The sequence below is a fragment of the Dicentrarchus labrax genome, unplaced genomic scaffold (assembly GCF_905237075.1).
Source record: "Dicentrarchus labrax unplaced genomic scaffold, dlabrax2021, whole genome shotgun sequence".
Lineage (NCBI taxonomy): Eukaryota > Metazoa > Chordata > Actinopteri > Moronidae > Dicentrarchus > Dicentrarchus labrax.
In genome coordinates, this window is record NW_026136721.1 from 32,408,479 (window position 1) to 32,480,567 (window position 72,089).

A 72,089-nucleotide genomic window follows, 5' to 3' on the forward strand; every position below is an offset into this window, starting at 1 on the left:
CTCAGTCTGACAACTTTAATAACTTTTGGATGAAAAATATAATGCCATTCACTGCTGCTGCGTATTGCATGAAGACACAATGTCACTAATTACAAACTGAAAAAATAAAACAATAATTATGATTTTGATAAAATCCAAAAGTGAAAGAAACAACACCATGCCAACTTTTCAATGTCAAAGTGTGATGTATGATAACTACTGCACCACATAGATTCTTCACTACAGGTCTTGTTTTACTAAGAATAATATTGAGGAAGGAAGTGAAGTTTAGGTGTCAGAGCTGCATGCAATTCGTCTGTCAACCACCCTCACACTGACCAACAGTCCACTCTGTCTCTATAAGAAGACTGCTGTTGATTTAGACCTTTCATTTAAATAATTTATGTTTTATGAGTTTTCATTAACACAGCAGTTGTAATAAGGTCATTAAATTATAAAATCAACTTTCTGAATGGAAGCTGAAGACTACGACAGCCATGTTGTTAGCAGAAGCTGGATGTGTGTTTATGGGTTTTATCCTGTACATCTCAGGTATGAATGACTGTTTATTCTTTCTTATATAATACTTATTAATTGTGACCTGGAAAAGAAATTTAAGGTTTTTCGGGAATGTACAGTGCTGTAGGAGTTAATTTGTAGATAAATTAAAGGGAGATACATTAGATGCATTACAGCATGAGACAGTATTATCAGTTAGTGATTAGTGTAGAGAAGAATGTTATAAGAAGTATAAATCTGTCCAGATGTTTGCTAATAAAATCTTCTGTTAAAGGGGTTCAGGGACAGACAAACAGGATCTGTGCCTTAACAGGTTCATCAGTTGATCTGCCCTGCTCAGCTGAACATCCCACTTCAAGCATGAAATGGTACACTGCACACTGGAATGGATCTACACTTGTTCAGAATGAACTCTCTGTAGATGGAAACCGTGTAATGTACAAGCCTGAAGAAAATCATCCAACTCTAACAATCAATGATCTGAGAGAGAGTGATGCAAACTTTTACTGCTGCAGAGAGAATACTGACCAACCACAACCCTGCTGGTACAGTGTAATTCAGCTCAGTGTTTCAGGTAAACTGACAGTAAGTTGTCACTAATCATTACTTTAAGAATCTTAAAATATTATATATATGAAAACTCATTTCATTTTCCATTTTCTCAGACCTGCAGGTAAAGGTGATTCCTGCCACAGAGGGACAGACATTAACACTGATGTGTAGCACCAGCTGTCCTCTGACTGAAACCCCTGCAGCCTACATCTGGTACAAGAACAGAGAGTTCCTCTATCAGGACTGGTCTCCCTGGTACCAACAGCTGGTCAGCAGTGAGGAAGCAGTCAGATACTCCTGTGCTATCAAAGGCTACGAGGATCTCAGAGCCCCTGAAGTCTCAGTGGGTGAGTGACAACATTTAGCTTCTTATCATGTGACAAAACCTTTTTATACATATCTTAATATAGGAATAATGTCATTATCAGGCACTGGAAGCTTAAATTATAAAGCTCATGAAGTACTGTGACTGTGTACACCACTCTAAATAATGTATTACATTTATTTTTGTCCAGATTCTGTCACATCAACCTGCTTTACTGTGACCTACGCTAAAGGGAGAATGTGTTCTCATAAGCAGACATCAGAGGATGAACCGTGCTCCATCACATATCCCAGAGGTTAAGTTTCCACAAACAAACACACAAACACTCCTCTCACCCTCTCACCCTCACACCTTTAATGTCTTTTTCACAGAAGCAATGAGTGAGTAAATCTATCACTTATTTTAACTGTTCACACTGTCATATCTTTACTTTCTTGAAAAACAAATCTATTTTTACTTCCTCATTGACACGCAGAGTTATTTTTGTTTTTGTGCTAACCAGGGTTTCAGAGTTTCTATTCAACAATTAATGTAACTGAGTAATTAAGTCATACACTTAACAACATGTTACAATAGCTAACGCAAAGCATTTCTGATCTCTTAACAGAAGTACAAGTTCAAAAGACTCCTGAATGGACCTATGTCAAACTGACCTGTCGCACCAGCTGTCCTCTGACTGTCTCCCAAACTGCCTATAGGTGGTACAGAGATGGATACTTATACAGATACATTGAGAGTCAAAAGTTGTCAGTTTACCGTTCCTCTGCTGAAAGCTTCTCCTGTGCTGTAAAAGGCCTCGAGGATCTGCCTTCTGCTGAAGTCTGTGAGTATGAGCACATTAACGAACTATGTGGTCTGTTTTAACTTATGGGACTTTGGTGTCATGAATATGAACACATGAAAGGCAATAAGAAATATCATGATGTGACTGATGTTGCATAAAGGTTGATAAAATAACTCAAACACTGTTTAATACATTATTTGATTCAATATAGAAAACAGTAAATATTTCATAACTCTTTTTTTCTGTGTGCATCTAAAATAGAAAATGAGTGTTTCCTGTTTCTCATCAAATCATGAAGTAAACTGTGTGATGACTTGTAGCCACTAGATGTTAGTCAGAGAAAACATGATCATTGTCTTGTCAAAAAAAAACTATTCATGAAAGTATAAATTTGACAAATCGGGTTGAGTGAACAGTTCCACAACTATTGTATTATAGAGTATACAGACAATTATTTTTACAATTTTTACAAAAAAACTTTTTTTGACTCATTTTTTGTGCATTTGAGTTGATGTGAAGCGACGACCATGACTGAACATGTATGCTGAGAGTGAAAAGGTGCAGAAATCTACAAAATAAAATAAAAAAATAGACTTATTTCTTTGTCCTGGTTTTCTTGTTTGTTGACTTATCCAACTCAAGATAAAAAAACAAACAAAAAAAACAATTCTATTTCTGATAATCACAAATATCAGAAAACCTTTATTTCTTTTTTTTGTATTAATAATACTGAGACACACTTCGTAGTAGATCAATGAGTAATTATATCCAAGCCTCAACATTTATTTTAGAAAATATATTTTATCTATATTTCAGGTACCAAAGATCAGAACTGCTGGACTGTGAATTACATCAGCAGGAGAATCTGTGCTCTACAAGGCTCTTCAGTGAACATTTCAAGTGAATATTCTTATCCCTACCACCAGCTGCCACAGTCTAAATCTTGGTTTAAAATAACAAGAAGTGGGAAGGAAGAAGTTAAAGAGCTGATTGAGGCTGCAGGTCATGTGGAGTATTATGACAACATGAAGAATCACCACATCCTGAGAATCAATAACCTGAAGAAGAATGACTCAGCAGAATACACATTCAGACTCCAACGACAAAATGGAGAATGGAAACAGTCTGATTCTCCTGGAGTGACTTTGGTTGTCACAGGTAATTCTGTAGAATGAATACAATGCACATGGTACCAGTGTCATTGTAAACAATGGTTTTGTGTGTTTTTTTTTTGTTTATGTTTCATGGAGATCTTAAAACTTAGTTTTTGTAAGGGCAGTCTGAAAATGCTTCTTCCTGCAGGTTTAAAAATGAGCACAGTCAATAGTTGTTGTTTTTTTGTTCCTTTTGATAAACAAATATAATCTCACAGTAGCAAAGGTGGAACACAACTAGCGAGTTTTGTTCGATCACTTCAAAAAGTTTAGTTTTGTTTTTTGGTGCACAAAACTGTGACTTCAACAATGGATTGAATATAGAAATTGTTGTTTTTTTAGAATGAGCTGTTTCTTTGCACTGACGCCACGGGTCGCCTTCCATGGAGTCCACCATGTTGAACCACCATGTTTCTACAGTAGTCCAGAAGAGACAAACCAAACACTGGCTCTAGAAAACAGCGTTGACATTTTGTTGTTCTTTTCGCTGCCACTGTAGTTTCTTCTTTGCGTCTAGAAAGGGAGGGTGAAGTGATGGAGTGGTACACCGCTATCACACCGCTAGAGGCCTTTAAATCTTTTGTTTTTCTTCAGTTTTGAGGACTGACCAATCTAACCACCTTTCAGGTCTGGAAGTGAAGTTTACTCCTTCTGCAGTGGTGACCGAGGGTCAGAGAGTCACACTGACCTGCAGTACCAGCTGTCCTCTGACTGACAACACAAACTACATCTGGTACCTGAACAGTCAACCTCTGACCCTGCCAGAGAACCAGAACAAACACCTGGTTCTAGACCCAGTCAGCAGTCAGCATGCAAGAAACTACTCCTGTGCTGTCAAAACCCACAACAACATCAGCTCTCGTGAAAAGACTCTCACTGTCCACAGTAAAACAAGAAAATGGACACCAGCAGCAGCTGCAGGAGTCGGAGCTGTTCTCCTGGTTATAATACCTCTCGCGGTCGTCTACTGGATTAGGTGAGCAACACTATACTCTGTTTAAGATCAATGACAATAAATTAATCTGAACTTGCTTGCTCACTTAAATATTCTTTCATTTCACAAACCAGAAGAAAGAGGACTTCAGATCAATCTCCTATAACTGGAGCAACGGACAACACGGAGCAGGTAAAGATCAAACATTTCGACAATCTTCTTGCACAACATTTAATTCTTGATAAGTCCGACACTCTCCTACTCAACTTCTTTACAATTCATTCCTGTTAATACAGTGAGCACAGTGCAGTAAGTAAAAATGCTTCCTCTCAATGAACAGAAATTTAGAAATTCTGCAGCATTAGAAAACATCACTTACATCTCTCCTGCCTCTCTTCAGATGGAGTGATTCTTCTGCTGACAAAGAAGTACATTGTGTCAATAGATATAAGGTTTCACTTTGGCAATGTTGGATGTAAAATTGAACAGCTACATTAGTTACCCAATACATTAAAAGCAGAAACTACAACATTGATCAGGTGTTGTAGAGACTGACAGCGGCAGGGACGAAAGACCTTCGAAAGCTCTCCTTCTTACACACCGTGGGTGTAACAGTCTGCTGCTGAAGGTGCTACTCAGGGACCCCACAGTGTCATGTAGGGAGTGAGAGGTGTTGTCCATGATGGATGTCAGCTTCACTAACATCCTCCTTTCACCCACTTCCTCAATGGAGTCCAGGGGACAGTCCAGTACAGAGCTCGCTCTCCTGATCAGTTTATTGAGTCTCTTCCTGTCCCTGTCCGTACTGCCCCCTCTCCAGCAGACCACAGCATAGAAGATGGCTGAAGCAACCACAGAGTCATAAAAAGCCCTGCTTACTCCAAAGGACCTCAGTCTCCTCAGCAGGTGAAGGCAAATCTGGCCCTTCTTGTAGAGAGCATGGGTGTTGTCAGTCCAGTCCAGTTTATATGGTTTATACACAATTCTTTTCAGTTTTATTAATAAATACATTTAGCACAGAATCATTATTCTTTCTAAGGCTTTAAGGTATCTAATCTACTACTGCTGATGAATACTAACTGTGCAATGCTCTATTTAAACACAGCCAACCCTCCCTAAAGATTTCATCCGTCCAGTTTTCACTATTGAGTGTTTCACAATGGAAAAAAACAACTAAAAACTAAAATTTGTCTTTTCCCCTCATCAGCTAAACCCTGGTCCTTTGCATGTAAACATCTCAGCTCCACCAGCAGAGCAGGAGGAACTTCATTATATCAGCGTTCATTTCTCCAAGACCCAGACAGATCCTCTTTACTCCACCGTCCGACCACCTCAGCCCAAAGAACAGGAGGATGTTGCTTATGCTGTTGTCAGCTTTAGATCCAACAAGACAACTGATTCAGGATCTACTTAGTGGACTTACTCATCTTTAATCAGTGCCTCTACCACAGTGGATCGTTGTGGGAACATTTCTACCTGATAAGCCAGACTCTTCATATTCCAAGGCTTCTGCGCCACCATTTGACCTCCAGGAGTCCCCCAAATGTTCCTCACTGGTCCTGTCAAGGCAAAATCAAACAGTTCTTAATCCACATTAGTGGCAGGTTAAGTAGCTTGTCCTACTGTACAGATAACTTTTGTCTCAAGTAAATTGATCAATGGCTCTTCCAGACCCCAATGTAAAGCAATACATGTGGGATGGTTTTGTCAGGTGTCAGCTCATTGAATCATTTAATGCTTTATTATGGACTTATTCATGTTTTATTATGTTATTTTAGTTGTATCTGTAACTGTTAAAAAGCTTTTATAAAACTGATATTGCTCTCAACATGTTCTAACCTGCAGTGTATTCAAATATCATAGACATTATACTTAGAGTGAAGTTTCCTCCAATACAAACACCATAATGCTTCACATCTCTCTGCTCTCACTCTGCAACTTTGTGATGGGAATATAAAGCGCTGTACACTGCTACATGCTGCATGGGGATGCCTCAGTCAGCAGCATAGTACTCTAAATAAGTCTCAATGACCATCATGTGCTGTGAGGATAGCGCCCTCTGGAGGACTGACTCTCAACTGTTAAAGAACAGAATGAGGACTCAGTTGCTTTGCTTAATATTTTATATGACTTGATGTGTTCATGTTATTTTTTCTGTCTGTTGTAGTTCAGAACAGAAAAAGAACATTGTGTACTGCAGTTCCCAGAAGCATGGCAACAAACTTCAGCTCCGTAGGAAACATATTCCTACGGAACCAGAAAAGATCATTACAGCAATCAGTGAAATGTGAAAAATACATGTTGCTCTGCATGTGATGTGGTGAACTGAAAGATCATAGACATTGTATCTGTAACTTCCACTTCAATAAAGCTTTTTTGAAAGACAATGAAAAAATAACCACACTGTCAGTGATTTTTTTCCTCATTTTAGACCACAAACCAACATGTGGCTTCACATTTCTTTGCTCTCACTCTAACAGTTTTACATACGTTTTGTCAAAAATATGATGTAATTTACTGCTGCTGCATGTTGCAAGAATACGTAATGTCACTATATCAATTAACTATGGAACTATAAACTACTTCACTACAGGTCTTGTTTTACTAAAAAAATTGCTGTATTGTATTTAGAGCTGCAAGACAAGTGTAAAGCCTCTGTAGTTTCTCCTTGTTGCGACCTGCTATTACACCGCTAGATGCCACTAAGTCCTACACACTAGTCCTTTAATATGAGTTCGCTTTAGAAGACACTGACATTTTGTTGGTCAGTTATGTAACCTAATGTGACATAATATGTCTCTTCTACATTTACTGACCAATCTAACCATCTTTCAGGTCTGAAAGTAAACACCTGGACAGAAAGAGGACATCCAGCCAGCCTCCAAGAACTGAAACATCACATCATAAAAAAAAAGGTAAAAAAAAGGATTTGAACAATTCTGCTACATTAGAAAAATATAATCCTCTTCTATCCTGCTTCTTTTCAACAAGAATGATCATTTTTTTCCAGTCAGGACAGCAGCTTAAACTTATGCCTCTCATGTTCTTTTCTGTCTCACCTAAATCACAACCTTCTGATCCTGTAGCCTTCTCTTCAGTTTTGCTCATCTCCTGCACCTGGTCATGTTCCTGCTAAACCATCACTCTCAAGTGTCATTGTTAAGCCACATAAAGACATATTGTTATTATAGTGTGACACAATATGAATCTTGGAATGAACTTTTTTTACTGCAGTCCAGATTCAATAGCTTCCGTACATCAATGTCTGTACAATATATTAGGCCAATATAGGTTTTTTGTTCACCATCATGTCAAAACAATCGGAAAACCTTCAATAAAATATTTTGAATGAGCCCATAGAAAATATTACTATTAACTACCATACTACTACTCTGATAGGAGAATCAACCAAACCTTTCAATGCAATATGATGTAAAGTAATTTTATTTGTCTTGTCTCCTCAGATAAACCCTGATCTCATGTATGAAAACATCTCAGCTCAACATACAGAGCAGGATGACCATCACTACGGCAGACTTCACTTCTCTAAGGACCACACAGAGGATCTCTACCCCACCATCCAGACAGGGTCTTCTAACTGAACAAATTCATGTTTTTTTGCAAGAGGCCCTCCTGTGTTAGATTAAGTGGCTGGAATGACTTCAGTATCATAGCAGGGACAGACAAGTGTAAAGCTTAGTGTGAATATAATGCCAAGCACATAAGTTTCTGTTGAACGCAATGGGAAACTGTTCTGTCTGATAAGCAGATTTCACAGTCACACTTAAAGGCTTCTAATCTCCAGCTTTCTCTAGAGGTGTGATGCAAGTGGACAGATATGTTGAATTTCTATTTATTACTAAGACTGTGTTAGTGAAGACATATTGCATTGATCAGTCTACTAATATGTCCGTCATAACAGATCACAAGGATTGTTTTCAAAGTTAAACCGAGGTGTTGTAGCTAAATGCAAGAAAAATAAACCATGTTTGGGTTTTATCCTGTACATCTCAGATATTTGTGTTTGTGTGTGTTTAGGTGTGTGTGTGTGTGTGTGTGTGTGTGTGTGTGTGTGTGTGTGTGTGTGTGTGTGTGTGTGTGTGTGTGTGTGTGTGTGTGTGTGTGTGTGAGTGTGTGTGTGTATTTTGTGATGATGCAGCTCTAAATACAATACAGCTATTTTTGGCCTGACTGGTTGGCCACAGCTAATCTAATTATTGCCACACTCTGTGGCACATTTCTCTGCTCTCAGTCTGACAACTTTAATAACTTTTGGATGAAAAATATAATGCCATTCACTGCTGCTGCATATTGCATGAAGACACAATGTCATTAATTACAAACTGAAAAAATAAAACAATAATTATGATTTTGATAAAATCCAAAAGTGAAAGAAACAACACCATGCCAACTTTTCAATGTCAAAGTGTGACGTATGATAACTACTGCACCACATAGATTCTTCACTACAGGTCTTGTTTTACTAAGAATAATATTGAGGAAGGAAGTGAAGTTTAGGTGTCAGAGCTGCATGCAATTTGTCTGTCAACCACCCTCACACTGACCAACAGTCCACTCTGTCTCTGTAAGAAGACTGCTGTTGATTTAGACCTTTCATTTAAATAATTTATGTTTTATGAGTTTTCATTAACACAGCAGTTGTAATAAGGTCATTAAATTATAAAATCAACTTTCTGATTGGAAGCTGAAGACTACGACAGCCATGTTGTTAGCAGAAGCTGGATGTGTGTTTATGGTTTTATCCTGTACATCTCAGGTATGAATGACTGTTTATTCTTTCTTATATAATACTTATTAATTGTGACCTGGAAAAGAAATTTAAGGTTTTTCGGGAATGTACAGTGCTGTAGGAGTTAATTTGTAGATAAATTAAAGGGAGATACATTAGATGCATTACAGCATGAGACAGTATTATCAGTTAGTGATTAGTGTAGAGAAGAATGTTATAAGAAGTATAAATCTGTCCAGATGTTTGCTAATAAAATCTTCTGTTAAAGGGGTTCAGGGACAGACAAACAGGATCTGTGCCTTAACAGGTTCATCAGTTGATCTGCCCTGCTCAGCTGAACATCCCACTTCAAGCATGAAATGGTACACTGCACACTGGAATGGATCTACACTTGTTCAGAATGAACTCTCTGTAGATGGAAACCGTGTAATGTACAAGCCTGAAGAAAATCATCCAACTCTAACAATCAATGATCTGAGAGAGAGTGATGCAAACTTTTACTGCTGCAGAGAGAATACTGACCAACCACAACCCTGCTGGTACAGTGTAATTCAGCTCAGTGTTTCAGGTAAACTGACAGTAAGTTGTCACTAATCATTACTTTAAGAATCTTAAAATATTATATATATGAAAACTCATTTCATTTTCCATTTTCTCAGACCTGCAGGTAAAGGTGATTCCTGCCACAGAGGGACAGACAGTAACACTGATGTGTAGCACCAGCTGTCCTCTGACTGAAACCCCTGCAGCCTACATCTGGTACAAGAACAGAGAGTTTCTCTATCAGGACTGGTCTCCCTGGTACCAACAGCTGGTCAGCAGTGAGGAAGCATTCAGATACTCCTGTGCTATCAAAGGCTACAAGGATCTCATAGCCCCTGAAGTCTCAGTGGGTGAGTGACAACATTTAGCTTCTTATCATGTGACAAAACCTTTTTATACATATCTTAATATAGGAATAATGTCATTATCAGGCACTGGAAGCTTAAATTATAAAGCTCATGAAGTACTGTGACTGTGTACACCACTCTAAATAATGTATTACATTTATTTTTGTCCAGATTCTGTCACATCAACCTGCTTTACTGTGACCTACGCTAAAGGGAGAATGTGTTCTCATAAGCAGACATCAGAGGATGAACCCTGCTCCATCACATATCCCAGAGGTTAAGTTTCCACAAACAAACACACAAACACTCCTCTCACCCTCTTACCCTCACACCTTTAATGTCTTTTTCACAGAAGCAATGAGTGAGTTAATGTATCACTTATTTTAACTGTTCACACTGTGATATCTTTACTTTCTTGAAAAACAAATCTATTTTACTTCCTCATTGGCATGCAGAGTTATTTTTTTGTGTGCTAACCAGGGTTTCAGAGTTTCTATTCAACAATTAATGTAACTGAGTAATTAAGTCATACACTTAACAACATGTTACAATAGCTAACAAAAAGCATTTCTGATCTCCTAACAGAAGTACAAGTTCAGAAGACTCCTGAATGGACCTATGTCAAACTGACCTGTCGCACCAGCTGTCCTCTGACTGTCTCCCATACTGCCTATAGGTGGTACAGAGATGGATACTTATACAGATACATTGAGAGTCAAAAGTTGTCAGTTTCCCGTTCCTCTGCTGAAAGCTTCTCCTGTGCTGTAAAAGGCCTTGAGGATCTGCCTTCTGCTGAAGTCTGTGAGTATGAGCACATTAACGAACTGTGTGGTCTGTTTTAACTTATGGGACTTTGGTGTCATGAATATGAACACATGAAAGGCAATAAGAAATATCATGATGTGACTGATGTTGCATAAAGGTTGATAAAATAACTCAAACACTGTTTAATACATTATTTGATTCAGTATAGAAAACAGTAAATATTTCATAACTCTTTTTTTCTGTGTGCATCTAAAATAGAAAATGAGTGTTTCCTGTTTCTCATCAAATCATGAAGTAAACTGTGTGATGACTTGTAGCCACTCGATGTTAGTCAGAGAAAACATGATCATTGTCTTGTCAAAAAAAAACTATTCATGAAAGTATAAATTTGACAAATCGGGTTGAGTGAACAGTTCCACAACTATTGTATTATAGAGTATACAGACAATTATTTTTACAATTTTTACAAAAAAAACTTTTTTGACTCATTTTTTGTGCATTTGAGTTGATGTGAAGCGACGACCATGACTGAACATGTATGCTGAGAGTGAAAAGGTGCAGAAATCTACAAAATAAAATAAAAAAATAGACTTATTTCTTTGTCCTGGTTTTCTTGTTTGTTGACTTATCCAACTCAAGATAAAAAAAAACAAACAAAAAAACAATTCTATTTCTGATAATCACAAATATCAGAAAACCTTTATTTCTTTTTTTTTTTTGTATTAATAATACTGAGACACACTTCGTAGTAGATCAATGAGTAATTATATCCAAGCCTCAACATTTATTTTAGAAAATATATTTTATCTATATTTCAGGTACCAAAGATCAGAACTGCTGGACTGTGAATTACATCAGCAGGAGAATCTGTGCTCTACAAGGCTCTTCAGTGAACATTACAAGTGAATATTTTTATCCCTACCACCAGCTGCCACAGTCTAAATCTTGGTTTAAAATAACAAGAAGTGGGAAGGAAGAGGTTAAAGAGCTGATTGAGGCTGCAGGTCATGTGGAGTATTATGACAACATGAAGAACCACCACATCCTGAGAATCAATAACCTGAAGAAGAATGACTCAGCAGAATACACATTCAGACTCCAACAACAAAATGGAGGATGGAAACAGTCTCATTCTCCTGGAGTGACTTTGGTTGTCACAGGTAATTCTGTAGAATGAATACAATGCTCATGGCGACAGTGTCATTGTAAACAATGGTTTTGTGTGTTTTTTTCTTGTTGATGTTTTATGGAGATAAGTTAGTTACTTAGTTTTTCTAAGGGCAGTCTGAAAATGCTTCTTCCTACAGGTTTAAAAATGAGCACAGTCTATAGTTGTTGTTTTTTTGTTCCTTTTGATAAACAAATGTCCTCTCACAGTAGCAAAGGTGGAACACAACTAGCGGGATTTTGTTCGATCACTTCAAAAAGTTTAGTTTTTTTTGGTGCACAAAACTGTGACTTCAACAATGGACTGAATATAGAAATTGTTGTTTTTAGAATGAGCTGTTTCTTTGCACTGACGCCACGGGTTGCCTTCCATGGAGTCCACCATGTTGAACCACCATGTTTCTACAGTAGTCCAGAAGAGACAAACCAAACACTGGCTCTAGAAAGCAGTGTTCACATTTTGTCGTTTTTTTCGCTGCCACTGTAGTTTCTTCTTCGCGTCTAGAAAGGGAGGGTGAAGTGACGGAGTGGTCCTCCGCTATCACACCGCTAGAGGCCTTTAAATCTTTTTTGTTCTTCAGTTTTGAGGACTGACCAATCTAACTATCTTTCAGGTCTGGAAGTGAAGTTTACTCCTTCTGCAGTGGTGACAGAGGGTCAGAGAGTCACACTGACCTGCAGTACCAGCTGTCCTCTGACTGACAACACAAACTACATCTGGTACCTGAACAGTCGACCTCTGACCCTGCCAGAGAACCAGAACAAACACCTGGTTCTAGACCCAGTCAGCAGTCAGCATGCAGGAAACTACTCCTGTGCTGTCAAAACCCACAACAACATCAGCTCTCGTGAAAAGACTCTCACTGTCCACAGTAAAACAGGAAAATGGACACCAGCAGCAGCTGCAGGAGTCGGAGCTGTTCTCCTGGTTATAATACCTCTCACTGTCTTCTGCTGGATTAGGTGAGCAACACTGTGCTCTGTTTTAGAGCAATGGCATTCACACATTCATTGACACACTGACCTGACATCACCTATTCATTTTTATATTCACTCATTTCACAAACTAGACGAAAGAGGACATCCAGCCAGCCTCCAAGAACTGAAACATCACATCACAACCTGGAGCAGGTAAAGAAAAGAACTGGAACAATTCTTCTACATTAGAAAAATATAATCCTCTTCTCTCCTTCTTCTCTTCAACAGGAATGACCATTTACTTCCAGTCAGGATAGCAGCTTAAACTTATCCCTCTCAGCTTCTTTTCTGTCTCACTTAAATCACAACCTTCTGTTCCTGTAGCCTTCTCTTCAGTTTTTTCTCATCTCCTGCACCTGGTCATGTTCCTGCAAAACTGTTCCATACTTTCTCTCAGGTTTTTGTTTGTTAAGTATACACAATTAATTATCATAAGTATCTGTTAAGCAAAATAAAGAATTATTGTATTATACATTGACACACTAGGAATCTTGGATATTTATTCTCTTACTGCAGTCCAGATTCAATAGCTACTGTACATCAATGTCTCTACAATATATTAGGCCAATATCAGCTTTTTGTAATTCCTGGATTTGAGTCATGATGTTCACCATCATGTCAAAACAATCAGAAACCTTCAATAAAATATTTTGAATGAGCCCATTGAAAATATTACTATTAACTACTATACTACTACTCTGATTGGAAAATCGGCCAGACCTTTCAATGCAATATGATGTAAAGTAATTTTATTTGTCTTGTCTCCTCAGATAAACCCTGATCTCATGTATGAAAACATCTCAGCTCAACCAACAGAGCAGGATGACCATCACTATAGCAGACTTCACTTCTCTAAGGACCACACAGAGGATCTCTACTCCACCATCCAGACAGGGTCTTCTAACTGAACAAATTCATGTTTTTTTTGCAAGGGGCCCTCCTGTGTTAGATTTAGTGGCTGGAATGACTTCAGTATCATAGCAGGGACAGACAAGTGTAAAGCAAAGTGTGAACATAACACCATGCACATACGTTTCTGTTGAGCGCAATGGGAAACTGTTCTGCCTGATATGCAGAGTTCACAGTCACACTTAAAGGCTTCTAATCTCCAGCTATTTCTAGAGGTGTGATGCAAGTGGACAAGCTGCTGGAGAGCTAAAAGCGAGTAGAGTGCGGCGTGCAACTCTGTGTGAACACAGACAAGAATGTTTTGAGAACAGATTCCATAGTTTCAATAGCAAAAAGGTCACAAATCAGACTTTTTGATGACTTTCATTGTTGAATTAGACAGTTTGAAAGCTCCATTAGTGGCAGGTGAATCGTTGTTCCAAATAGAGATAATAAAGTATTTAAAATATGAAGCATTTAAATGTATTTACTAAGATTGTGTTAGTGAAAAGGTATTGCATTGAGCTGTCTTTACTAATCTGTCCGTCGTAACAGATCACAAGGATTTTGGGGGGTTTGATCCTGTACATCTGAGGTGTTTGTGCTTGTCTGCATGTGATGAACTAAAAGATTAAATACATTTTGTCTGCAGTTTCCTTTTCAATTAAGTTTTTTTTTTTTTCCCCACCACAAATCAACCACACACAGTTTCACATTTCTTTATTCTCAGTCTGACAACTTAAATAACTTTTGGATAAAAATATAATGAAATTCACTCCTGCTGCGTGTTGCATGGAGAGACAATGTCACTAATTACAAATTGAAAAAAAAAACAATAATAATGATTTTGATAAAATAGTCCGAAAGCGAAAGAAACAACACCATGGCGATTTTTCACTGTCAAAGTGTGACTTATAATAACTACTGCACCATATAGATTCTTCACTACAGGTCTTGTTTTACTAAGAATAATGTTGAGGAAGGAAGTGAAGTTTAGGTGTCAGAGCTGCATGCAGTTTGTCTATCAGCCACCCTCACACTGACCAATAGTCCACTCTGTCTCTGTCTCAGAAGACTGCTGTTGATTTAGACCTTTCATTTAAATTACTTATGTTTTATGAGTTTTCATAAACACAGCAGTTGTAATAAGGGCATTAAATTATAAAATCAACTTTCTGACTGGAAGCTGAAGACTACGACAGCCATGTTGTTGGCAGAAGCTGGATGTGTGTTTATGGGTTTTATCCTGTACATGTCAGGTATGAATGACTGTTTATTCTTTCTTATATAATAGTAATTAATTGTGACCTGAAAAAGAAAGACTGAAGATTTTCAAATATTCTGCTGTTATGAGTTCGTTAGATGCATTACAGCATGAGACAGTATTATCAGTTAGTGATTAGTATAGAGAAGAATGTTATAAGAAGTATAAATCTGTCCAGATGTTTGCTAATAAAATCTTCTGTTAAAGGGGTTCAGGGACAGACAAACAGGATCTGTGCCTTAAAAGGTTCATCAGTGGATCTGCTCTGCTCAGCTGAACATCCCACTTCAAGCATGAAATGGTACACTGCACACTGGAATGGATCTACACTTGTTCAGAATGAACTCTCTGTAGATGGAAACCGTGTAATGTACAAGCCTGAAGAAAATCATCCAACTCTAACAATCAATGATCTGAGAGAGAGTGATGCAAACTTTTACTGCTGCAGAGAGAATACTGACCAACCACAACTCTGCCGGTACAGTGTAATTCAGCTCAGTGTTTCAGGTAAACTGACAGTAAGTTGTCACTAATCATTACTGTAAGAATCTTAAAATATTATATTTATGAAAACTCATTTCATTTTCCATTTTCTCAGACCTGCACGTAAAGGTGATTCCTGCCACAGAGGGACAGAGAGTAACACTGATGTGTAGCACCAGCTGTCCTCTGACTGAAACCCCTGCAGCCTACATCTGGTACAAGAACAGAGAGTTTCTCTATCAGGACTGGTCTCCCTGGTACCAACAGCTGGTCAGCAGTGAGGAAGCAGTCAGATACTCCTGTGCTATCAAAGGCTACAAGGATCTCATAGCCCCGGAAGTCTCAGTGGGTGAGTGACAACATTTAGCTTCTTATCATGTGACAAAACCTTTTTATACATATTCTTAATATAGGAATAATGTTATTATCAGGCACTGGAAGCTTAAATTATAAAGCTCATGAAGTACTGTGACTGTGTACACCACTCTAAATAATGTATTACATTTATTTTTGTCCAGATTCTGTCACATCAACCTGCTTTACTGTGACCTACGCTAAAGGGAGAATGTGTTCTCATAAGCAGACATCAGAGGATGAGCCCTGCTCCATCACATATCCAACAGGTTAAGTTTCCACAAACAAACACACAAACACTCCTCTCACCCTCACACCTTTAATGTCTTTTTCACAGAAGCAATGAGTGAGTAAATCTATCACTTATTTTAACTGTTCACACTGTCATATCTTTACTTTCTTGAAAAACAAATCTATTTTTACTTCCTCATTGGCATGCAGAGTTATTTTTGTTTTTGTGCTAACCAGGGTTTCAGAGTTTCTATTCAACAATTAATGTAACTGAGTAATTAAGTCATACACTTAACAACATGTTACAATAGCTAACGAAAAGCATTTCTGATCTCCTAACAGAAGTACAAGTTCAAAAGACTCCTGAATGGACCTATGTCAAACTGACCTGTCGCACCAGCTGTCCTCTGACTGACTCCCAAACTGCCTATAGGTGGTACAGAGATGGATACTTATACAGATACATTGAGAGTCAAAAGTTGTCAGTTTACCGTTCCTCTGCTGAAAGCTTCTCCTGTGCTGTAAAAGGCCTTGAGGATCTGCCTTCTGCTGAAGTCTGTGAGTATGAGCACATTAACGAACTGTGTGGTCTGTTTTAACTTATGGGACTTTGGTGTCATGAATATGAACACATGAAAGGCAATAAGAAATATCATGATGTGACTGATGTTGCATAAAGGTTGATAAAATAACTCAAACACTGTTTAATACATTATTTGATTCAATATAGAAAACAGTAAATATTTCATAACTCTTTTTTTCTGTGTGCATCTAAAATAGAAAATGAGTGTTTCCTGTTTCTCATCAAATCATGAAGTAAACTGTGTGATGACTTGTAGCCACTAGATGTTAGTCAGAGAAAACATGATCATTGTCTTGTCAAAAAAAAACTATTCATGAAAGTATAAATTTGACAAATCGGGTTGAGTGAACAGTTCCACAACTATTGTATTATAGAGTATACAGACAATTATTTTTACAATTTTTACAAAAAAACTTTTTTGACTCATTTTTTGTGCATTTGAGTTGATGTGAAGCTACGACCATGACTGAACATGTATGCTGAGAGTGAAAAGGTGCAGAAATCTACAAAATAAAATAAAAAAATAGACTTATTTCTTTGTCCTGGTTTTCTTGTTTGTTGACTTATCCAACTCAAGATAAAAAAAACAAATAAAAAAAACAATTCTATTTCTGATAATCACAAATATCAGAAAACCTCTATTTCTTTTTTTTTGTATTAATAATACTGAGACACACTTCGTAGTAGATCAATGAGTAATTATATCCAAGCCTCAACATTTATTTTAGAAAATATATTTTATCTATATTTCAGGTACCAAAGATCAGAACTGCTGGACTGTGAATTACATCAGCAGGAGAATCTGTGCTCTACAAGGCTCTTCAGTGAACATTACAAGTGAATATTCTTATCCCAACAACCAGCTGCCACAGTCTAAATCTTGGTTTAAAATAACAAGAAGTGGGAAGGAAGAAGTTAAAGAGCTGATTGAGGCTGCAGGTCATGTGGAGTATTATGACTACATGAAGAATCACCACATCCTGAGAATCAATAACCTGAAGAAGAATGACTCAGCAGAATACACATTCAGACTCCAACGACAAAATGGAGAATGGAAACAGTCTGATTCTCCTGGAGTGACTTTGGTTGTCACAGGTAATTCTGTAGAATGAATACAATGCACATGGTACCAGTGTCATTGTAAACAATGGTTTTGTGTGTGTTTTTTTTTTTTTGTTTATGTTTCATGGAGATCTTAAAACTTAGTTTTTGTAAGGGCAGTCTGAAAATGCTTCTTCCTACAGGTTTAAAAATTAGCACAGTCAATAGTTGTTTTTTTTTTTGTTCCTTTTGATAAACAAATATAATCTCACAGTAGCAAAGGTGGAACACAACTAGCGAGTTTTGTTCGATCACTTCAAAAAGTTTAGTTTCGTTTTTTGGTGCACAAAACCGTGACTTCAACAATGGACTGAATATAGAAATTGTTGTGTTTTTAGAATGAGCTGTTTCTTTGCACTGACGCCACGGGTCGCCTTCCATGGAGTCCACCATGTTGAACCACCATGTTTCTACAGTAGTCCAGAAGAGACAAACCAAACACTGGCTCTAGAAAACAGCGTTGACATTTTGTTGTTCTTTTCGCTGCCACTGTAGTTTCTTCTTTGCGTCTAGAAAGGGAGGGTGAAGTGATGGAGTGGTACTCCGCTATCACACCGCTAGAGGCCTTTAAATCTTTTGTTTTTCTTCAGTTTTGAGGACTGACCAATCTAACCACCTTTCAGGTCTGGAAGTGAAGTTTACTCCTTCTGCAGTGGTGACCGAGGGTCAGAGAGTCACACTGACCTGCAGTACCAGCTGTCCTCTGACTGACAACACAAACTACATCTGGTACCTGAACAGTCAACCTCTGACCCTGCCAGAGAACCAGAACAAACACCTGGTTCTAGACCCAGTCAGCAGTCAGCATGCAGGAAGATACTCCTGTGCTGTCAAAACCCACAACAACATCAGCTCTTGTGAAAAGACTCTCACTGTCCACAGTAAAACAGGAAAATGGACACCAGCAGCAGCTGCAGGAGTCGGAGCTGTTCTCCTTGTTATAATACCTCTCGCTGTCTTCTGCTGGATTAGGTGAGCAACACTATACTCTGTTTCAGATCAATGACATTCAATTAATCTGAACTTGCTTGCTCACTTAAATATTCTTTCATTTCACAAACCAGAAGAAAGAGGACTTCAGATCAATCTCCTATAACTGGAGCAACGGACAACACGGAGCAGGTAAAGACCAAACATTTCGACAATCTTCTTGCACAACATTTAATTCTTAATAAGTCCGACACTCTCCTACTCAACTTCTTTACAATTCATTCCTGTTAATACAGTGAGCACAGTGCAGTAAGTAAAAATGCTTCCTCTCAATGAACAGAAATTTAGAAATTCTGCAGCATTAGAAAACATCACTTACATCTCTCCTGCCTCTCTTCAGATGGAGTGATTCTTCTGCTGACAAAGAACTACATTGTGTCAATAGATATAAGGTTTCACTTTGGCAATGTTGGATGTAAAATTGAACAGCTACATTAGTTACCCAATACATTAAAAGCAGAAACTACAACATTGATCAGGTGTTGTAGAGACTGACAGCGGCAGGGACGAAAGACCTTCGAAAGCTCTCCTTCTTACACACCGTGGGTGTAACAGTCTGCTGCTGAAGGTGCTACTCAGGGACCCCACAGTGTCATGTAGGGAGTGAGAGGTGTTGTCCATGATGGATGTCAGCTTCACTAACATCCTCCTTTCACCCACTTCCTCAATGGAGTCCAGGGGACAGTCCAGTACAGAGCTCGCTCTCCTGATCAGTTTATTGAGTCTCTTCCTGTCTCTGTCCGTACTGCCCCCTCTCCAGCAGACCACAGCATAGAAGATGGCTGAAGCAACCACAGAGTCATAAAAAGCCCTGCTTACTCCAAAGGACCTCAGTCTCCTCAGCAGGTGAAGGCAAATCTGGCCCTTCTTGTAGAGAGCATGGGTGTTGTCAGTCCAGTCCAGTTTATATGGTTTATACACAATTCTTTTCAGTTTTATTAATAAATACATTTAGCACAGAATCATTATTCTTTCTAAGGCTTTAAGGTATCTAATCTGCTACTGCTGATGAATACTAAGCCAACCCTCCCTAAAGATTTCATCCGTCCAGTTTTCAGTATCGAGTGTTTCACAATGGAAAAAAACAACTAAAAACTAAAATTTGTCTTTTCCCCTCATCAGCTAAACCCTGGTCCTTTGCATGTAAACATCTCAGCTCCACCAGCAGAGCAGGAGGAACTTCACTATATCAGCGTTCATTTCTCCAAGACCCAGACAGATCCTCTTTACTCCACCGTCCGACCACCTCAGCCCAAAGAACAGGAGGATGTTGCTTATGCTGTTGTCAGCTTTAGATCCAACAAGACAACTGATTCAGGATCTACTTAGTGGACTTACTCATCTTTAATCAGTGCCTCTACCACAGTGGATCGTTGTGGGAACTCTTCATATTCCAAGGCTTCTGCGCCACCATTTGACCTCCAGGAGTCCCCCAAATGTTCCTCACTGGTCCTGTCAAGGCAAAATCAAACAGTTCTTAATCCACATTAGTGGCAGGTTAAGTAGCTTGTCCTACTGTACAGATAACTTTTGTCTCAAGTAAATTGATCAATGGCTCTTCCAGACCCCAATGTAAAGCAAGACATGTGGGATGGTTTTGTCAGGTGTCAGCTCATTGAATCATTTAATGCTTTATTATGGACTTATTCATGTATTATTATGTTATTTTATTTGTAACTGTAACTGTTAAAAAGCTTTTATAAAACTGATATTGCTCTCAACATGTTCTAACCTGCAGTGTATTCAAATATCATAGACATTATACTTAGAGTGAAGTTTCCTCCAATACAAACACCATAATGCTTCACATCTCTCTGCTCTCACTCTGCAACTTTGTGATGGGAATATAAAGCGCTGTACACTGCTACATGCTGCATGGGGATGCCTCAGTCAGCAGCATAGTACTCTAAATAAGTCTCAATGACCATCATGTGCTGTGAGGATAGCGCCCTCTGGAGGACTGACTCTCAACTGTTAAATAGCAGAATGAAGACTCAGTTGCTTTGCTTAATATTTTATATGACTTGATGTGTACATGTTATTTTTTCTGTCTGTTGTAGTTCAGAACAGAAAAAGAACATTGTGTACTGCAGTTCCCAGAAGCATGGCAACAAACTTCAGCTCCGTAGGAAACATATTCCTACGGAACCAGAAAAGATCATTACAGCAATCAGTGAAATGTGAAAAATACATGTTGCTCTGCATGTGATGTGGTGAACTGAAAGATCATAGACATTGTATCTGTAACTTCCACTTCAATAAAGCTTTTTTGAAAGACAATGAAAAAATAACCACACTGTCAGTGATTTTTTTCCTCATTTTAGACCACAAACCAACATGTGGCTTCACATTTCTTTGCTCTCACTCTAACAGTTTTACATACGTTTTGTCAAAAATATGATGTAATTTACTGCTGCTGCATGTTGCAAGAATACGTAATGTCACTATATCAATTAACTATGGAACTATAAACTACTTCACTACAGGTCTTGTTTTACTAAAAAAATTGCTGTATTGTATTTAGAGCTGCAAGACAAGTGTAAAGCCTCTGTAGTTTCTCCTTGTTGCGACCTGCTATTACACCGCTAGATGCCACTAAGTCCTACACACTAGTCCTTTAATATGAGTTCGCTTTAGAAGACACTGACATTTTGTTGGTCAGTTATGTAACCTAATGTGACATAATATGTCTCTTCTACATTTACTGACCAATCTAACCATCTTTCAGGTCTGAAAGTAAACACCTGGACAGAAAGAGGACATCCAGCCAGCCTCCAAGAACTGAAACATCACATCATAAAAAAAAAAGGTAAAAAAAAGGATTTGAACAATTCTGCTACATTAGAAAAATATAATCCTCTTCTATCCTGCTTCTTTTCAACAAGAATGATCATTTTTTTCCAGTCAGGACAGCAGCTTAAACTTATGCCTCTCATGTTCTTTTCTGTCTCACCTAAATCACAACCTTCTGATCCTGTAGCCTTCTCTTCAGTTTTGCTCATCTCCTGCACCTGGTCATGTTCCTGCTAAACCATCACTCTCAAGTGTCATTGTTAAGCCACATAAAGACATATTGTTATTATAGTGTGACACAATATGAATCTTGGAATGAACTTTTTTTTACTGCAGTCCAGATTCAATAGCTGCCGTACATCAATGTCTGTACAATATATTAGGCCAATATAGGTTTTTTGTTCACCATCATGTCAAAACAATCGGAAAACCTTCAATAAAATATTTTGAATGAGCCCATAGAAAATATTACTGTTAACTACTATACTACTACTCTGATAGGAGAATCAACCAAACCTTTCAATGCAATATGATGTAAAGTAATTTTATTTGTCTTGTCTCCTCAGATAAACCCTGATCTCATGTATGAAAACATCTCAGCTCAACATACAGAGCAGGATGACCATCACTACGGCAGACTTCACTTCTCTAAGGACCACACAGAGGATCTCTACTCCACCATCCAGACAGGGTCTTCTAACTGAACAAATTCATGTTTTTTTGCAAGAGGCCCTCCTGTGTTAGATTAAGTGGCTGGAATGACTTCAGTATCATAGCAGGGACAGACAAGTGTAAAGCTTAGTGTGAATATAATGCCAAGCACATACGTTTCTGTTGAACGCAATGGGAAACTGTTCTGTCTGATAAGCAGATTTCACAGTCACACTTAAAGGCTTCTAATCTCCAGCTTTCTCTAGAGGTGTGATGCAAGTGGACAGATATGTTGAATTTCTATTTATTACTAAGACTGTGTTAGTGAAGACATATTGCATTGATCAGTCTACTAATATGTCCGTCATAACAGATCACAAGGATTGTTTTCAAAGTTAAACCGAAGTGTTGTAGCTAAATGCAAGAAAAAAAAACATGTTTGGGTTTTATCCTGTACATCTCAGATATTTGTGTTTGTGTGTGTTTAGGTGTGTGTGTGTGTGTGTGTGTGTGAGTGTGAGTGTGTGTGTGTGTGTGTGTGTGTGTGTGTGTGTGTGTGTGTGTGTGTGTGTGTGTGTGTGTGTGTATTTTGTGATGATGCAGCTCTAAATAGAATACAGCTATTTTTGGCCTGACTGGTTGGCCACAGCTAATCTAATTATTGTCACACTCTGTGGCACATTTCTCTGCTCTCACTCCGACAACTTTAATAACTTTTGGATAAAAACTATAATGCCATTCACTGCTGCTGCATATTGCATGAAGACACAATGTCACTAATTACAAACTGAAAAAATAAAACAATAATTATGATTTTGATAAAATCCAAAAGTGAAAGAAACAACACCATGCCAACTTTTCAATGTCAAAGTGTGACATATAATAACTATTGCACCACATAGATTCTTCACTACAGGTCTTGTTTTACTAAGAATAATATTGAGGAAGGAAGTGAAGTTTAGGTGTCAGAGCTGCATGCAGTTTGTCTGACAGCCACCCTCACACTGACCAACAGTCCACTCTGTCTCTGTAAGAAGACTGCTGTTGATTTAGACCTTTCATTTAAATTACTTATGTTTTATGAGTTTTCATTAACACAGCAGTTGTAATAAGGTCATTAAATTATAAAATCAACTTTCTGATTGGAAGTTGAAGACTACGACAGCCATGTTGTTGGCAGAAGCTGGATGTGTGTTTATGGGTTTTATCCTGTACATCTCAGGTATGAATGACTGTTTATTCTTTCTTATATAATACTTATTAATTGTGACCTGGAAAATAAATTTAAGGTTTTTCGGGAATGTACAGTGCTGTAGGAGTTAATTTGTAGATAAATTAAAGGGAGATACATTAGATGCATTACAACATGAGACAGTATTATCAGTTAGTGATTAGTATAGAGAAGAATGTTATAAGAAGTATAAATCTGTCCAGATGTTTGCTAATAAAATCTTTTGTTAAAGGGGTTCAGGGACAGACAAAAAGGATCTGTGCCTTAAAAGGTTCATCAGTGAATCTGCCCTGCTCAGCTGAACATCCCACTTCAAGCATGAAATGGTACACTGCACACTGGAATGGATCTACACTTGTTCAGAATGAACTCTCTGTAGATGGAAACCGTGTAATGTACAAGCCTGAAGAAAATCATCCAACTCTAACAATCAATGATCTGAGAGAGAGTGATGCAAACTTTTACTGCTGCAGAGAGAATACTGACCAACCACAACTCTGCCGGTACAGTGTAATTCAGCTCAGTGTTTCAGGTAAACTGACAGTAAGTTGTCACTAATCATTACTTTAAGAATCTTAAAATATTATATATATGAAAACTCATTTCATTTTCCATTTTCTCAGACCTGCAGGTAAAGGTGATTCCTGCCACAGAGGGACAGACAGTAACACTGATGTGTAACACCAGCTGTCCTCCGACTGAAACCCCTGCAGCCTACATCTGGTACAAGAACAGAGAGTTTCTCTATCAGGACTGGTCTCCCTGGTACCAACAGCTGGTCAGCAGTAAGGAAGCAGTCAGATACTCCTGTGCTATCAAAGGCTACGAGGATCTCATAGCCCCGGAAGTCTCAGTGGGTGAGTGACAACATTTAGCTTCTTATCATGTGACAAAACCTTTTTATACATATCTTAATATAGGAATAATGTCATTATCAGGCACTGGAAGCTTAAATTATAAAGCTCATGAAGTACTGTGACTGTGTACACCACTCTAAATAATGTATTACATTTATTTTTGTCCAGATTCTGTCACATCAACCTGCTTTACTGTGACCTACGCTAAAGGGAGAATGTGTTCTCATAAGCAGACATCAGAGGATGAGCCCTGCTCCATCACATATCCAACAGGTTAAGTTTCCACAAACAAACACACAAACACTCCTCTCACCCTCTTACCCTCACACCTTTAATGTCTTTTTCACAGAAGCAATGAGTGAGTAAATCTATCACTTATTTTAACTGTTCACACTGTGATATCTTTACTTTCTTGAAAAACAAATCTATTTTTACTTCCTCATTGGCATGCAGAGTTATTTTTTTGTGTGCTAACCAGGGTTTCAGAGTTTCTATTCAACAATTAATGTAACTGAGTAATTAAGTTATACACTTAACAACATGTTACAATAACTAATGAAAAGCATTTCTGATCTCCTAACAGAAGTACATAGAGTTCAAAAGACTCCTGAATGGACCTATGTCAAACTGACCTGTCACACCAGCTGTCCTCTGACTGACTCCCAAACTGCCTATAGGTGGTACAGTGATGGATACTTTTACATATACACTGAGAGTCAACAGTTGTCAGTTTCCCGTTCCTCTGCTGAAAGCTTCTCCTGTGCTGTAAAAGGCCTCGAGGATCTGCTCTCTGCTTAAGTCTGTGAGTATGAGCACATTAACGAACTGTGTGGTCTGTTTTAACTTATGGGACTTTGGTGTCATGAATATGAACACATGAAAGGCAATAAGAAATATCATGATGTGACTGATGATGCATAAAGGTTGATAAAATAACTCAAACACTGTTTAATACATTATTTGATTCAATATAGAAAACAGTAAATATTTCATAACTCTTTTTTTCTGTGTGCATCCGAAATAGAAAATGAGTGTTTCCTGTTTCTCATCAAATCATGAAGTAAACTGTGTGATGACTTGTAGCCACTAGATGTCAGTCAGAGAAAACATGATCATTGTCTTGTCAAAAAAAAACTATTCATGAAAGTATAAAATTGACAAATCGGGTTGAGTGAACAGTTCCACAACTATTGTATTATAGAGTATACAGACAATTATTTTTACAATTTTTACAAAAAAACATTTTTTTGACTCTCAGCGCATTTGAGTTGATGTGCAGCGACGACCATGACTGAACGTGTATGCTGAGAGTGAAAAGGTGCAGAAATCTACAAAATAAAATAAAAAAATAGACTTATTTCTTTGTCCTGGTTTTCTTGTTTGTTGACTTATCCAACTCAAGATAAAAAAAAACAATTCTTTTTCTGATAATCACAAATATCAGAAAACCTTTATTTCTTATTTTTTTATTAATAATACTGAGACACACTTCGTAGTAGATAAATGAGTAATTATATCCAAGCCTCAACATTTATTTTAGAAAATATATTTTATCTATATTCCAGGTTCTGAAGATAACAACTGTTGGACTGTGAATTACATCAGCAGGAGAATCTGTGCTCTACAAGGCTCTTCAGTGAACATTACAAGTGAATATTCTTATCCCAACAACCAGCTGCCACAGTCTAAATCTTGGTTTAAAATAACAAGAAGTGGGAAGCAAGAAGTTAAAGAGCTGATTAAACCTGCAGGTCATGTGGAGTATTATGACTACATGAAGAATCACCACATCCTGAGAATCAATAACCTGAAGAAGAATGACTCAGCAGAATACACATTCAGACTCCAACGACAAAATGGAGGATGGAAACAGTCTGATTCTCCTGGAGTGACTTTGGTTGTCACAGGTAATTCTGTAGAATGAATACAATGCACATGGTACCAGTGTCATTGTAAACAATGGTTTTGTGTGTTTTTTTTCTTGTTTATGTTTCATGGAGATCTTAAAACTTCTTAAAACTTGCAGTCTGAAAATGCTTCTTCCTACAGGTTTAAAAATTAGCACAGTCAATAGTTGTTGTTTTTTGTTCCTTTTGATAAACAAATGTCCTCTCACAGTAGCAATGGAACACAACTAGCAAGTTTTGTTCGATCACTTCAAAAAGTTTAGGTTTTTTTTTTTTTTTGGTGCACAAAACTGTGACTTTGACAATGGATTGAATATAGAAATTGTTGTTTTTAGAATGAGCTGTTTCTTTGCACTGACCCCACGAGTCGCCTTCCATGGAGTCCACCATGTTGAACTGCCATGTTTCTACAGTAGTCCAGAAGAGACAAACCAAACACTGGCTCTAGAAAGCAGTGTTCACATTTTGTTGTTTTTTTTGCTACCACTGTAGTTTCTTCTTCGCATCTAGAAAGGGAGGGTGAAGTGACGGAGTGGTACTCCGCTATCATACTGCTAGAGGCCTTTAAATCTTTTTTTTCTTCAGTTTTGAGGACTGACCAATCTAACCACCTTTCAGGTCTGGAAGTGAAGTTTACTCCTTCTGCAGTGGTGACAGAGGGTCAGAGAGTCACACTGACCTGCAGTACCAGCTGTCCTCTGACTGACAACACAAACTACATCTGGTACCTGAACAGTCGACCTCTGACCCTGCCAGAGAACCAGAACAAGCACCTGGTTCTAGACCCAGTCAGCAGTCAGCATGCAGGAAACTACTCCTGTGCTGTCAAAACCCACAACAACATCAGCTCTCGTGAAAAGACTCTCACTGTCCACAGTAAAACAGGAAAATGGACACCAGCAGCAGCTGCAGGAGTCGGAGCTGTTCTCCTGGTTATAATACCTCTCACTGTCTTCTGCTGGATTAGGTGAGCAACACTGTCTCAGAGCAATGATGTTCAAACATTCATTGACAGACTAACCTGACATCACCTATTCATTTTTATATTCACCCATTTCATTAACCAGAAGAAAAAGGACATCCAGCCAGTCTCCAAGAATAGAAACCTCAGACAACCTGGAGCAGGTAAAGAAAATAATCTGAATCACCATCTTCTCTCTTGCTTCCCTTCAGAATAAAACACCAGCTTCAACTCACAAATAACATTTAAATTTTTTTTAACTAAATTTGTTCTTCTGGTGATAAAGAAAATAGATGTATCTTTTTCTACAGCAGTCCGTATTAAGCCAATAACTTTTCTATTAGACATCTACTAGTCGTGATCTCTTTATGCCTGTAAAAGCTGACACACAATTCAGTTTTCTCTGCACAATTGTTTTAAAAAAAAACATTTTTGATGAACTCTTCTAACTAAGGTATCCATGAGCTGTTGTGCTAAACTTCCCCTCCAGTTGAGCCCTACTTAGAATCATTTTATACAGATTTGCTCAGGAGAATCAGTTAAAACTTTAAATTCAGTGTAAACAAGTATTATTTATCTTGTCTCTTCATCAGCTAAACCCTGGCCGTGTGTATGATGAAATCTCAGCTCAACCAACAGAGCAGGATGATCTTCACTACAGCGAAGTCTGCTTCCATCAGAACCACGCAGATCCTCTCTACAGCACAGTCCAGCCACATCAGCCTCAAGAGGAAGTCCCCTATGCTGTTGTCAACATAAGACCCAACACGACACCTGAGTGAACATCTCTTGCTATTACATCTCATTCAGACTCTATTTGAAGGATGTACTGTAAGAATGATGTAGCCCATTACAGGTTGGGCTATATCAGAAATAATTAAGTGATGTCTGATTAGGTTTTTTTTTTTATTTTATTTTTTTTTTTATGGGCTAATCTAAAATTGTTTAAATCGACTGGATCAGGAGATTTGGACTATGGCAGTGCTGTACATTAAGATGCTGCGGCCGGTTGGAGAACTCCTTTTCTGTTATTGTTTGAAATCAGCTTTCGGCTTTACTGCTGAAACACGTATCACCTAAGGCAGGAATAGCCTGCAGTCATTGTAAAAGGAAACATGGGGTTCGGATTAAAGAGCAGCAGACTTTGAGATGATCCACCCAGCCAGATCAATGGGACCAGCTCCACCACAGCGGGTGCTGTCACTCCAGTAAGAGAGGGAAGAGAGTTGGATAGTAGCCATGCTGGCCCAGCTTGGACTTAAGGCTGCTGATCGTGTTCCAAGTCGACGTAGCACAAGATGAGTAGAGGCGGACTCTGTGTTTGCATCAATGATACTCTGTGCTCAAACGCAGTCAAAGTGGACTTTTTTTCACCATCTTGTTGCTGCTGTTTACTTTGCCCCAGATGTAAATTCAAATGAGGCACGCAGAATTATTTCCTGGGTGTATATGTGTATATATAGGTATATAAATAATTGTATTTTATTTTATGTTATTATATGAAATTGATTATCTTTTGTGTAGCATGAAGGACCTGCAAACGTTTATTATACAACCTTGATGTTGTCCCAGTTTACTTGATTGATTGATTGATTGATTGATTGATGATACTTTAGTATATTTTGATAAAACATTTCCATGTTGGGATGGTGATGATTGACAAAATTCAAGGGTACTTATACACATTTTCACTGAGCACATCCCCGATCTGATTCAACTTGAAGGGCTGAGGAACTGGGTTACAGATGGCATACTTACTTAAAAGGTTATCATCCAACCTGTTTTTTAAATATTTTGTGACATTGGATGCCTAGAATCTGTATAGCAAATAAACGTAAAGCGACTGAATGTAACAACACACCTGTTGAATATTTTTCTGCTCATCATCTCTGCCTTGCACTTATATTTAGGGGCTTCAGTTGATGAGCTTATCGACGCCATGACTTTTGACTTGAGCAGACTTTCACAGTGTCAACATACAAGAAGTGGACACACAATACGCAGCCACAACAACCCTTCAACAAATACCATTTCTGTGGAATTCTATTTATATCAGTTCAAATTTATCAGCAGTACTATTATTATCCTAAGACTCATTCACACCTCATATTTCTGAGGGATGATTTGTTAAGTACATAAAGAATATATTAAAGGTCATAGTTAGTCTGTGTACTAGTGCACAGGACAGGCAATGAAAACTCAAAGGTTCTATATGTAGTTATTTACAAATTGTGAAAGGTGCAGAGCATATTCTATACCCTCGTAATGTTAGTTAAAACTTTATTGGATGGAAGTAACGTTACGTTATTTGGGCTCCTGCTAACCATATTAGCTTTAGCTGAGTAATGGTCATTTTTGAGAGAGAAAGCAACATGAGTGAACCTTTTTACAGTTGAATTATGGATTGTTTAATAGCTACAGTAATTAATTAATAAAATATATGGAAGTAGTCAGACCCGTCTTGAATCAAATTAGTGCCACAACAAAAGGAACAACAGATGCAAGTTTTGTCCATATTAATATATTTTATTACCATACCAGTATACACCTCAGTATTTAATTCAAATACAAAAAACATAGGAAATAATTTGTAACCTTTAGTTTATGTTGTGCAAGTAGCAGTGGGTCTTATGTTTCTTTGTCCTTCAAGTAAGTTGAAAATTCTAGTTTTCATGTCCAGTTTGATAGTAGAGGCTGTAACAGTGTAAAGTGTGCAAGCAAGTTATCACTGTGTTTAAACTTAAATATCATGTTTAATGAGTAGACAGTAAAGGCATGACAATGTGTTGTAGAGAAGAGAAAGGTACATATTTGGGTCCCAGACAGACATAAGGCAGAACTGGTTCGTCCGAGCTGTGCTACAGTATACTGCAGTTTCTGCAGCGGTACTGTAGGGTCCCTTTGATCATATGGCCTTACGGAAACTGTCAGTATATTCAGTGCCACTGTAGCTACTCTGGTTAAAAAAATAAATAAAGGAACAAGAGAAGGAGGAAGGAGGAGTCAGTACTTTTATCACAACCAATTCAAACTGCATTCAAACTATCTGTTCCTCAACACAATGGAAAGTGGGTGGGCGACAGTCAGTCTGTGCTTTAGTTTGATCTGGTTGGTGCTACTTCCTCCCACATTTCTCTTGTATTCACATACTAAAGAAGGGAATAGTTTACGCTCTCATTTACTGATTTATATACAAAACTTGAACCATGATAGTGATAAGGTCAGTGATAAGGTCACATGATGCTACATTATTTGCCTTCCAACAGGCTCTGTTAAGTCAGTTGTATTTTTTGTGTTAGTTTTCACTGTCGGTTTTGTTTCCCGTTTGCTGCTGTGTGCTGTCATTTCAACGTTAATATGAAAGTCATTGTGGTCATGTCGTCTCAAGCAGTTTGTCTTAAAGAAAGAGCACACCAACACAGACGTTACAGTCTTGAATCAGACACATGGCTCACTAATCTTTGTGCCCCGTCCAGTCACTCTTGTCTTTGACTTCATTCAGAGGACTCTCCTCTGCTCTCATATTCTCCGTCTCTTCTGCTCTCATAGTGCCATCTTCTCTCGTAGCCTCTCCTTGTGATTTTCCTCTGTTTTCAGTTTTCGAGTAGCAGCTTTGCCAGGGACTGGAGGGTTTCTCTATTCTCGTACAAGTACATCTGGGTTTCCCACAGCATGTCCACCAAGACTGCGTCGCTCACCTCATCCAGCATCACTTCCTGAGACAACTGGGGACTCAATCTGCACAGAAGACAATAAACACAGTGATTTGTGAAGAGTTTCAAAGTCTTTTATAAATAATAAAGCAATATTGGATAATGAATAATTGAATATAAAGTGCTATGCATAGCTCAAGTGGCTTGAGTGGATTCATTAACTCATTAAACTGGACTTGATATGACTGCAGAGAATGATCAGACTGTTGAGGGTTAAAATCCTATGTGAAGGCACGTGTTGTTTTCCTTCCTCTCTGAAGCTGTCAGGTGGTGTATCTCCACATCTACACAATTAAGCCTGATTGCAAATTATCATCATTACTGATAGAAATACCGGCTTCAACTATGAATGGGAGGGCCTCAAAAGCTCACTTTGTTCTTCATATGCATGTTAATGTATTTGCTGAACTGACAGGTGCCTCAGGCTATGACAATTAAGCTCAGATTCCTATGTAAGTTTTCTCTTTTAACTGACAGGCTGACAGTGTGAGCAGTCAAAAATGTTTTACTTTTTGCCAGCCAACACTGCACAGTGCTATACTTGTCTCATTAAAGACAACGTAATGGTGTGAAACACAACAAAGAAAGTGCGTGCAAATGTGAGAAACAGAGAGAAATGGGCAAAAAGGGAGATGGAGAGACAAAGATGATTAGTCTGAAAAACTGATGAGGGCAGGTTGAATCGGAGACAGACAGCGGGGGTAGCAGTAAAAGAGAACCAGTCAGCTGACCTGTGGTAAATGGTGTCGATCATTTCACACCAGGCTCTGGCTCTGTCCACTGCACAGCCATCAGAGTCTGTACACTGTTCAGTCAGAGAGAAAGTGAGAGAGAATTATTGACTCAAAGACCCTTTCTGAAAAAAAAGTTGTTACTGGTTATTAAGTCTAATATTTCAGGAATGTTAAAAGGCTCCACAAAAAGTGGAAAAATGGAAAAGACAACTCTGGATAAATCAATATAAAAAAAAATTATAGTTTCAGTGTAGAACTGTGTTATGTGTACTCACACAGTCCACCAGCATCTTGCCTAGCTCTTTGGCTCCTACGAAGCTCTTGGCCAGCTCCAGAGGGTTGGAGGGTCGGAAAACATCCACGGAGCTCACCACCACCTGAGGAGGTTTACCTGGAGATACACAGGATCAGTATGTGAATTTAGATTCGTACAGGACACCTCGGATAAACAGAATTCACCACATTACATATCACAGATGTTGCATGGCACATTTAATTAGACATAAAATACATTTCCAAAGTCGGAACACTCTTTGCCAGGACAGTGAGATATAAGGTGTAGAGGGATAGGGAAGAATAAAGGATCCGATCCGATCATTTCATATTGCCAATATCTGCCAATACCGAGTCCTGATCCGATACATTAAGATACTAAGAACTTAAGTTCACAGTGCACACTTCAAGTGCATTAAAGTTATTAAAATCAATCTAATGTATATGTTTGACACTTTATTAGCTCTGCATTGCATCAGGAACAAAAGCTGTTCCTTAATGTTTTTATTTTTTTATTTTACAAAATAAAAGCATGAATAATAAACCCTCTGTAATCTGGCTTGTTGGCCTTTACCTGAGTTACTGAATGAACTGAACTTTATTTTCGACTTTACATCGTTTGCATGGATTACAATAATTATGGGTTGCACTATGCATGAAAGCTTTAGAAGTAAAAACAAAACAAAGTAAAACAAAAGACTGGACTGGATCAAAAAAGCTCTATATAGCCGACACCGATCAGTTGAGATCAGATTGGGAAATCTCTAAAATGAATACATACAAATTTAGTCAAAATAGTAGTACAAATATGTATGTACCTACATTATGTGCATAGACATAATGAAAAATAATATACCAGCAGAGACAAACTGATTATGGGTGATACACAACACATTCAGATTCACAAAGTGACCCTACATAAAATAAAAGATTAAATGCATTATTTGCCATTTTCAGACACAATGAAGTAGCTTACCTGTACCAAGGGAGACCACTATACCTAACTTCTTGGTTCCCTTTCCATGGACCTGAGACGGAGGAGGGTTTAAAAAAAAAAAAAAAAAAAAATGACAGATAAAAATAAATGCATTAAAAATCAGTTAGTGATTGAATGGCAACTTAATGGAAGAGCATGGGAGAAGTTTCCTACCTCTGCTTTTAAGGCTTTATTGTACTGATGGATTTCCGACATGGCGTCTAGCGTCGGGTTATTGGCCAGTAGCCCTCCATCCAGAAAGCGGCCCATTGGTCGGAAGTAGGTGGGGGCAGCGCCGCTGGAGCGTGCAGCTCGCCACACAAGTTGTTCTAGTGTAAAAAGAGGGATATAAAGATTTAAAAAAACGCATGAAACAATTATTAAAATACTTTTATTCTGGGTCAAGGCTAGCTTGTTAGTGCTCACCATTAATTAATATTCATCAATGCAGAAAAGGATCATGGGCTGAACCATTTTTTTTATGTTGCTGTGCTATTACAATAAATTATACATCAGTATAGAATCACATTAAGAGGAAAAGTTTGACATTTCAGGAAATGTGATTATTCGCTTTCTTACTGAGAGTGAGAAGAGAAGACTGATGCCACTCTGCATGAATGATGTTACCGGCAGCTGTCAGTAGTGAGCAGCAGGCTAACTTAGCTTAGCATAAAGACTGGAAACAGGGGGAGACCGAAATAACAGCAACTCCAAACCTAACGTGTAAGTTGGTGTAAGCGGTATCAATCTTCTCTCTTCTAATCAAACTCGGCCAAAAAGTGTATTTCCCAAAATGTCAAACTATTCCAACATGGGAAAATGGGAATTTGTGGTACGTAGTCAAAAAACTGTGACAGACAAAATTACATTATTGTGAACTGGTTCCTTTCAAATGTTTACTGTCTCTCACTCATACGGACACACACCTTCATCTGTCATCTTGCTACGCTTTCTGGTTGGTTCCTCTGAGAATCCTACTATCAACACATCCTCATCCTCCCATCCTGGAACAACAACATGGCTGTCACTCAGACAACACAGTGGAACTGGACTTGTTCAGGAATACGATGACGTGCAAATCCAGATGCAGGCTTTGATAATGTTAGGCTTTTTAAGGTTTCATTTCCTGAATGGAATGAGAACTTGGTGTTCTTATACTGTTGAGATTACCCAATCCCAGAATGTAAAGCCACCAAGTGTAGGGTTTGAAAACGGCTTACTTTCACACCATCCAGTGGTAGTATTAGTGCACTGCATTACCCCTCCAATACAACGTTAGAGCACCAGTGCAGTAGTGTAACACACAGAATTGGCTCCATTTGTAAGTACCTTGTGGGATGGTGAGAGGCTTGAATGTGGCAGTGGTGGCGTATGGGGGCTCTCTGTGGACGGAGGGAGGGTCATAGTTCCTGAAGATGTGCAGCTCGCCTGGATGTCTGTCTGCTAGAACACTGGTCACCATCACCCTGTACAGAAACAAAGCGGAGAATAGAGTAATCGTTTGACAGTGTAGGGGTGAGTATGCAGCATTTGTGCTCATAAAAAAAAGAGGTTTGACTTCTCTTTAAAAACTGAAAACCCCATACTGCAACAGACCAAATGACAACAAAGTATTTTCAGTTGTTTCAGAGCACTTGCACACAATTTCTAAGCAGCCGAAGATTTTTTTCCAAAGTAATGAGGCTTTTTGTAGCAACCCAATCCACCACTCCAAGGTAAAATCTGCTTGAATTTTCAAAGCTGCACTGCACTTGACAAAATATTTTTTCTCAAACTAACTAATCACAGCAAGGAAGTATCTATCTAAAGCTGGTTGATGTCATTTTTACCAACAGCAGAAATATAGGAAAAACACACATAACCTCAGGAAAGAAATAGTACTTTATGGGAACTCACACTGAATCTTTTTTTCACTCTTTAATTCGTATGGGTTTTATATTTGCATACTTTCTGGAGGTACCATAGTACTGGCTTACACAATCAGCATGCTAACATTTTACCATTTGCTGGTGAGTACATTAGAGAAGAAGAAGCCTGATGCGTAGTGTACACATTCAACAAGAACAGTTACCTGGGGTATCGGACATCTGTCATCTTGGTGTTCTCTCCAAACTCTTTTTTCAGGAAGTCCTCCAGTGGTGCTGATTCATAAGGTCGTGAACCCTTGAACACCTGCTCCTTCATCCTAAAGTACAGGCAGCGCAGATACTCCATGGACTTACCTACAACACAGAAGAAACGTCATTGATGTTTTAATTCCACGTTATAAAAATATGTGAAAATAAAAAGGGGAAATGCATACGCACCATGTATTATAGCGAGGGCCAGGATGCCCCCAGTGCTGGTGCCTGCCACCCAGTCGAAGAGCTCTCTGGTGGGCCGACCGGCCTCTCTCTCCAGAGCAATTAACATCTGGATCAACACCAGGCCTTTAATACCTCCCCCATCCAGACACAGCAGACTGTCCATCCTGCAGAGAAGAGAAGAGAGTTATTTGTGTGTGTTTTATTGTCTCCAGAACTGCAATATTCACAAGTTTAGAAGCTTCTTACTCACTTTTTTTTCTCCATTCTGTGGCCGTCCACTTCAGACGCGCCTCTGCTCATTGCACTGAGTGCAGCCCCCACATACATGATGTCCTCAAACCCTGTTAGAACATTACAATAGCTATATTCATATGGGATCAACACATGGCATCAAATTCATGCATGAGGGATGAAAAAGAAAAGAGGCTACTGGGTTTCCTACAAGCCACAAGGGAGCCTCTAGATATAGTTTCACTGTCTGGAAAAAATATTTAGTTTCATATAATGACATTTGCTTTATTCATGGAAGCTTTCCAAAAACAAATTGAGCCAAGTGTAGAAAGAATCATACAAATAATTCAACTAAACTTCTACTGTTATCACTATCAATACACTATTAGTAGTATGTTGCTCATAAAAAGTGTGTGGAACCAGGGCTCTTTCAGTTCTGATGCATCAGAATAACATCACACCTTACGACTGGTTTCACAGAAAACTCAGATGTTGTTGGATCATTAATATGGCTCAAGTCATAATTAAAGTTTTTTTTACCTATAGTATGACCAATACAAATGAGCTAATCTGTTAACAATCTGTCATTATATATACATACAAGCACTGGATGAGATCTGTTACAAACTGTTCAAAGTGTAAAATGTTCAGTAAAAAAAAAAAGAATAATGTAGAGTTATAGAAAATGACAAACAAAAAGGGGAGGGCAGAAGTAGGGATGGTGGTGTTACCTATGCCTGGAGGCTTGGCCTTGTTGGAGATGGGGGAAGGAGTGCCAGGGGAGGGTGGGAGGCACCGCTGGACCCCTACACTACACAGCATGTCCAGCAGTATCTTTCTATTAGGACCTTTCATGTTAACACAAACACACACACACACACACACACACACACACACACACAAGCAAGGCAACATGTTAGACATGCACACACACCACAACGAGCAGGGAGAAAGAATAGAGAGATAGATAGAGAGAGAGAGAGATAGGAGGAGATGGAGAGAGAAAGTAAGAATGTGAGCGAGCTGTTAGCAATTATCATGCATTTTTAAAATCAATACATGTTAGCAACTTCTTTTACCACCACTTCTGCTTCAGAGCATCAAGTGAGGGATTTCATACACAATCATCTCTATGTGCAACAACAAATATGCTTAAGCAATAATCTTGTGTTTGAATAGACTCACAAATTCAGGAGGTTCTGATGTTTAAGAAATTAAAGTGAAATTTCAAAACATTTAAAATATCATTCTTTTTAAAAGGAATTAAATTATACAGCCAGTGCTTTATATCACTTGCTTGGGACTGCTGGCACAGTCTCAAGCCAAAATGCACTAAAAGTGAATCTGACATACATCATACTGACATGATTCACCGCACTACAAATAGAACAGTTAACGTGTCAAAGAAACAACTCAACCCATCCAATTAAAATTTTAAGACCTGTCAATCATATTTTAGACATTTTAGGGCCATATCTCATTTTACTATATATGGCAGTGAAATCTTTTTTATTGCATCTTTAAAAGATGGTGGAAGCTTTCTAACCATGTTGCTTCTAAACAGTCACAAAACAATGTATTAGTCGCAGGAGCTGTAAAACAGGATTTAACGTACTGACACAAGAGACTAACGATTGCAACCATTTTCATGCAGTAGCGTTACCGTCTACAGTGGAACACATGCATTTAAAGGAGACTAACTGTTAACATGGTATTATAAAGTTCAAACTGGCCTGTTAGGTCAAGCATTTTAAGTTCCATAAACCCCATGACTATTCCATCCTCCCTGTCTTCATTAAATTCAGCCTCCGGTGTACACACCCTTGCCCTCTTGCCTCATCTCATCTCCTCTCTCTCACAGTTTAAAGCTCTCTTTTCCATCGTTCACTCTTTCTCTTACCTTTGCTGGTGCGAGCAGCGATGAGTCCAGGTGTTTCTCCGAGGTCGTTGTGGATCTCCACATCAGCCCCGAACACAATCAGAGCTTTGATCAACTCCATGTGGTCCATCTAACGCACAGAGAGTAAATGGTGCAATGATATATATTTAAACAAACAAAACTAAATAATAATAAAATGAAAAATACACACTCTTTAAGATGTCATCAATCTGTCACATTCCATATATATTTAAAAACTGTTGTAATGTAGTTTTCTGGTATATCCATTTAAATTTTGTTTTAATACATAAATAGCATAGTTAACAAAAATGTTTTCGGTTGAAACAAGAAAAGTTGCTATTCAAGAAATGTCAGCAAGAACTACTCATACCAAGAGAGAAAGACAGCATGCTGGCCATTACAGGCAAGCAGGTCTTTGAAGTATATCCTAACGCTGCATGTGTGATGCAACCCGATTTCCCTATTGGCTGGGATTTTAAAACCGCTGTAATCTTTTAGTATTATGCCTCTCTTGCTAAAACTGTGTTGCAACAACTTTGCAAAAACCTTAACTAGACATTCCCCTTCCCTTTCGTGAACAATCTGATGATAGGAAAGAGATTATTGCTTTCATCTGGAAAATAAGAGCAAGGCACAGTCTTGTACACACACCTTCATAGCTAGGTGCAGGGCTGTGTTTCCATCCTGGCCCTTCAGGTTGGCGTTCCCTCCGTGGGTGAGCAGCACCATAGCCGCCTCGAAGCGGCCCTTCTTTGTCAGAATATGGAGGGCGCTCTCTCCGGTCTTACTGAGGTAGTTGACTGCACAGCCATGTTCCAGCAGCATGCGACACATCTGGCAAAGAGAGCGGAAGAATTATTTAAACATCAGCTTGATATTTACCCTCATATGTTAAGCTAGTCTTTCTTAAATCCTCCTGACGCATTTCTAATTCCAAACATGAATGTCTTGGTTTGGTAACCCAGAGCATCCACAGCAACCCAATTACAAGGCAACTTTCACTGGCTGGGAGTTGTGACATACATTTGTGTAATAGTTGCTTGAACTCCAACTGGTTGACCCCAAGGTCATAAATTAACTGCTGTAACATCAAAGTTTTAATTAATTAATTTCTCTGGATGTATACTATAGGATACACAGATGTACTGTAACTCAAACCACTCATTATGGATCTCTAACCACAAAACACTGATGTCATATTTTTCACCTCAGCAGTTTTGGCCCAGTGCAGAGGTGTCCCACCATACAAAGAGTCCTCAGCGTGGACCTGGCCTGGGTCCGCTTTGAGGATCTCCTCCACACAGCTGACAGTCAAACACAGAAAAGAGGACCATTTAGTATATATTAACTGAAGTAACACATTCGATATCTATGATATAACAAACTTTCACAGTATCCATGCTGTTTTACTTTGTGAGAAGTTTAAGCAACCCATCAAAGAGGATCTAAAATCTCTGTGTGAAATGAATTTGGCAGTCTCAGAGGCACAATGTTGGTTAATATACTTGTCTGATTTGACTTAATGAACTTGTCTGAGAGGTTCTCTCCAGAATTATTAATCATTTTTACTCTCATGGACTTATCCCAAGTTAATAAACCTGGAGGTATACTGCAGAAAGTGTTTATGTACACCTAGAGGTATATTTAAAAAGGAGACAGGGCAGCAGGGTAACTAGGGTAACTGTTACTAAGACTGTCCTGGACTGACAGTCTGTAGGTTGTTCCTTACAGAAACCCGCAGTCAGGACCCCACACAGCAGATAAGAAACTGCTCCGTGTTGCGAATCGTCGTCCTCATCTTTACCCCTACTCACCCCTTCTCGCTGTACTTCATGGCACTGTGGATGGGGTAGCCAACGCCACCGATGACATCACACTTGGCCCCTCCCCCCAACAGAGCTTTCACAGACTCCATGCGTCCCAGACGGCAGGCCACGTGGAGCGGCGTCTCCCCGTTGCTGTTCAGCTCATTCACGCCGGAGCACAACCGCGAGCACAGGACCTGAATGAGGAAAGGAGGGAGCGATGGACGACAGCATGGTGGGCGAAGTGGAAGGAGAGAAAATTATGTTACTACGCAGTTTAGAGGACATGACTCCTTCATTCATTCGGAAATGTAACTGTGAGTTCACCGAGTCTCACCTGGATGATGGCGGGAGAATCCTGCTTGGCTGCAAAGTGCATGGGCGTCTCTCCATTGCGGTCTCTGATGTCGGTGCGAGCCTGACTTTCGTCCAACAGCTCCTTCACACACACCGAGTCGCCGCGCTCGCACGCCAGGTGCATCGGCGTCTGACCTGCTGCATCCCGAGCATTGATCTGACTGGAGACAGAAAGATGACGTGACCACACAGGTCGCATTCAAGAGAAGATCAACTTTCACTTCAAATGTCTTTTTCATGTTGTTCGTGTTTTCTCGTTGTGTCTCCGAGCTGAAATGTTCTACAAGAACACTGGTTTCAGTTTATTTGAGGAGTCCCCGTACAGATAGTTTACAGTATTGGAAACATTTTAACAGCTTATTAGTTGAGATTAAACAACCATTTTACAGATATTACAGCCCTGTGGTTAAGGGTTAGGCACCAACATCTTGGTTAGGTTATGTTCATGAATTGTCAGATATATATAGATCTACAGGCAAAGCAAAACTGTTGAAATTTGAATTAATACTTTATAAACTATCTGTAGGAGGAACATTTGTGAATGCTTTTTGGAAGACTCTCACATTCTTGTCCATCTGAGACTTTTAGCCAAACTTTGAACACAAAATATAGCAACTACATGTTTCTATTGTGAAATATTGCTGACTCTCTCTCAAGTAGTTTTCAAATGCAAGTTGATTATCACACTGTACTGAACTTAATGAAAACTAACTGCTGCATAGCAGATGGGTAGGTCAATGCAAATGATTTGCAGATAGCAAGCTAAAACCTGAAAGGATTTTAAAGCCCTGTTGTCATGAACTAATTTTAAATAGTTAAGTGTTTGTTGCCATGTATGCATTCAGCTGGCGGCCTCACAATTACTGCCTCACATTATAAAGGTATACACATTATTATATTCTCTTTATTCAGCGTTATCCTGAAGCACTTATCTCACTGTTTCGAGCAAGAAATGTTTGCTTGTTAGTCAATTCATTCCAGAAACAATTTTGATTATCATTTAGCAATAACAAATGATTGTTGCTCACAGCTGATAAGACCTGCTTGATCCTTTTCTCTGTTATCCTTGTTAAATGAGTACGTTGTGGACTGTTGACGCAGAAATTCTAAAATGTAATTTGCATTGTCATTAAACTGTCACAAGCACAAGCATTTAGCAACAGCCGATCACATGGAAAAAGCACTTCCTGTCTTACCTCTGGACATAGTTATGTTTGAGACACTCTCTCAGGCCTGTCTCCACAGCAATGTGAGCAGAACTCCAGTCCGGGTGGTTGCGGATGCAGTCCACAATTGGCTGGGTGGTTTCAGCCTTCAGAGGAAGTGTCTCATAGAAGGGCCGAAGCTTGAGGGCATATTGGGGGAACAAGTTCATGGCGTCCTCTTCTGACGCCACCTGAAACAGCCTGAATCACACAGTGGAATAATAACACAGCCACATTTCACAAGAAAATCTGAATGAGAGTCAAAAACTCTGGGAATGTGTAATACTGCTACAAAGGGCAGATAAAAGAACAAAGAACAAACAAGAACTTTCAGGTTTTAAAAGTGGCTTTGACAATTCTCTGCACACACATATTCAGTGTATTTTTAGAATTTGCAGGGATTTCTAATGTTTGCTATGTTGCAGGGGTATTGTGTACATTAAACACAATACCCCTGCAACATAGCAAACATTTTGTTTCGGTTTTGGCATGCTGCAACAACTTCTTATCGTCACTGATTAACCCTGCTTTCCAGATATACGGCTGAATGAACCAGCGCTGGCTCATTCAAGATAAAAGGCTTTGTTGGGCAATGACTGAGGTCAATAGTGGTCTTAGCTAATTCAATATGTCAAAGGCTGAAATAAATCTGCAGAGGGTCATAGAATCTACTAGCAACCACTAAAAATCTGCATCTTTTAAATGCGACCATTTCAGCTGACATCTGCCAATTGAAATCTAGTTGCATGGATGCATAATACAAATGACACACATCACACCTCTCTCTGTGTGTGTGTGTGTGTGTGTGTGTGTGTGTGTGTGTGATGTGATCAATACTGACCTCAGAGTCATAGTGGGCATCTCAGGGCACATAAGCAGACAGTCCCATGAATGGCACTGGGTGTTTTTGTACAGGACCATGCGTCCCTCCTCCTTCAGCATGACTTTGCCTCCTCCTCGGTAGTCGGACAGCGGCACATCCCTGACCCGGTAGGGGTTGGTGAAGAGGGTTGAGACAGAGGAGACTGTGTCCAACAGCCGGCCTAAGAACTGCATTGTCACCTAGGACAAAGCACAGCGAGCTTAGGGAAGACACAGACAAACCCACAGCACTGTCTGTCTCTATGATATGCAACTATAAGACAAGAGGTTATGGCAGCCCATGAAGAAATGTTAAACTCTCTGTGTCAGCTCTGTTTGGCAGCCTGTAGGATTGTTTTCAACATTAATGAATAATTTATTTTACCCCCAGGACAGGACTCAAGACTAGCAACAGGTGTAACATCCCCAGATATTACATATTATGGCTGCTGACGGTCTGTAATGTGTTGTTAGATTAGTGTAGTAATCAGTAAGTAAGCATTATAGATAGTTATACTATCTTTACCAGCTGGGCTACCACTTTAGTTGACTACTCGGGCTCACTGTCAACTCCCCACTTCCTATCACACTCCAACAGGCTCCTTCTGATAATGAAAAACAAGACTGTTCCTCATTTAAATGATGAATAAGTTCATTCATGCTGCTCACGAGTTCCTAGTTTTACACGATCAATTTGATACGTGACATCAACGCTGCAAGCCAGAGGCAGCAAATAAAACCCTTTAAACTAGTTATTTTAATATAAATATCCCCAGTAATCATCTATGCTACGGTTAACTACCTGCCAAGTGAAGCTAATCGCGTTAACTCGTATAAAAAGCAGCCTACCGCCGTCCGTCCACGGTTACCTGCTAGCTCTCCTCGCCGTTGGATGACTTCTGACAGAGACATCAACAACCGCGAGACTGCAGCCAACCTTGCTGGAAAATCTTGACTGACGCGGGTTGCTCCAATCAGAGCTCAAGAATCAGACGTCGATAGGTAAAAAAGAGGGCGGGGTGTAATACGTGCTCGGGTTTTTTTTCTTAACACTGGAAAGTCCCACCGACACACAGAGGAGCTTTCTCAGTACAACACCGCCGCACACACACGTTGCGCTGCTCTATTCCTCTTATAACACTCATTAGTCAAAATGACTTGAGACTAAACTTAGCAAACTAAACAGTGAGTAAACCTACTTCATGTAAAAAGTGTCTGAAGCAGCTTTTTGCATGAATTTACTGAACATTGTGCACTACTGTGTCAGTCAGCAGCTTCAGTACAACATAGTTTGGTTTGGTGGAACTCTATTGCTCATGCACTGCCACAACTTTCATGTATTTTTATGTATGCGTTTTATACATTTATAAGGATAGGTTAAGTAGAATAACTTAACCTTTCCTAATAGCTCCCACTTTAGTTTGTGTGCTGCAGTGAGCCGTTCAGGTGGTCAGGATTACTGCACAGATGTGAAAATGTATGTACATTTAAAATAATTTCTAGATCTTGACAAGTTGTTTTAATTATTATTAACTGTAAGAGAAAGTTACCCTGATATTATTGTTCAGTTCCAGGTACATGTCACTTGTTATGTTCTGTGGCTTTGTAGATCCACATCCACTGATCTTTAAATTGTAATGCACATGTGTAAATTAAATTAATATAATATATTGTTGAAATTGCACTTATTTTCCTTAAGAAAACTCAGGTTGTTCATAATGTTTTGTGAAAAGAAAGTTTATATAGTATAAAATTTAGTGTATGATAAGAACATAGGCCTGACGGTGCGGGATAATTAGGCGAGTAAGACACCAGTAGAATGGAGCATGGGCAAAACAAAGGCAGGATAATTGGGCTGATAAGACACCATTAGGATGGCGCATGGGCCTAACAAGGGCAAAATAATTGGGACCCACAGACTGGTGAAGATTTAGGGTCTTTCCAGAGTAGAATTTACACCATTATGTCGTGGATGGAAAAGGTTGAAGGTGGGCAGGACTTGTGACAGAGGGCAAAAGTATATAAGGAGAAGCTTTGTGAGGATGAATTCAGTCTTTCCATGGATGGCTCGGGCTTTGTTTGTCTGTCAAGATAATAAAGCTCTAATCTACTGCCAACTTTGATGAATCCTGGTTGTTATTTTTCCACCTGAAGGAGAATAGCTTTTAGACCTAATTTGGACTTAGAAATTCGTATGTTGGACACAATCTTCTGATCAAAAAGAGAACTCATTCTGACCAAGACCCAACATTTATTAAATGTGATCATTTTCAGAATGTATTACTATTTCTTTGCAATAAAACGAAGAGAACAATTAGGTAATATGCCTTAATTTTACTGGTCAAATTGGGTTGTATGTGGACCCAGAACCAAAATGAGTTTGACACCCCTGCAGTACCATGACCTTTATAAATGTAATAAGGGCTATAATGGTGCATCTAAATGTATAAGTATATATATATATATATATATATATATATACCTTCAAACATTAGTCAATAAACCAGGCAACCAGTCACTATTCCTGATAATTGAGCATTTAAAATCAATGAATACGAAGAAACACCAATATTACTACATATGCACATAAAGGCTTAAGAGAAACACAACCCATCATCAGCTGGGGGACGTTTGAACATAAGATGGCCTACTTAATAATAAATGTGACCTCAAAACTGTAAACAGCCATACTGCAATATGATCCAAATACACCTTCTTTGACACTGAGCTTTAAAGCTTTTTAGTTATTAGTCCTCGGTTCTAAAGCATTTGTAAAGCATCATGACTGTAACACACAAATTCAGTTCAGATTCACTTCCTTATGTGAAAGTAGCAAATACACAAAGTCAAAATGTTTCCAAATTAAACTTTTACTTGTACTTAATTACTTTACTTTTAATGTGTTTATGTCTCATCTGCAAATATCAAAGTGCTCATGATGCAGAATGGGCCCTTTTAAAGTGAGGTATGATATAATAATCATATTCTTGTATTTTTATAACTTATAATTATAGTATATCACTGGGTTATAACACTGCATTATAATTTATAAGATGATCATGTGCTTTGTGTATAAAAGTCTGCAAACTATAGCTAACTATATCTTTCAAACAAACAAATCAAGTGTAGTAAATCATTTAATATATCCCTTTGAAGTGTAATTAGTAGAATAAAGTCAAGAAAAGTCATTTTACACAGAAGACATTTTGACATGTCACAGTAGGAAAAGCACAGGTATAAAAAACAATGAATGGTGGCTATATTTAAAATAGCGGCTTCAGTTTCAGTGTGCTGGTATTGTGCATGCTGGCTTGCTGTAACACTGGAATAGCTTATTCAATTACATTTTTCAATTAAATTTTATTTGTATAGCGCCAATTCAAAACAGAAGTTATCTCAGGACCCAACAGTTCCACCATGAGCAAGCACTTGGCGACAAGGGCAAGGAAAAACTGCCTGTTAAAAGGCAGAAACCTAGGACAGATCCTCCGGCTCTAGGTGGGTGGTCGTCTGTCTCGACCAGTTGGGGTGAGAGAGAGAGAGAGAGAGAGAGAGAGAGAGAGAGAGAGAGAGACAGACAGACAGACAGACAGACAGACAGAAAGACAGACAGACAGAGAGGTGCACAGCAACAACAGTAGCAACAACTACACTAATAGTAGTGACTGATGATGATGAACATGACAACAGCAACAACAGTAACCGTAGCTATAATAATAACACTAATATCAGTGATATTGGCAATGGCAGTCAAGCAGGACCATGGCAGGAGGCTCCACCAGGATCCATGAGAACCTGCGAGACGAGAAAGCACAAGAACTCCGGGGAAGAAGTGAAGTTAGTAACATGCATTAATGGGACATGAATGAGAGCAGAAAGAGAGAGAGAGGAAGAGAGAAGCTCAGTGCATCTTGGGAAATCCCCCGATAGTCTAGGCCTATAGCAGCATAACTAAGGGATGGTTCAGGACTCACCTGATCCAGCCCTAACTATAAGCTTTATCAAAGAGGAATGTCTTAAGCCTACTCTTGAATGTGGTGAGGGTGTCTGCCTCCCGAACCACAACTGGAAGCTGGTTCCACAGGAGAGGAGCTTGGTAACTGAAGGCTCTGGCTCCTGTTCTACTTTTAGAGACTATAGGAACCACAAGTAGCCCAGCATTCAGAGAACGTAGTGTTCTAGTGGGTTAATAGGGTACTATGAGCTCTTTAAGATATGAAGGGGCCTGACCATGAAGAGCTTTATAGGTGAAAATTGTAGTAATCCAGCCTTGAAGTAACAAATGCATGGATTAGTTTTTCTGCATCTGTCTGTGATAGTATGTGTCTAATTTTTGTAATATTACATAAATGAAAGTAGGCAGTCCTAGAGGTCTGCTTCATGTGGGAGTTGAAAGACAAATCCTGATCAAAGATAACTCCAAGATTCCTGACAGTGGTGCTAGAGGCCAAGTTTATGCCATCTAGAGTAACTATATCTTTAGACAGTGAGTCTCTAAGGTTTTTGGGGCCAAGTACAAGAATTTTGTTTTTTTCTGAGTTTAACGTCAGAAAATTGCAGCTCATCCAGGATAAACTGATGAAGATCGATAAGAAACAGTCTAAATATATATCTGAGTTTACATTAGTTAAAGTTCCTGAACTTGGAGAGCCACTGATAGCTGTTGATGGCAGTTGGTGATTAACTTTCTCTCTAATAGTAATGATTTTATTATAAAAGAAGCTCATGAAGTCATTGCTACTTAAGTTTATGGGGATATGTGGCTCAATAGAGCTGTGACTCTCTGTCAGCCTGGCTACAGTGCTGAAGAGGAACCTAGGGTTGTTCTTATTTTCTTCTATTAATGCTGAATAATAGGCTCCTCTGGCATTACGGAGGGCCTTTCTATAAATTTTAAGATTGTCTTGCCAATTTGAGCGATATTCTGATAATTTGGAAGAGCGCCATTTCCTTTCAGATTTCCTAGCTATTTGTTTTAACTGGCGGGTTTGGTGGTTATACCACGGTGCTAGTCTCCTATGTTTTAATAATTTCCTTTTTATAGAAGCGATAGAGTCTAATGTTGATCGTAGTGAGCCTGCAGCACTATCGACAAGATTATCAATTTCAGAGGGACTAAAGTCGTTATAGGACTCTGTTAAATTCAGACATGGCATTGAATTAAACACTGAAGGAATCTCCTCCTTAAATTTAGCTACAGCACTGTCAGATAGACATCTGCTGTAGGAAGTTTTGCCTAATGGCTTATAATCTAATAGTATGAATTCAAAAGTTATTAAATAATGGTCAGATAGGAAAGGATTATGTGGGAAGACTATATTAAATGTTCAATATCAGTTTAATGTTCAATATCAATGCCATATGATAGAACAAGGTCAAGAGTGTGATTAAAACAATGAGTTGGTTTATTTACACTCTGACAGAAGCCAATTGAGTCTATTAATGATATAAATGCATTACTAAGGCTGTCATTGTCAACATCCACATGAATATTAAAATCACCTACAATAATTACTTTATCTGATTTAAGGACTAAACTTGATAAAAACTCTGAGAATTCAGATATAAAATCAGAGTACGGTCCAGGAGCACGGTACATTATAACAAATAGAACTGGCTGCAGTGTTTTCCAGTTTGGGTGAGAAAGACTAAGAACAAGGCTTTCAAATGAATTATAACTTAGTTTAGGTTTAGGGTCCATTAAAACTCTTGAATCATATATGGCTGCCACTCCACCTCCTCTGCCTGTGCCTCGAGGGATGTGAGTATTAATATGACTGGGGGGGGAGGGGGGATTCATTTAGGCTAACATACTCCTCGTGGGACAACCAGGTCTCAGTAAGACAAAGTAAATCAATATCATAATCTGATATTAATTCATTCACTAAAACAGCTTTAGAGGACAGAGACCTGATATTTACCAGCCCACATTTCATTCTCTTATTTTGTGCTACTGAGGAGTTAGTTTTAATTTATTAGATTTTTATGTTGAACTCTTGTTTTTATTCCTTTAAATAATTTAGGTGGTCGGGGGACAGACACAGTCTCTATGGGGGGGTTTTGGGTGGGTGACTGTATTAATGGAAGAGCAGAGAAGTGTGTAAGACAGCAGCTCTGCTCCCTGGTCCTAACTCTGGACTGTCAGGTTTTAGAAATAAACTCATAAAATAGATAGATAATGCAGTCTCTCCTAATCAGACCAGGTTTTCCCCAAAAAGGCTTCCAGTGATCAATGAAGCCCACATCATTTTCTGGACACCACCTCGACAGCCAGCGGTGGAATGACGACATGCGGCTATAGATGTCATCACTGGTCACATTGGGGAGGGGTCCAGAGAAAACTACGGAGTCCGACATAGTTTCAGCCTAGTCACACACCGACTGCACATTCATTTTAGTGACCTCCGATTGGCGTAATCGGGTGCGTGGATAACAATCTTACCATATTTACGATTATTATAATTATATTTAGCGTTCACTGGACAGAGCTACGGCCCCAAAACAGCAGGAAGTACACCGGAAATGAGTCAGTACGCTTACGTAATGCCCCCGCCCGACTTGCTCTGCCGCGACAACGTGACGTCATGGCCCGGCTTGTACCACTGCGAGATTTTTACAAATGGATAAGTACCACTTACTGGCACACTTCAATAGAAATGAATAGAAACATCTGTACTGTACAGTGAAAAGTCAAATTGATGTGCTGAAAAGAAAAAGTCTACTGGGCAAAAGCACTGATAATGTAATTAATAATGTAATTAAAACCCTGAAGGAGTCCATAAAGTAGCCGGAATATAACAGAAAGTGTGACATAACATAAGATGTACACTTTACAGATATTTAACTGAATAAATACAATAGTAAAATGTTCTGTGTTGGGGGTACAACTCAACCCTGGTGTTTTTAAAATCCTGTGCATCCACATGTAACACAGCAGATTAGTACTAATGTCATTCACAGTTATAATATTGTAAACTCTGTGTGTTTTCAGGGAGGAGTTTCCATGGCACCGCCTGTCAGAGCTCGCTCAAAGTATGGGTTCTTTGTATGGAGCTAGTATTATAGCAAAACTTTTTACAAATGTGTGTGGAAAGTTGTGTAACTGTATCTCAATCTGTGTGTGTGTGTGTGTGTGTGTGTAATATACTGTCAATGGTGTAATCCAATTTGTAAATGTGTAAAATAATCTGTAAATAGAGATTTGTGAATGTGTACAGAAATCTGCAAATGTGTGTTCAGAATCTGTGTGTGCATTCAGATTTGCAAATGTACTGAGATTTGCAAACATGTGGACACATCTGTAAGTGAGAAGTCTAGGTATTTGCTCCAAGAGCTGGAAATACAGACAATGCATCGGTTACAACTCAGGCGGGACTCTTCATTGTTTGTTTTTTTGACAAGTGACTTTTGCTTCACTTCACAGATCTGCAAATGTGTGTATTGATCTCTCTCTCTGTGTGTGTGTGTGTGTGTACTCCTGTCTAGCTGCATACTTTATTAACCATAAAGCTAATGTTATCGGTCCACCAGTAAACTAATCACTGAGAGATGAAGCAGAGAGTGAAAACCAGACGATTATTTTCTTCATGAAGTATCATCCACTTTCACCAAAATCAGTGAATAAAGTTTAAAGTTGTGTATTTGTACTATTTACAGAATATATATCAACTGAGCACAAAAAGTAAGGAAATGTGTGTTTGGTAGATTATTTCTCTGTAGTAACAATGCTCACACACTGCTGTGGGATTTATTGCCAAAAATCATTGTTACCACAGAGAAATAATATACCAAACACAAATTTCCTTACTTTTTGTGCTCAGTTCATTGGTAACATTGCTTTTTGGCAACAAATCTTATACCGTTGGAGAGCCTGTTTAGTTCCCTTACAAATGGGGCAAACATGCATTTGTGTGAAGAATAGGATGCCATCCCACAGCAGTGTGTGAGCATTGTTACTACAGAGAAATAATCAACCAAACACAAATTTCCTTACTTTTTGTGCTAAATATTATATATATATATATATATATATATATATAAAGTAATTTTCCATCTTGCATTTTCTAATTCTTCTGGTCTGAAAAACAGTAAATTAAGTAATTTAAGTGCCCTATATTGCTATTTTCTTCTATTATTATCCACGTGACAGATACCGGGCTGTCCCCTGCTGCTGCTGCTGCTGTTATTGTAGCTCTCTCTCTCTCTCTCTCTCTCTCTCTCTCTCTCTCTCTCTCTCTGTGTGTGTGTGTGTGCTGCCTCTGGTGTTTTGGGTCGGCAGAAATACACAGCAGAGCTTTACGACCGGAGAGCACACACAGGTAGCGCAAAGTACAGACAGGTAGCTCAGTTCGGGCATGAAAGATGGAGCTCTCGGCGGTGGGAGATCGCGTTTTCGCCGCGGAAGCCATTCTGAAACGCCGCGTCCGTAAGGTGAGCTACCGCCGCCGCTACCTCCGCCGTCCCGCGTTTTTTCACCCCCGCAGATGTATGTCCGCGGTTCGGCACCGGTCCACAGCCTCGGGGCTGTCTCCCTTGCGCCTTATAAAGGCCTTGTGGCTAGCGGATGCCTTCACTTTGCTAGTCGCAGCTTAGCAAGGAGCTAACTAGCGAGGCTTTCAGGTGATGGCTCGTATATTCCGGTTTTTAGCGGGGCAATAAAACAGCGACACAAAGAAGGGGCTGCTGCAGAGCAAGGCAGTCCCGCCGATGGATGAGGGTTGTGCTATGAAATGGAGGGGCCCCGATTTGTCTGCCAGCTAATGGTAGCTAAAGCATTACGGCCACAATGTTCATTTTACAGCCTGTGGAAGAGGTATATGTTGCAGCCACGTTAAAAGGCAGCAAGGGTTGAGTTTCCTCTGCAGCTTGTGAAAGATGGTTCCCAAAAACATGAACGGTAGTCGTTGCACTCATGTGCTGTAGTTGAGACGGATAATGAGCTGTGGACTTCTGATAGTTTTCCAGTGTTTTGTGGTTGGAAAAGACCCCGTAAATCATGGTAGTGTACCATTTTAAGTGGCTGGAAATACACAGTTAACCAGCAGGCCCACCAGCCCTCCAGTTGCTTCTCAATTTGCCTGCAAGAACTTAGAAGTTGCACTCAGTTGTGGGAGAGCAAGCACTTGTACAAAAGCAGGAATGCCATAGTTGGGTTTAACATCAGCTCCTCACACAGATCATGCAGTTTAATGTTCATATTATTATTTGATGTTATTCTATGGGGGGAAAAAAAGGTGTAAAAGGGCTCGATACCCAACGATAAACATATTTGATGTTATTGAGAATGTATGGGATTGTAAGTTTTGAAAGCCAGGATGAGCAGCAATCAGGATGAAAACAGGGATTCATCCACAATAAAATGAGAAGAAATCCCCAACAAGGGTTCCCTCACCCAAGAAGAAGTCCCATCTTCATTAAATAAAGTTTGCATATATCAAATTTTCCACAAGCCTGATGAACAAATAATGTCTTCAGACACATCTGCAGGCAACCTTGTCAGTGAAAAGGTTGGTTTTAGCCTGAATTACCTGTACAATGGCACATAATTATACATGAACTTTCTTTGTTTGGATATCGACCACCCTGCTCTCTAAATATCGCCATCGCCCATTGAAACGCCCATATTGGTCGACCACTATTTTCCAGACTACCTGACGAGGAGTCGGCATGTCTGAAACATGGGTAAAATTAATAAAACGGTGAAGCATACAGGAGTCTGTGTGTTGTGTGTAAAGAACAAAACAAAATCCCAGTAACTCCCAAACATAAGATTAAAGACAAAAGAGGAAGTTGCTGCAAATGAGTTCCAGATATAAGGGATTTTTTTTATTTTTAAAGTCCCTGTTGTCACATATGAGCTGTTTCTGATAATCCACAATGTGTCTTTTTCTTGCAGGGACAACTTGAATACCTGGTAAAATGGAAAGGATGGGCAATGAAGTAAGTGCTTAACTCTGACTTAAAGTCCAAGTGCAGAGAAAAATGTCATTTTAGCTAGGGATGCACGATAACTTTTTTTTTTAACCGATAACACACACACACACACACACACATATACATAATATATATGATCATGACCTAAGATCATGACATTAATACTATGAACAAACCCTAAAACACTTGACTTTTTAAATGGAGGTATTTATTTTTTCCAATGAAAAACAATTGGCAAGCCTCTCAAAAAAAAATAAAGGCCCCTTGAACTGATGCAAATACATGCATCGGGATTACAAACAAAAAGTGCATTCCAGAAGTTCAAAAAAATAAATATATATAGAAAATTGATGCACTGACACAAGTTAGATTCAAACATTTCTATGTAAACACAATCTGAAAAAGTGCATTCCTCAATAACAATAAATAAAATGTGCATAATGCACTGACACAAGTTACACACGTCTGTGTAAACAAACGGAAAAAGTGTATTCCATAGTAACAAAAAACTAAGTTTGAAGGATTTTGGCTTATGGTTCCATTCAAATGAATACCCTGTCACTAAAGTAAATGAGGTTAAGTTGTGTGAGAGAGACAGACAGACAGACAGACAGCAACAACAACTACACTAATAGTAGTGACTGATGATGATGAACATGACAACAGCAACGATGGGGGACAACGAGCAGTGACAACAGCAACAACAGTAACCGTAGCTATAATAATAATAACACTAATATCAGTGATATTGGCACTGGCAGTCAAGCAGGACCATGGCAGGAGGCTCCACCAGGATCCATGAGAACCTGTGAGACGAGAAAGCACAAGAACTCCGGGGAATAAGTGAAGTTAGTAACATGCATTAATGGGACATGAATGAGTGCAGAAAGAGAGAGGAAGAGAGGAGCTCAGTGCATCATGGGAGAGAGACTCCGTAGAAGCGATGGCTATGTTTCAGGTGACTTATCAGGTTTGACGTATTGAAGCTCGTGCTACTTTTACCTCCTCGTGGAACTTCAAAGATATATGTACTGACTAGATGTCGCCTTGACTACTGCTGTAGTCTACACCTTCTTGCAGCGGGGATCCACCCCCCTTTAATGCATTGGCGTCAATCCAGGCAAAGATCTAACGAAAATAAAATCACCATAAATCGTCATTTAGTTTTTTGGTTTGTTTCAACTTATTTATGATCGAGTCCAGAGAAAATTTAAGCTTTTGATATTAATATAATCTACTTCAAAATGTAATGCCTAGTAATAGTAGGCGTAGGTTTATTATTCTTCCACTTAATAGTATGTGTATTTGCTTTTACACCTGCATTATATCTAATGACAATCACAAAAAAATCCGACCTAAAGGCTTCACAGCTCAATATTTCATGCAGTACCTTTTTGACGGTCGTGCTTTTATTTTGAAAACGTCGCCGAACCAACCATAGAGATATATATACTGAAACATGAGACTGAAACAATATCATTTCATCAGCAGAAATATACTTTCGTAACACTCAATATCATAAAACACATTATCATCTGTGAAATATTATCCCTTGCTGTTTTGTTTTTTCATTTCTTTTGTTCGAGCATCAATAAGCAGCACAAAAGTCCGACATCTTTACAGCTGATCTGAATGCGGGGAAACTAATTTATATTTATATATGTGTGGTGGAACTTGCTTGGAACATTTGTTACTAATAACAAGCGACCTGTCTTCTTCAGAAACTTTGAAAAAGTCCCACACAATCGACGCCATGTTGTCTGTTTTCAAACGTAAGCACGCTGTGCTGCATTCACGGTGTAACGGAAAGTCCCAGTTCCCACGTTTGCTAGTCGTTCTTGTTTATGTGTAACATGAGGAAAAATACTGTGGATATCAATTCAAGTAAGCAACTACTACAATTATCACCGAGTTAACGAGTTCTTTTCCGACATCCCAGTCAGAAAGAGTTTTTCTGATTATCCCAACGTCACCTGAACGCAGCATTCCCCGCAGGTTATTCAGGTCTCATAGTGAGAGCGGGGGCTGCGGGGTACTGGGGGCTGCGGGGGGCTGCGGGGTACTGGGGGCTGACTCATTCTGCATATTTCCACAATATCATCATGTGCACCGACCACTTACCGGCATAGAGATATATACATATGACGCCTTATCGACTGCTGCCGCCCACTATTATTATTATTATTATTATTATTATTATAATTATTATTATTATTATCATTTTATTATTATTGCTATTATTATCATTATATTATTATTATTATTATTATTATTATTATTATCATTTTATTATTATTATTGCTATTGCTATTAATATATTAATATTATATTAATATTATATTATTATTATTGCTATATTATTATTATTGTTGCTATTGCTATTAATATATTAATATTATATTAATATTATATTATTATTATTGTTGCTATTGCTATTAATATATTAATATTATATTACTATTATATTATTATTATTGTTGCTATTGCTATTAATGTATTAATATTATATTAATATTATTGTTGCTATTGCTATTAATGTATTAATATATTATTAATGTTATTATTATAATGATATCACTATCATCATCATTATCATCATTATTATTATTATTATTGTAGACATAGGATCTGCTGTCTCTACTCTTTTTGAATATCAGATATATATCGTATAGAAGTCCGGCATATTTTCATTCACAAATCTTCTGTCAGAAGCTCGTCTGCTGATAACATTAAGTAGAATTTGTATTTGGGTAGTAAAACCAGCATTTTTTAAAATATCCAAGCACCCTGTATCATAGCTACACGTGTGACGTTTTTAACAAATCAATACGTTTGAAAATCGGTCTAAAATTCAGCGAATAATTCTACTTTGAGATTGAGGAGTTTTTAGGGGGTCATCCGGGTATTTTCAGTGCACTGACTTTTTGTGTTATCTACACTATATACCGGTAATAATTTCCTGTTACCGGCCCGATAATTATCGTGCACCCCTAATTTCAGCCCTTTTTAAGAGTTCCTATTTAATCATCATGTAAAACAAAATGTGACGTGTGCTTACAGAAGCATGAACTAACCTATTTCAGCCAATAATATCAGCAGACCGACCCGGCAAAAAAAAAACAATCAAAAAGACACCTCTGTACTTTATTCCCTGTTGTCAAACTGTCCTCCATCGGCATCGGATGCTGCTTTCAGTCCCGGTGCTGCTCACTGGTTGCTCCCAGTCCCAGCAGAGTCAGCTAATGGGTCCGCTACAGCTGCTTGACCGGGAGGGTGCAACACACAGCGCTATTGTCCCTCCCTAGCTGCCTGTTTTTTTTACAGGAAATACGGGAATATGCAGAAGCGAATGGCACTCTGATGTCTGTTTCATGTGGACTTTAAAATGGAAACTGACCACCCTCAGGCTCTGAGCTCTTTGTCCGTGATATGCTGTTTTAATATCCTCTTATTAAACTGAAAATTTGCCTTTATTCCATGTTGGTGCAAAATTCTGTTGTGGTTAAAACTTTCCTTTTGATGTGTGTATTTCTTCATGTCGCTCCATCCTTGTTTAGGCACAGCACTTGGGAGCCAGAGGAGAATATACTGGATGACAGGCTGATACTGGGCTTTGAGCAAAAGTGAGTAGAGTCAGTACATAATGAGAGTGCATAGACCGTGTGCAAATTATTATTTATCTCATTTTGCAGTGTTATGTGTGATTAGAGTATCATTGTTTCCTATGCTTAGGATTTTGTCTCCTAACTTATGTTATTGTGTAACTTGTGTAAAAAATGTCTATTTGGTTTAGTTCTTAGTCTTAATTTTGCACATTGCTATTTGTCCTTACTTTATGCTACCGCTCACGTATCTTACTCTAAGTGCTTCGTCTTTCACCTCGTCTGTCAGCATCTGTACATTCTTCCTGCTCTTTTCTTCCTTTTTGTAAAACGTACATCAGAGCTGAAGTCCTTTTATGTCTGCTGCCAAGCCACTTGAAAGCCTTCGTGCAGCTCACAAAGAGTAGATGTTTACAGTGAACTAAAATGGACGCCATAAAACAGACAAAACTGAAAAGACACATCAAATGGAAACTAAAAGGAGCACTTGAATCTGCCTGGGTACGCACACAGCGTCAGATGTTTCCTGTGCCACTGCTACTTTCACACACCCATTGATTGGTTATGTTTGCTCTCATTGTGGTGTTATTTTTTTAGACTGTCTTTACTTTGTGATCTGTGTTGTCTTAACCGTCATCTCGCCTTTTAAAGGGAACGGGATAGGGAATTACATGGGCCGAAGAAACGAGGACCAAAGCCCAAAAACTTTGTCATGAAGGTACAGTTTTTTTTTTTTTTATGCTCTTTTTAATGTTTATGCATGAAGACGAGCTTCTCAATCTCAAAATGGGGTTTTTGAACACTGCAACACACCAACAGCTGAAAAACAAACCTTCCATTAATACACCATGAGCACTTCTTTAAATTTATACCAAAAATGTTTAATTAGGAAATTATAGCATACTGGTAATTATAGCCATACTTTGTCAACCCGTTTCATCAATATCTTCCCTGATAGGTACCATTGCTCAGGTAGCAGCACACTACAGGAAAGATATATTTGTGATTTCTTCTCTTAAAGTAAGAATAAAGTTAACCCACTTGAAGCAGGTTTGATGTTTATTTGAATTATTCTACATACGATACGTAGGGCATCTTCAGAATTATCATACTTACCACATGCATCACTGTCAACACTCAATGATGGAGCATACACAGTGCAGATAGATACTAAAGCCAACGACCTACGGGCATAGAAATGTGCTTTTGGAAGTTTAAAAAAAGTTACACTGTCTATCACTATCACTGTTGGGGGTCAGTGACTCTCAGTAAGAACTGTAGTTCATGCTGTGCAGGCAGAGACGGAGAACGCTATGTTTTACACAAGTTGTGGTTCATATTTTAATCACAAACGGTTAACTCAGTAGCTGTTTTGCTTAATATTAATACCACTAAGCAGTAAAAATATCTACATGTCTGTCAAACCTGGGATAAATTTAGTTAAAAAGAGTTTTGGTTTTGTTATATTACCTCATTGTTCACATAATTTAAATGACTCGGAATATGCAATAAGGGTAAATGTTTGACAAAATAGCATTATAATGAACTACTGTAGCTACCTGGCCTTCAAATCTTGTGCTCCAGATTTAGGAGAGACTCCCAACAATTTTTTTTTTTTCAGTAAAAATATAATTTGTGATCCAAAAATGATCGTTCCCACGCGAATTGTGAATCATACGGTAATCGCAATAGGATGTTTTTGCCTTATTGTGCAGCCCTACTGTATATCACCAGGCATCCTTTGGCCTGCAAAACACTAAAACCATGCTTTTTAGACTGATATGGGAAACTAAGTTGGTATTGTGCAACCTACATTGTGGTGAATGAGGCAGGTTTTGTACAAAAACAAAGCTCCCACTCTTAACCACTTAATTCACTCTGATCTTCCTTAGGCCCGTGCTCAGAAAGGTGGGACCAGCATCCGAGCCTCAACCGCCCGACAGACTACATCGCGCTCCACTTCCAGCCGAGCAGCTCCTTCCTCCTCTGCCTCACCTCATCATTTAGCATCTTCGTCCTCCTCTTCCTCAACCATAGCACCCTCTCCTAAACTCAACTCCCTTGCAGCCACCCACAAGCTGAAGAAAGACATTCACCGCTGCCACCGGATGTCCAGGCGCCCTCTCCCCCGTTCAGACCCCATGGCGACCACCTTCTCCACCCCCGGTGGCTTCCCCTCCCGCCTGCACGTCTCTCCCTTTTCCGAGACCGTCCGCATCCTTAACCGAAGAGTCAAACCCCGGGAGGTCAAGAGAGGACGGATCATTCTCAACCTGAAGGTCATTGATAAGCCAGGCCGGGGTGGCACAGCTGCAGGCAGCAGGAATGTTACAGCAGGACGCCAAAACATCCCTTCCCGCAATCGCATCATCGGGAAGAAGGGGGATGCACCCTATAGACCTTTCCAGCCTCTGAAGATGCTGGGGTTCCCGATGTACGGGAAGCCATTTGGGCTGCAATGTGGAGGCACTGTGCCCTTTCCCTCCCACCGAGGCTCATGCTCCAGCACGGGGTCGAGGGACACCAACTCCACTTCCTCCAAGTACCAGTCACCTCCTTCTCCTTCCAGCTCCAGTGGCTCTGAAGGAAAATCTCCCGCCAACGCCTCAGCTTCTCAGTCCCAGCCCTCCACAGGAACCTCAGCTTCCAGCGAGGGTCCCAAGTCTAGTAAACCTCACACAGAGACCCAGAAGGGCCAGAGCGCCAAGCCTTCTGCTCCTGTCCCGTCCTCAGATGCAGACCCTGCGGCTTCAGCATCTCCTTTCATCCCCTCCTCACCCTCTTCTTCCTTGGAGGACGAGGGGGAGGAGGGTGCCCTAGACCGTTCGGTGCCCCCAGAGGGAGGCAGGAAGAATCTTCGCCAACGCAGGGCTAAACCTGCCCGCCACCACCTGCCCGCCGCCCCTTCCTCTGTCGCCCCTGAGGATCAGAGCCCCGCCCCCGCCGAACCCAAAAGGGTGCCCGCTGAGGGAGACCCCGACTGGCACCCTGAAATGGCGCCAAGCTGCAAGGATGTTGTGGTCACGGACGTCACCACCAACCTCGTCACCGTCACCATAAAAGAGTTCCCCTCCCCGGCCTCCTGCCCCGGCTCGCCCTCCGCCAGCCCCGAAGACGCCTCCTCCCCTCCCCCCAACGCCACCTCTGATGACCCCTCTCCACCCAAGCCATAGGAGATCAGATATTATGAATAGAAAAAAATATCATGCCAGTGTTGCCACGTCAGCCCCCTCCCTACCTTTTCCTTAAAGGTGCGTCCATATTTGTGTAACAATGAAATGTAATGTAATTTAACACCGCCCAGCCATTGAATAGTAAAAGAAGAGCATATTTTTTTTAAAGAGAAGTGTATAAATTTGAAAAGGGGCAGCTAATACGCCCTTCTTGTCACTTAAATTGCCATATTTTGTCCACTTGCACAGCACTGACTCTTTTTTTTGAAGAGGACTTGGATGGAAATTGTATTTGTTTTCTTTCACTTGCTTCAAAACATGCTGAGCTTGTTTGGTGTAATAGAAAATTGTCCAAAAAGCGAAACACTCACCCATCTGGTGTGTGTGTGTGTGTGTTTGTGTGTGTGTGTATGTGTGTGTTTATCAAGCTCATTTGGCGTATGTGAAAGAAACAAATACTATTTAGATTCAGGCCCTGCTGCGAAGGCTGTTATTGACAGCCTTCAGGTGTTATGCCAATGTCCTGCCCCCTTGTCTCATTGGAAGTCCAGCTTGTTAATGATAAATGAGGTGATGTGTTTTTGCAATTAACACAGTTGGACTCTCATATATTGCATCAATACAGCGAGGTAAATGCAATGCACTTGACTGCATCGAAAAATGACCTATTTTATGTAGTTCATACATTTTTCAAGGCCTTTTCCTCTTGCTCTCTTGAACGCACATGCATATACATATAGTATGAGTAAGTATTTATATGCACGCACAACCTTAAAAGCTGCAAAAGAATAAACAAAAACAATAGTCTTTAAGTTATTGCTGTCCTTGCCATCTTTCCCTGCTTGCATTGTTTTTCTCATGAACCCACCACGTTCTTCAACTCTGACGTCCACCAAGACTCTAAACTGGCCTGAAGTTAATTGTGAACATCTTTCTTTTATGCCATGTAACTTCTCAACTTGTCAAGGTCTAGAAGGTCCAAGAGCTGAACACACTTTCAGGCTGAAGCCACCAAACAAATGCAGCTAAAAACAGAAGTTTGTTGAACCTTTAAGCTACTCAGCAGTTGTCTTTGGAACATGCATTGCTGGTCAGTCTTGTAGCTTTATTAGTATATTCTCAAGTTTAAACGACGTAGTTTAGTGTCCTCCTGTTGGCCGTAGGGCTAGTGAAGCCAAACCAGTCCAAGACTGCCAGGAATTTGAGGACAAGGTTTTTTGTCCTTTTTTTTTGTCAATTTATTAACTGTCTGTCTGGCATGGTAATGGGTTACTGTGCCAGTGTTTCTTTCTTATATATATATCCTTATGTAAACCAGAAATGTGGTTGAAATTTTAGTATCTGTAAAATTGAGAAGAGGAATTTTTGGGGAAACTTTTACAACTTTAATGGAATCTGTCGAGAACTTTCCATTTAAGGTGCCATTTTCTTAACTATTTGGACACAGCTTCAGTTTTCCTCTGTACTTACATCATCTGTGGTGAAAAATATTTCCAATCAGGTCATTTCAGAAGCAACAGTATGACAAGTTTCAGTATCTCTGCTAATGTTTTTGGAGTTCCACAGTTGGTGGATTTCAGCAGTTAATAGTACGTTAAAATGCATCGTGGACTACAAGTTACTGCCACCAGTTGTCATTGCCTCTTATTTGAAATATCAAGCATGTTTGCCTTTTTGTAGCCAATGCTTACAGCAAGAAAACTGTGTCCTATTTCTTTGTTGTGTTGCAGGATTGCCACTAGCCAATTATGGCCCACTCTGAAACAAGATGGGGTGCATGTTTTTGAAATTCGAGTGAAAATCGGTTACACTTCTACTTGCGCTGCATTGTGTTTCAGCCACAAATATCTGCATGAAGGGGTAGCAACAATGTCCCTGAACAAGATAGCTTCACCTACGACTTAGGACCTGTTGTTTCTTGACCAGAGAGCAAAGGATGTTGGCACTTGTTTTCTCCAAATACATCATGTGTGCTCTCTTTTAGTCATGTGAGGTAGTCTGGCGGCCCATGACTGTTGACTGCAAACCTCTGCCGAGCACATTCACTGCAGGTTGTTTCCGGCTAAATGCCTGAAAGCTTGAGTGTTCACAGTACATCAAACTAAACCTGGCCCTTTATACACAAACTCTAAACCCTTTTCTGGTGCTGCCTGCTCTTTCTAGACCTTCCCAGACCTTGGCTCTTACTCTGGTGTTACCTGTGTGTTACAATATTTAAAAAATCTTCCGCATGTGTTGCCTTATAGCTGCTCCGTTCAACCCCAGCTGCACTCCAGGCGACATTTACCTCGTCTTACTCAGACTCTTACATACTGAAAAAAAACAACTTTAATAATACTTTATTACCTGCCATGTCTTCGGTGGTAAAAGGTACAATATCACAGACAGTAATAAGCTTTCAAGGCTTCTGATGTCTCATTTTCTAAAGTTAAAAACGCAGCTTTCTCTAGGTCTTTGTTAACACAGACGAGGAAGATGTCGCCTCCTCTCCCGTCATGTACTGGATGGTTCTAGTTGTTGTCAATACTGTTTCAATACGCTCATAGGTTACATGTGGAAGGATTTATTCCAAAATGACACATCCATTATATGAAGAAACGAAATGGTCTCGAGCTGAAATTCAAATTGAGGTACTTCTGAAAAGGACAGTACTTAACTGAAATGCTTATTTGACAAAGTGACATAAATTGACTGAGTCCTCGATTCTCCAGAAACAGATGAAGAAGTATTTTCTTCTCCAAATGGATATATCGTGATTTGGAATAGATTTTTTCGTCTTCTATATCTTTAATATCTTTAAGTGGTGGATAGAAGTGACTCTTGCGGTTGGTAGATGTGTGAGGTATTAGGCTGCTAGGCGATGTTTCCAACAGTTGATAGCAATGTTTTTCTTCTTTTTCTTTCTCATATGGGGTAGCACAACTCAACTTAGTGGCCTATCTTTCAACCAAATAGGGCTCTTGATTTTATTATTTGACTTTTTTAAGCCTTTTTGTTTTTTCCTTTTTTGAATTGTTTTACATTTATATGTGATGTAATTTTAAGTGCTAAATTTATGTGGCACTAATTGGAAAAAAGGAAGGATCCTTGTTTAAATGTATGGATAAAGATGCTTAATGAATTTGTGCTTTTTAAGCCTTTTTTCCTTTGTACTGTACTTTAATACTTTTTTTGAAATATGCATAATAATGTTAATGTGATGCTGTTTATTTGAATGCCATTTTTTAATAGTCCAATATGGGTTTTATCAGAAGGCAAACTGACTGATTTTAATGTGTCAGGACTGCAGTTTTATCTGGTTTAATGCTAATATGAATTATGTATATTGTATTGATGGTAATGATGACGAGAGGGAGGCTAATGATGATATTGTTAATGTATCTGAACTTCTGAAGCATGTTTTGCAAACCCTTATTGTACAGATTATGTATTCAGTGTCATGTTACCTGTTACCATTGTTGCTTTCAGTGTGTGTTTCTTGTACAAGGCTTTTAATTAAAAGCTCTTTAAAAAGCAGTTTCCTTTATTGTTATTTTTCAGCCGTCGTCTCATATTTTGTTGCCTCTGTGTCGACTTCGGATGTAGGCGTGAGGGGGTGGGTTGCAGGTTAAAGGAACTGACCTGCGTGAAAGATGATAGCCTCAGCAGCAGCAGTATAAGATGCTAATTTAAATAGCTGCAAAAAATGTTATACTTTCTTTTTGTAATTCACCCAGAATGAAAACAGTGTTATCTGCTTGTAGTGTTGAGTGCAAGATAGTCAGCAGTACTGCAGCCGGAAGAGAATTATCCTGTTTTAGTATGTCATCAGTAAACATTGCCATGTCTCCTAATGGCTGATAATGAACAGAAAAATAAGCTGAGTGAATAAAAGAAAAACAAGGGTGAATTTGTTTGTCCCTGAGGTGCTTTTTTATCTAAAACAGCATACAATTTAAAAAACTTTGATCGACCTTGAGGCTGCATTAATTGATTTTTTTTTTTTTTTTTTTTTTGCCCACTTAGGGGCGGAGGAACAGACTGGAAAAACAACACTGACATATTATAAACCTATAAAGTTGTTACAGCAAATGTGTTGGCAAAAAACTGCCTAACTACACATTGATCAGACACAGAGCAACATTAGCACTAATCTGGAGTTGTGTTTCAGGCCACCAGGTGAATCTATATGATGGAGTCCTATATTCACTGTCCTTTAATCTATGTTGCTGGTCTCCACCAACTCTTGAGGGAAATATGTGGTGCTGCACACTACACTGTGTTCACCAGCTGTTAACGGTGTCTGTAAGCCGTTTGGTGCTGTAAAGGACCGCAGGTAGCTGAGGTTTTTCAGAGCTGAGAATAACTGCTGCTGTGTTTGTGAAAGTGAAGCTTAAAAAAAGATGCTGCTTCACCAACACCTTTTCATTTCACATTACACATAGTGATATGATTTTAGGTAAAGTGTACAAGGTATAACAAGTACAAGGAGTCCAAACTTTAGCGTGAAGGAAAAAACTAAAACAGGCTGACAATAAGCCTTCTTCTATTTCTCCTTCTACTGTCACTGATGTTTCTGCTGTAGTTCCCATATGCCCCACAGAGAGGCCCTGTTGAGCCACTCATAGCATAGCAGCCTCTGTTTTCAGAGGGATTGTGAAGGCTGGGGTGATGCTAAGGTCATCACGCTTGGGTATTTATCTGTGTTTTGATGCTTTGATGAACACATACATCCAGTTCAAACAGCTTTCTTCTTTTCCACAGGCAGTGTTTTATTTGATTTGACTTTTGTTCAGACCTTTGTAATGTATGTAAAAAGGAGAGAGACATAGATAGTGATAAAGACAGGCGATACATAGGTCCCTTGTCTCTTTCCTCTTTGCTCTCTCTTTTTCTCTCTCTTGTCTGTTCCCTCCCTGGCAGGATACCACTGGGCTTATGAGTCAGATGGATCAAAAATAGTTGTCGTGGTTTGAAATGAGTGTCCCACATCTGTGTGTGTGTGTGTGTGTGTGTGTGTGTGTGTGTATGTGCGTGCAACATCGGCCACCTCTGGAGATTAATCCATAATCTAGGCTACTGGTCTCTGCGGGGGGAAGCCTGAGTGGACTGGTGTTTGAGCCTCTGACTGTGGTAGATATTTGAGCTTCATTTCAAGCCAGACATTCTGAATATTTTCATGTCCTATTTGCTCCTTAAGAGTTTGACTTGAGGATGAAAACCACCACTTTGATGGCTTTCTTAAGCAGTTGCAATTCAGAGTTTTATTCTGCATGTAAAAATGCAACTGAGAGTTTGATGAGGAGATGATCCCACTCTCATGTGTGTACGGTAGATATGACCAGGAAGGAGCTGGTTTGCTGAGCATTGCATAAATACTGGAAACAGGGCTTCTAACATTCGCTAAATAACACAATATATCTGGTTTGTTGGATCCATAAAAAAAACAAAACAATAACAGGTTATGGTTTTATGGGGAGTAATCAACTTGACAGCTTGACTTTTTGTTGGCAGGGCGCAGTCCACGGCAGATTAAAACCTTGTAGACTTTCCATGAGAAATGCAGTAAGAACTAAGATGAAGAAAGGTGAAAAGGACTTTTCTCTGCAGTTTTGCAAATATTTCAGCCCTTTCACAGGTTAGGTTATGTCAGGAAATAAAACTTTCAGAATCAAAAAGTGGCAGCTTCCCTCTAGACTTCTAAAATACAGCAGCAATACAGCAGTCAAGTAGAGAAAAATGACTTAGAGAAGATGCAGACAGATTTCAGTGCCACATTAGTTGCCTTAATAGACCAAAATGCTGTATGCAGTTACAAGACATGTTATGCATTACATTCACATTTCAGCCATGGTAATCATGGTGTAGCTCAAGGGTGTCCAAACCTTTTTCAAAAGGGGCCAGATAGGATAATATGACATTACCCGATCGCAGATCTGCACGCAAATGCACTGCATTATATTGGTGACTGCCTGACTTTTCATCTGGCTCCATCATGCAGGTCAAAATTATAATGTGTCCAATACTTTGGTTCATGACCAATAATCACTAATCACAATACTGGAAATAAATGATATTCTCATCAGCCTCAACTGTACTGGGTTTAATGTTACTAAGAATATTTAGTCCTCACATGCTAATGAACATGGTTAGATATTAAATATTAAATATAAAAGCTCTACTGCTGTCACACAAAGTTGATGAAATGTATTCTGGGAAATGTACAAAGTGAATCGTAGGTGGGTGGATGGAAAGTTTGTTTACCAACAAAATATATTCTGGCAAAAGAAACTTCTTGTATTAATTAAATATCACAGATTGATGTTTGAGGGTAAGTGTGGATGGAGTTTTCTTTTAATTGTGTGCTAATTAGCAGGTTCACTTCTCTGATTGGCAGTTAATCTGTAATGCGCCTTTTCCCAGGCACAGTCTTAAATTGCACGTCTCTATTTCATTTTCGACTAAAAATCAAATGCAAACCTTCCACCCCGTAAAAATAAGTTTTTGAGCAAAAATATTTGTTTGTTGAATAAGGCCACAGAGAAGAAGCGTGTCAGGGTCAGACCATTTCTGTTGGCATCAGTGGAGAGTTTTTAGTTAGCAAACTGTCTCTTGGGGAAAATGTGTTATTCCTCCTACTCAGTCACAAACCTTTGTGTTTAAGGTCGCAGCGTTCAGTGTTTTTCCTTCTTATTCTGTTCAGCTATCTTCTTTCCTCTGACTCTCACTGTAAGCTGACTTTTTGTTATTGCCACATCTGTAACTGTACGAAGGCTGCACATATTGTATGTTTGACAAGTTAAGACTGTTTCAACACCAAGCATGTTGAATTGTGTCGTTGCAGATGTGTGTGGTGTGCACCTCTTAAGCTGGTTTGACTTTTTAATTTTTCATTAAACATTAAAAATGGTTTTTGTGACTGACTTTATGAACAAAATCACAAAATTGGAAGTGCCACTCCAAGTCAAAATCAGTGTCAAAACGTCTTTATTTTATTACTAATTCATGTAAGAACACTGTCAAATAATATTAATATCCAAAAATGTCATGCACACATTCACTTAAGACACGTTTTGGGGACCTGGAAACTTCAGTCTTTTTCTAACTGGTGACAAGGCTTTTGTCCCCAATTAACTGGTCTTTATACTGAAATATGTAGCCTAAGTCAGACACACACACACACACACACACACACGCACACACACACGCTGCACAGATCGATTCATCACGGCCTTGTTTGTTCACACTGCTGCTGGAGCTTCACCTCTGTTCTGACTGAGGCATGCCCACAGCCTCGCTCCTCCTCTCTCCGCGGTCCCCATGGTCCCCATGGTAACGCACGGAGGAGAGCAGCTTAGCAACACCGAGAGGGAGAGGGAGCATCTCCGGTCCAGACAGCGCGGTGCCATCAGTATTACACACAGAGGACGGCAAGAGGAAAACAGCAGCGCCTCTGGCAAACATCTTCTCTATGTAAGTGCCACATTTTTTTATTTTTACCGCAAACAACATTACTGGTAGTTAATCCACAGAGGGGTAAGCTTGAGTTTAGTTAATCGACTAAGTAGGTCGTGATTATGTTCGGGGGATGCAGTCTTCCTACACGCTGCTGTGCGGAGTGAAAGCTGCTATCTGTAGCCGACAGTATTTTCTCCAGTTGTGTGCATGTCAGCCTTTCCCTCTGAGCTGTGATCCTTTGCATCGATCTTTACAGTCATAATGAAGTTCGTGGTGGTGCTTGTGGGAGCGGGCACCCTGGCCTTCCTCGGCGCGGTCATCTGCATCATCGCCAGTGTTTATCCCCGGAAAAGCGGCGAGCCTCTCAGCGACAACGGCACCCTGACATCGGAGACGCTGCTCCAGCTGGAGCCCGGATCGGTGGCCCATGCCGGGCCGCTGGGCGCTCTGCACGGCGCCGAGTCCTACGGTGGAGGGAACGGGCTGGGCGGCATCGGCCTGGAGGTTCCCACTCTGAACGAGCTCAACCTCGGAGAGGAGACAGGCGGAGGCTCCGCGAAACAGTTCAGCTTCAGCCGGTTGATCTGCACACCTGTACCAGTCGGAGAATGCAAGACCAAAGACCTGAGGCAGCGAAGGGAGCAGCAGCAGCAGCAGCAGCAAGCGGACGACCCGTACAGTGCCGGGGATGAAGACTGGACTTATCTCCGGACCACGGCGGAGGAACTCCGGCAGATGGTCCTGCAGCAGAACGACCAGATCCTCATGGACCACAGGACCATCCGGGAGCTGACGGGGAAGCTGAGTGAGTGCGAGAGCGGCCTGGAGGACGAGAGGAACGTGCCGGAGCGGAGCATCGGGGTATGGAGCGGCAACCGCAGAGTCATGGCCGGGGATGATGTGAGTTCTTCCGCCGCGGCGCAGCTGCAGACGGCGCGGGCCGTGGAGGAGCTGGCCAGGGCCATCATGGACCTGAAGGACCGCATTGAGAAACTCGAGGTAAGTGGAACTCCACTGAGCACAGGCTTGACAAACTTTGGCAAAAGCTGTTGTTCTTGCTGTTTACCCTCCTGTTTGAGTTTTGTTTGACAGCAGGAGATTTTGGGATGACACCAAAATCATGAATTAGCCAGGTGAGTCACTTGTCCAGTGACTAAATTTGGCCTGTGTCTGGTCCATTGAACAACCAGTTGTCCCAATGTTACGTTCATATCCACTGTGAAGTTTAAGACCTCTCTGGTAAAAGTGAAGAGTAATCCTCTCAGAATGTCTTATTGGCTTTACCAGAATGAAAAGATTCAGATTATAAAAGTGCCTCAACTCATTTCCAGAAATAATGGCAGTGAGATAATTCAAAGGCCTGTGCAGTGGCGTGTTCATCATCTCAGATCTAAGGTGGCCTGATCTTTCTCACAACACCCTCCCTCCCCTTCTGTGTTCTTCTCTCCCTCTTTTATCTTCACCTCACCTCTCCTCTGACAAGCGACTCGTGACACAGGCGCTACTCATGTCTTGCGCAGGCTCCCCGTGGGCCCATGGGAAATCTTTCCACCTGCTGGCCCTCCCACCCTCTGCACAGCACCCCCATGGTGTCAGCCGCCTCTACCCTCTACCTCCGCATCCAACAGCAGGATAGAGACATAAATAAAAGATGAAGCTGGCTGGACAGGAAAGAGGGTGGCGGTGGGGGGGAGTCAGGTTCTCAGCTTGTGTGTGTGCTGAGATTGAGACATAGTCAGGCTTATAACCACACACACACACACACACTGCTGCATCACTGCCAGCCCTCTCCAAGCACAGTTACAAGGATGTCTCCGTCAGTGTGAATTTATATCCTGGACGTCCAGATCCAGTCCTGCCTCAGCAACTCTGTTGATATTATATATCGCCCTCGCAGCCGTCTCTTCCACATTAACAGCAGCATCTCTTTCTCTCTTTCTCTCTCTTTACTGCTGCTTCACCAACACCTTATTTTTTCAACTTCTGCTATGAATACTAATACCGCCACTGCTGGGCTACTACTATCATCAATATAACACCTCTCACTGTGTTGCTGCTTTATCAGTTCGCTCATTTTCTTGCAGCTTCATTTCAGTTTAAAACCAACACTGTGACTAACATGTACAGTAATATGCTTCTATTTATACCAAGAAAACAGTAATGGGCTTTTCTCATTGCCTTTATGATACATTTCTTAGGATACAAGTCCTCTAGGGTGCAACAGCCTGGAACAAAGGTCCACACAATTCACAAATAAGTAGGGTGGGCACTCACAGGGTTTTTCTTGCGTTTATCTCTAATCAATGAAATTAATACTAATAGCCCACTTAAACACAAAGACGTTCATGCTCTGCCTTCAGTTTACAGTATGTGCACCAGATGCTGGGACCAAGGATAATATTGGTCCCAGCTCACCAATCAATAGTCAATCAGGATAATTACAATCTTCCCAACAGACAATACTTAATGAAATTGATGTAATCAGTGATATTACCTGGTCAACACGCATTTAGCAAGGCAGAGTCCAAGATGTGCATGCCTTGAAATGGACCATTCATTTAATCTTGACAAAAGAAAAATCTGCACGCTTTAGTCCAATCCAAAAATTTCATTAAAAAGCCAAGCTTTTGATCTTTAAACCCTCACAGGGAAAAATGATAAGAGGGGAAACTCAGAGCGTATGATGATATTAAAAGAGGACATGTGTGCTTTTTATGTATTAAGTACACATGATGAATGTCGTTCCCAATTGTAGTTGTAGATTCAAATACACAGGAAGCTCCACAAGATAAATCTGCACACAAAGCAATCAGAAAATACAAATAAGAGAAATAAGAGAAAAGATAAAATAAGGAATAAAAACAAGATGAATATGTATGTATTAAGTGTGAATACTACCTCAAAAACTATGACTACAAAACTACAACAACAGCTACTATTACTGAAAAACAACCCTTGCTTTGAGCTAGATGCTAACTTGCTCATAATGGCAGTGTTACCATTGCTGATGTATAATGTTATATCATGTTCGTCACATTGGTTTAGCATTCTGAAATTTGCAAATTAGCAGTAAACACAAAATACAGCCGAGGATGAGGGTAATGTGATTTGTTTTTGCAGGTAAAGTATCATAAAAATTAAAACCTTGACATGATGGTGGCACCAGATGAAAAGTCAGAGGATCTCCAGAGTTTTACAATTCATCCCAAGGGCAACATGTATGCATATGGGTACTAAATTTGATGGCAGTCAAACCTATAGTTGTTGAGATATTTCACGAAAATAAAAATAGTCAACCTGCCAGTGGCGATAGAGGAAAAGTAAGGATATCGCCACAGTGGGTGGGATTCATCCTCTGGGGACCATGTCTGTACAACATATGGCAATCCATCCAATAGTTGTTGTGGATTTGTCAGTCTGGACCAAAGTGGTGGACCGACCAACTGACCACCATCCTTATCTCCATTACCACTATAGAAAAACCCTTGAATTGATGAATATTAATGCTACTGCTATGTCTACCACTACTACTGCCACTATAACAACAACCAAAACACATTTTCTGCCCTGGCTGCTTCCATCTCTTTTTATCCGATTAGATGTTTTCTTTTCTTCCCAGCATTTCTTTTAGGATTTCTCTATCCACCTCTCTTTGTGCGTGTTTAACTCCCACTTATTTTCTCTCTCCTTATGTTGCAGGCAGAGATAGGCCCTGCTGCCTTGAACCTCACTGACACACCAGTGGGTACCGGTAGCAGCAGCAGCAGCAACAGTGGCAGTGGCAGCCCGGCAGGTAACACCGGCAAGGCTCCCGCCCCGCCCACCGGCAGTGCTTCCTCCCCACCTGCAGCGGCTCCCCCAGGGGGGCGCCGTCCAGCCTCCCCCGCATCCCCTGCCCCCAAGCCACCGTCTAAGGCCTCCCCTGGGCGCGGCAAGGGCACCTGGAGGGTGGAGGACCTGGAGGGGGAGCTGGAGAGAAAGATAAAGATGTTGGAGAAGGAGCGTCAGGCCATGAGGAAGGAGACGCAGGGCCAACACGAGAAGATCAACCAAGGCATTGACACCGTCAGCCACCGCGTGACTGAGCTGGAACACAGTGAGTGTGTGGGAAAGAGAGGAGGAGGAAGAGGGGGAGAGTAAAAGACATGGGGGTGGCTAAATAAATGAAGGAAAGGATGTATGGATGATCTGATGCACCCATGGAAGTAAACAACTGCAGTGCCAAAGCTGACGTACATGAGAGCATCACAAGAGAAGGCTGAAATGAAATTTTAATGAGCACTGTGGGTGAACTGGGTCATCACAGCGGTAGAGAATAAGCTGTAGATTAAAATAAGATGATTAATGAGTGCTGAAGGTTGTTAAATGTCAAGTAGGGTGAGGAGCTGGAAATAAGAATAATACAGCAAAAAATACGGGAAATGAACAAAGAAATTGCTTTAAATAATTTGCTGCTTTTACTTGTAACCTATCAATCTTTAAATTCATATTAAGGTCTCTATTTTATAGTTGGCAGTTTGCGAATGTCACATTGGTTTTGAAGAGTTTCCTTGGCTGTATGTTGGTGTAGGTCTAGTAGGGATACAGATAGTTGAAAGACAGAGATATGTTTAATAATAGGAGAAGTGGAAGCCGCGAGGAGAGACTGGAAGTTCATGAGGTGCAAAGAGGAAGGTTAAAAAGGAAAGATAAAGCACTTCTCTATTCTCTTTTCAGCTCAGTCATTCTCCCAAGCTCTCTGACTGCCTCTACATCTTCTCTCCCTTAAGAGCTGCAGTGTGGCCTTGAGTTAGAGAGGCTGATCATTAACTGCAACGCTTGAGCTCTTGCCAGGCACTGTGTGTGTGTGTGTGTGTGTGTGTGTGTGTGTGTGTGTGTGTGTGTGTGTGTGCGCAAACTGACAGGGACAAGTGAAAAGAGAAATACCAGTATCTTTGTATGAACTGGCCATTAACGCGTCGTCCTTTTCCCGTTTTCTCTCTCCGTCTCCCTTATGTCTCTCTCTCCTCTCTCTCTCTCTGGCTTGTTCTCTTTATCTCCTTCATCTCTGTCTCCAAAGCGCTGACAGAGCCGTCGTTCCCCGATGGCTTTGTCCTCTCCTTCCCCATGCGAACCAACTACATGTACGGCCTGGTGAGAAAAGAAATAACAGAGATGTATGCCTTCACTGCCTGTGTATGGCTGAGAGCCAAAGAAGGGGGCATCGGGACCCCCTTCTCCTACTCAGTCCCTGGACAGCCTAACGAGCTGGTGCTGCTACAGGGAGTCCACAACCCTGTGGAGCTGCTCATCAATGACAAGGTAGATGGGAGTGTTTTTTCGATTCATTTCTCATACCTGGGGGTTAGGATCCCCCAAGTGTTTAGAAGATAAATGTAGTGTGGTGGTAGGAAATGAAGGAAATTGTATTTTATGTTTGGAAATGAATGGCTTCTTCTGGTAAAAAGGATTAATATTTGTACCCTATAGGTTTCCTTCATCAACCGAAATAGCCTGCCAAGGAAATCATTATCCTAATATGCTTTTCCAAGGAACGGTGCAAGCTAGTTATTGGTGGCTTGTTGTAATTCATTCATTAAAATGAGTTATGAAAACATGTACAGTCTTGTGACACGCCAACTTCTTCATGCCATGTGAGATGAGTGGTGACGAGAACAAAAAGTACAATTGAAAATGTCACAGCATCCAATTATTGTGTCCATCAGCGTGATGTGGATTAGAGTTTATATTAGTTTTGGGGCTGGTTCTCTGGATGCACTTAAACATTTATACTCCTTGCAAGAGAAAATGACTAAAACAGATGGTGCCCTTGTACAACACATTAAATATTTAAATCACAAAAAGAAAGAAAAAGAAATATCACAAGACATTAAATGTTAACCTCAGAATGTAATCAACAGGAAATCACAATTACAGTACTTTGTATCTATGATCAATATTTTTAATCATAACTGAGTCAGTCCAAGAGAAGCCCATGTTCTTGTTTTTTTTTCACATTTGTAGTGCTGTGGCCCACAGCAAACATACGTTATTGAGGAGAGGCGGCACAGAGGCAAGCTTTTTGCAGCTGTTGTTTTATATAGTGCATTAATGCTTACCTTTTATAGTGCTTACACTTATAGTTCCCATGGCAGAGAGAGTGGGGGTTTGTAACTGCGGTCGAAGGGAGGTGGGACTGTCCACAGAGTGTAGTTTTGCTGACATAAACCATCAGTGTGTCCACATTCTGCCACGGTAATTGCCCATACTGTCGCAGCTCAGTGGGCTTGAAATCACTTAGTCACTTTGTGAAGAAAAGGTTTAACCACTGTATTCCCTGATCTGTAGGTGGCACAGCTGCCTCTGTCCCTACCACAAGATGAGTGGCAGCACATCTGTGTCAGCTGGACCCTGAGGGACGGGGTGTGGAAAGCCTACCAGGGGGGGAAGATGAAGGGGAGGGGAGAGGGACTGGCTGCCTGGCATCCCATCAAACCAGGAGGAGTCCTCATT

The 72,089-nt window shown here is 39.8% G+C and overlaps 3 protein-coding genes and 1 long non-coding RNA gene across 8 annotated transcripts in view; 2 read left to right on the top strand and 2 right to left on the bottom strand.

Moving 5' to 3' along the window:
* Positions 1-384: 384 nt before the first annotated feature.
* LOC127354553 (uncharacterized) lies at positions 385-28,982 on the top strand. Its single transcript, XM_051384521.1, has 10 exons — positions 385-531; positions 773-1,072; positions 1,164-1,397; positions 1,566-1,670; positions 1,983-2,198; positions 2,976-3,317; positions 12,434-12,697; positions 26,935-27,097; positions 27,198-27,255; positions 27,685-28,982. Exons 1-10 carry the CDS (start codon positions 477-479, stop codon positions 27,871-27,873), a joined length of 1,926 nt encoding a protein of 641 aa, XP_051240481.1. The 5' UTR covers positions 385-476; the 3' UTR covers positions 27,874-28,982.
* Positions 12,427-27,000, bottom strand: LOC127354575 (uncharacterized). The gene is made up of 3 exons (XR_007881587.1): positions 26,904-27,000; positions 18,386-18,479; positions 12,427-12,494 (listed from the first exon to the last, which is right to left on the bottom strand). It is a non-coding gene; the product is annotated as an uncharacterized LOC127354575 (long non-coding RNA).
* A 614-nt stretch (positions 28,983-29,596) lies between the features above and the next one.
* On the bottom strand, positions 29,597-42,396 carry pla2g6 (phospholipase A2, group VI (cytosolic, calcium-independent)). 5 transcript variants are annotated; one of them, XM_051384517.1, is made up of 19 exons: positions 42,322-42,396; positions 41,433-41,653; positions 40,583-40,792; positions 39,367-39,547; positions 39,039-39,226; positions 38,432-38,528; positions 37,876-38,058; positions 37,225-37,333; positions 36,056-36,172; positions 35,344-35,434; positions 35,094-35,257; positions 34,859-35,009; positions 34,117-34,253; positions 33,714-33,791; positions 32,962-33,116; positions 32,788-32,839; positions 31,814-31,929; positions 31,536-31,609; positions 29,597-30,829 (listed from the first exon to the last, which is right to left on the bottom strand). In XM_051384517.1, exons 2-19 carry the CDS (start codon positions 41,645-41,647, stop codon positions 30,685-30,687), a joined length of 2,463 nt encoding a protein of 820 aa, XP_051240477.1. In that variant the 5' UTR covers positions 41,648-41,653; positions 42,322-42,396; the 3' UTR covers positions 29,597-30,684. The 5 variants fall into 5 exon arrangements, with proteins under 5 accessions (XP_051240477.1, XP_051240475.1, XP_051240476.1 ...); XM_051384515.1 differs by having other exon boundaries at positions 42,302-42,390; XM_051384516.1 differs by having other exon boundaries at positions 42,255-42,344.
* Positions 42,397-49,626: 7,230 nt separating this feature from the next.
* The window catches only part of cbx6a (chromobox homolog 6a), a 26,550-nt gene continuing 4,087 nt past the window's right edge, over positions 49,627-72,089 (top strand). Inside the window, exons 1-10 of the mRNA XM_051385990.1 lie at positions 49,627-49,882; positions 51,348-51,391; positions 54,943-55,008; positions 55,639-55,705; positions 56,880-58,157; positions 65,510-65,612; positions 65,854-66,596; positions 69,297-69,693; positions 70,657-70,898; positions 71,925-72,089. The exon at positions 71,925-72,089 is cut by the window's right edge and continues 15 nt beyond it. Of these exons, the coding sequence (XP_051241950.1) occupies positions 49,814-49,882; positions 51,348-51,391; positions 54,943-55,008; positions 55,639-55,705; positions 56,880-58,157; positions 65,510-65,612; positions 65,854-66,596; positions 69,297-69,693; positions 70,657-70,898; positions 71,925-72,089 (3,174 nt within the window). The 5' untranslated portion in view covers positions 49,627-49,813. The remainder of the gene's footprint in view (positions 49,883-51,347; positions 51,392-54,942; positions 55,009-55,638; positions 55,706-56,879; positions 58,158-65,509; positions 65,613-65,853; positions 66,597-69,296; positions 69,694-70,656; positions 70,899-71,924) is intronic.

Bases quoted from the DNA above. Each gene is read 5' to 3' on its own strand.
- LOC127354553 (XM_051384521.1), top strand. From the start codon at position 477: ATGTTGTTAGCAGAAGCTGGATGTGTGTTTATGGGTTTTATCCTGTAC. The intron at 1,073-1,163 runs GTAAACTGACAG...CCATTTTCTCAG, and splicing joins AATTCAGCTCAGTGTTTCAG to ACCTGCAGGTAAAGGTGATT. The intron at 27,256-27,684 runs GTAAAGAAAATA...TCTCTTCATCAG, and splicing joins CCTCAGACAACCTGGAGCAG to CTAAACCCTGGCCGTGTGTA.
- pla2g6 (XM_051384515.1), bottom strand. From the start codon at position 42,364: ATGTCTCTGTCAGAAGTCATCCAACGGCGAGGAGAGCTAGCAGGTAAC. The intron at 40,793-41,432 runs GTCAGTATTGAT...TGTGTGATTCAG, and splicing joins ATGCCCACTATGACTCTGAG to GCTGTTTCAGGTGGCGTCAG. The intron at 33,792-34,116 runs GTACTTACAAAT...TTGTTGTTCCAG, and splicing joins GCCTCTCACCATCCCACAAG to GATGGGAGGATGAGGATGTG.